This window comes from Coregonus clupeaformis, chromosome 29, assembly GCF_020615455.1.
Source record: "Coregonus clupeaformis isolate EN_2021a chromosome 29, ASM2061545v1, whole genome shotgun sequence".
Lineage (NCBI taxonomy): Eukaryota > Metazoa > Chordata > Actinopteri > Salmoniformes > Salmonidae > Coregonus > Coregonus clupeaformis.
In genome coordinates, this window is record NC_059220.1 from 51,816,078 (window position 1) to 51,888,166 (window position 72,089).

Below are 72,089 nucleotides of genomic sequence, written 5' to 3' on the forward strand. Positions count from 1 at the left end.
AAATTTATGGGGGTACTTCATCATGAAAAAGGGTTTGGTGTACAGAGTCTCAAAAATAGGGGTTGATGTGGTGGAACAGTTGTTGGTCCCTACCCGGTACCGGAGAACAGTACTGGACCTAGCTCATGGGCATATTCTGGGGGGAAACCTTGGTATCGATAAAACCCGAGACAGGATTTTGAGGAGGTTTTACTGGCCAGGAATTCAGGTTGAGGTGGCTCTACATTGTGGAGAGTGCCCTGAATGCCAGTTAACAGATCCCCGACCAGCTGTTAGAATCCCAATAGTGCCACTCCCCATAATCGAAACACCATTTGAGAGGATAGCGATGGATATAGTGGGCCCACTACCCAAAACTACCATAGGGCACCAATACATTCTGGTCATCCTAGATTATGCCACTTCGGACGATGGCTTCCAAAAATATTGCCAAGGAGTTAGTGCTCCTGTTCACCAGGGTAGGGTTTCCAAAGGAGATCCTTACTGATCAGGGGACCCCCTTTATGTCCCGCCTTATGGCGAACCTTTGTAAGTTGTGGCAGGTGAAACAGTTGAGGACATCGGTTTACCATCCTCAGATGGACGGGCTGGTTGAGAGATTCAACCGCACCCTGAAGTCAATGCTCAGGAAGGTAATTCATAAGGATGGGGAAAATTGGGATTTCATGTTTCCGTATCTGATGTTTGCCATTAGAGAGGTTCCCCAAGCCTTGCTGGGGTTTTCACCCTTTGAGCTAGTATATGGGAGGCACCCCCGGGGAATCTTAGACATCACCCGGGAAACCTGGGAGCACCAGGACACCCCTTATACTAGTGTTATAAAGCACGTCACGGCAATGCAAGACAGGATAGCCACAGTCACGCTCATCATCAGAGAACACATGAGGCAAGCACAAATGCACCAGCGGCACACTTATAACAGGCAGGCTACCCTGAGGGAGTTTCAACTGGGAGATAAGGTGTTAGTGCTGGTCCCCACGGTAGAGTGTAAACTACCACAAATGGGCGGCAGGTAGCTTAGTGGTTAATAGCGTTGTGCCAGTAACCGAAAGGTCGCTGGTTCTAATCCCCGAGCCCACTAGGTGAGAAATCTGTCGATGTGCCCTTGAGCAAGGCACTTAACCCTAATTGCTCCTGTAAGTCGCTCTGGATAAGAGCGTCTGCTAAATGACCAATTATTTATTTATATATTATTTATTTACTAGCCACCTGGAAAGGACTGTATGAAGATAGGATAAGTTAATTATCGGATCCGACAGCCAGGACATCAACCCCCGGAACAGATCTATCACATAAACCTGTTAAAAGCATGGAGAGAGCCAGAAACACTAATTGTCACTTACCCCACACCCACTCAGGAGGCAGCCGAAGTGCATGTTTCACCTACTCTGTCCCCAGCACAAGTACAGGAAGTAAAGACCCTGATCCAGAAAAACAGATGTGTTTTCAGGGATACCAGGACGAACTGAGGTTACGGCTCATGATATTGTTTCCATACCAGGGAGAAAAGTGAGCATGAGGCCATATCGGGTACCCGAGGCTCGACGATACTCGATTAGAGCAGAGACCGAGAAAATGTTGGCAGCTGGAGTGGTCGAAGAGTCACATAGTGAGTTGTCTAGCCCAATTGTGATGGTCTCCAAGCCCGATGGGTCTTTGCAGTTTTGTAATGACTTTCGGAAGGTAAATGAAATCTCCAAGTTTGATGCCTACCCCATGCCCTGAGTAGATGAACTATTGGAGAAAATTGGTAACGCTCAGTACATTACGACCCTGGACCTAGCCAAAGGTTACTGGCAAATTCCCCTGATCCCCAGAGCCAAAGAAAAGACAGCCTTCGCAACCCCTGACGGTTTGTTTCAATACACCGTCATGCCATTCGGCTTACACAGGGCCCCAGCCACCTTTCAATGGCTAATGGACCAGGTCCTAAAACCGCACCGAGCTTACGCCGCAGCCTATTCAGATGATGTGGGGATCTACAGCCCAGATTGGGAATCCCACTTAGCCTGTGTACAGGCAGTACTAAACACCCTTAGGAAGGCAGGGTTCTGTGGGGTTAGAGGAAACCGAGTATCTGGGATACACCGTGGGAAGAGGGTTAATCAAACCCCAAGTTAAGAAGGTTGAGGCAATTAGAGGATGGCTGAAACCAGTATATAAGAAGCAGGTTCGAGCCTTCCTAGGGTTGACAGGTTACTACCGGAAGTTCATCCCAAATTATGCCACAGTGGCCGCCCCACTCACCAACATAACTTGAGCCAGAGGGCCAAACATGGTAAAATGGGATGAAAAGCCCACCAAAGCATTTAGAACATTACGGGAGGCTCTCTGCTGTAATCCAGTGCTGGTGGTACCACACTTTGAGCGCGAGTCGTGGTTCAGACGGATGCCTCAGAGGTCGGGTTGGGAGCCATGCTCTCCCAAGAGGTAGAAGGGGTGGAAGACCCCATCCTGTTTTTAAGCAGGAAGCTGGAACCACGGGAGGCCAACTACTCAGTTGTTGAGAAAGAGGCGCTGGCAGTAAAGAGGACTCTAGAAAGCCTGAAATATTACCTGCTAGGGCGCCACTTCACCCTCATCAGTGACCATGCCCCACTCACCTGGATGCATAGGGCTAAAGGAAAGAACGCTCGGGTGATGAGTTGGTTTTTTAGTTTCACTTTGACTTAAAACACAGAGCAGGGAAGGAAATGGGAAATGTGGATGGGTTATCCCGCATGCACGCCTATTTTGCTGCGGTAGCCTGACCTAGGGGGTCGAAGCTAGGGGGGAGATGTGTGGCAAAGAAGGGGGCAGAGTGTTAAATGGCAGATATGTGAGGGCAGAACTAATAAACGGGCTCTGCCCTCTCACTAAAATGGCCACCCCGACAAGAACTACAGATCACAAAATAGCCGACCACCAAAAACTACAATCCCAGAAGCATGGGGAACGCTCGAGAGTGGGGCCGACCCACATATAAGGGGTCAAGACAAACCAGGAAGAGGGAGAGAGAGCAAGTGGCTGTGGATCTGTGAACCACGGAAAAATAGAAAAGTGACAATATACAGTGAGCTCCATAATTCACTGGACAGTGACCATTATTTTGTTATTTTGGTTCTGTACTCTAGCACTTTGAGTTTGAAAGGATACAATGACAATGAGGGTGAAGTGCAGACTGTCAGCTTTAATTTGAGGGTATTTTCATACATATCGGATGAACCGTTTCCGAATTATAGAAGCTTTTGTACATGGTCCCCCCCATTTTCAGGCATCAAAAAACATTGGACAGTTTAACATAATGTAGAATAAAGTAATCATTGTTAATATTTGGTCGCATATCCTTTGCATGCAATGACTGCTTGAAGTCTGCGATGCATCGCCATCACCAGACGCTGGGTATCTTCCCTGGTGATGCTCTGCCAGGCCTGTACTGCAGCCATCTTAAGTTCCTGCTTGTTTCGGGGACTTATTGCCTTAAGTCTCCTCTTCAGCATGTAAAATGCATGTTCAATTGGATTCAGATCTGGTGATTGACTCGGCCAGTCAAGGATTTTCCACTTTTTGGCCATCAAAAACCCCTTTGTTGCTCTAGCAGTATGTTTAGGGTCATTGTCTTGTTGCATGATTAAGTGCCGTCCAATGAGTTTGGAGGCATTTGGTTTTATCTGAGCAGAATTCATTGTTCTACTTCTGTCTGCAGTCACATCATCGATGAAGACAAGTGAGCCAGTTCCACTGGCAGCCATACAGGCCCAAGCCATAACACCCCCTGCACCATGTTTCATGGATGAGGTGGTATGCTTTGGATCATGGGCATTTCTTTTTTTTCTCCACACTTTTGTCTTTCCATCACTCTGGTACATGTTAATCTTTGTCTCATCTGTCCACAATACTTTTTTCCAGAACTCTTGGGGCTCTTTTTAGGTGCTTTTTAGCAAACTGTAATCTTGCCTTTCTGTTCTTCAGGCTTATCAGTGGTTTGCATCTTGTAGTGTACCCTCTGTAGTCCTGCTGGTGTAGTGTTCTGCGTATGGTAGACTTTGACACATCTACACCTGCATCCAGGAGAGTGTTTTTGATCTGTTGGGCTGTTATCAGGGGGTTTTTCTTCACCATAGAGAGTATTCTCCGGTCATCCACTACAGTGGTCTTCCTCTGTCTACCGGGTCTTTTGACATAATTGAGTTCACCGAATGTTTTTTTCTTGTTAATGATGAACAAAACTGTTGACTTGGGCATGGCCAGGGTTTTTGCAATGTTCCTGAATGATTGATTTTCATTTCTGAGCCTTATGACGGCCAACTTCATTTGCATCGACACGGCTGTCTTCCTCATGTTGTCACACCCCAATAACAACCTCCAAAGGCAATAGCAACGTCTAGAATCATTACTATTCATCAACAGCTCTCCTGCATTCACTAACGACACAAATGAATACACCTGCCTAACGACACACATCTGTGAAGCCAATTTAACAAATACTTGTAGTACCTTAAAATGGGGGGACCATGTACAAAAGGTGCTGTCATTTCTAAACGGTTCATCCGATATGTATGAAAATACCCTCAAATTAAAGCTGACAGTCTGCACTTCACGCTCATTGTCAGTGTATCCTTTCAAACTCAAAGTGCTAGAGTACAGAACCAAAATAACAAAACAATGGTCACTGTCCAATGAATTATGGAGCTCACTGTATATATATCGGCTGGAGTTACCGTGTATGACCTGGACTGTTTGGACTTACCTGTTGGCTGTTGGACCTGGACCTACCGAGAACCCGATTTGTGTATCGAACACTGCTATCCTTGACCACACCTGCGGCCTGGGCAGACCAGGACGGAGAAACCAACATACAGGTACTGTCCTGTTCCAAAGAACTCTCTGGGGTGATTTTGGTGACGGTCTCCCGCTGAATTTGTGTACAAACTCTCCTAACCTTGAAGAGGATTGTCACAATATTCTTTAAAATATTTTCCATTATTATTTTCCACTAAGCCTACCATCCCTCCCCTAATTGGAGTAAACTAATAGACAACAACACTTAGGCTTCTACTTCCATCTTATACATACTATGTACATTTTACGGACAGAATATTTTACAATAGTTATCTTTTGTTTATTTTTAGTCCCATCCTTCAGCTCCACTCAACCCCTCCCATCTATCTCTGAACACCATTCAGTTTTGATTTCTATTTGCCATTCCCAACTATTTTGCAATCTATATGGCACAGCGGTCAATTTTTTGGTCCTTAAATGAAACTGGTATACTTTTTTATTTATCACAATTTTCTTGCCAATTTTGGTCTTTAATGCAGGGCCGACAGACAAGTTCCTTACCTTCTCCCCCTTACACTTGCCTCTTCCATATATGCGGTAATGTTGCAATTTTTATTCTATTTTTTTTATCAATTAGTACATTTGAGTTTAACCATAATATTTGTTGTAATAGTTGTTCTGTCGTTTCTGGTGGATTGCAACCAACTTTCTATGGTTGTTTTAAAAATAGCAATATTTTTTTAGATTATTTCATTTTCAAATAACCGGTTGTAATCTGAATAAAGGGGAAAAGGCCATTCTTGAACATGGGGTGAGACATTCTTACTAATCTGCTAGTGAACCAGTTCGGATTTAAGTATAACTTTTGTATGACTGAAGCCTTTTGTGAGATGTCTAATGCTTTAATATTTAATAATTTCTGTCCTCCGAATTCATATTCATTATATAAATAGGCCAGTTTAGCAAACCTACCAATATGACAACCGAATGATCAGTTGCTGGTCAAACTAGATTTAGATTTGGATTTTAGTCATTTAGCAGACGCTCTTATCCAGAGCGACTTACAGTTAGTGAGTGCATACATTTTTCATACTTTGACAGCATTGCGCCACTTGCGTCATGACTACAGTAGGGACCGGATAAATTCATGTTCATCACTCACCACGTTAGGTCACCAGATGCTCGAAAACAATAAGTCTCTGAAAAAACAAGTAAATTGTTAGCTAGCTAAGTTTTTCTTTGTTGGACCTGGGTTTGCAATGTATGCAATTTTAGTTTGTGTGCTTGTTGGTTTAGCTTTCTGTAACTTTGTAGCAAGTACGGTCTGCATGTATATTGCGGCATGATTGCAAGGTGTCCTGATATCTTTTCCAACTGTCCCCTTATCTGGTTTCAACGTCCATTCTAGAATGCCCTTCTAGCCAATCAGAATTGAGTATTCAACAATGCTGTGGTATAAGCATAAATAGCGGATCTGCTACAGTCTTCTCAGTATACTGTAGTTGCACAGGAGGCTGCTGAGGGGAGGACGGCTCATACTAATGGCTGGAATGGAGTGAATTGATACCATTCCATGTATTCCGTTCAAGCCATTACTATGAGCCCGTCCTCCCCAATTAAGGTTCCACCAGCCGCCTGTAGTGCCATGTTGTTTTTAAGTAAACCAAACTCTGACTTATGTTGCACCAGGGAGTAAACAACATATACCCCCGGAGGCAGAAGTTCAATTCCCTGTTCTGCCACTCATCTACGTCTCTATCCTAAAGATGTCAAAAAAACAAACTTGAAAACCATTCAAAAATATATTTAAAGAGTTCTGTGTGGTTATGCGGTCGGAAAATGATACAGCTCAGCAACAGGTGGAGAAGCATTTAAAAAAGTTGAACCTAAACTGGCATAATGCCCACACCATCATTTGCATTAATTTGACTCGATAATGAACAACAGGGTGATGTGAAAAGAGTATGAGAAAATATTTTAACCAAACCAATTGTCTCGAATCAGATTAATATTTGCAAGCAGGCATCCTTGGATAATTGAACAGCCAGACAGATAAGGTGAGGTAATGGGAAATATTGATGATATGTTTCCCTTTTTTTTAACCCACGTTTGAATAGCACATTTAACACGACCTTGGCCATTGCTGGTCTGAAATGTGGGTTATGAGGAATATGAGTGTGGCATGAGTAAGCTACAGCTCCCACTGAACTTTCTACCTCCCCACACACGCAGAGAGTTGATGCCACTCATACTTGCATACACAGCAAACTGCTAGCACATGCTAATTGCCGTGAACAACTAGGGGGGTTTCATCACCATGGAAATGCATTGATGGAGAATGACTGAGTCATGCTTCAATTGGCAGTTGAAAAACAAACCACGTTGAATTACTATTTACGCAGCAAATAAGTTAAATCGGTTTGAAAATGAGTGGGTGTAATAAGCAAGACATTACAAGTTTATTTAAAAACACCTAAATATATTTATTATAATTCTCTTGTTTTGTGGTTGATTTAAATCAATTATTTAGTCATAGCATTTCTAGTTTTTAGCACAATCTGTACCTTAGCTGGAGACTAATTTTAAATCAAATAGTTACCACACATAGTTAACAAGGTGTTCAGCTGCAATTCAAATCTAAATGCAAAGTAGGAGTGACTAACTATGAGGTCTGGTCAAATATTATATGGCAATGAAATATATTAATTGATTGCAGCAGATCATTCATCAGCCGATTGTAGTTTTAAAGTTGGACATAGCCATACAGATTACCGATCTATCTTTTGGCCATTACACATAATGTCATAAAAATGTTCACTATTTCATATTCAGAGCTATTCAGCCATTTTAGAGTCTAAAATGACCTGCTCTGATCTGTAGACCATTTGAAAAGTTTAGACAAGTTTCAGTTCTTTGTTTCATTCTAGGTTAGAGACAGAGAATGACCTTGAGGGAGACATGACTGAAGAAGACTAGAAATGCTCACATGCACACACACACACACACACTGGAAAGTAGAAACACACTCACCTATGGACACACTAAGACACCTTATGCATGCGCCCAACTGAATTCATAAAATAGACATACATTTTCCTTTGGCATACACACACGCACTTTCTATGACACACAATGTAATTCCTATATGGCACATACACTATTTCTAGGTACATTTTCACAGGCATACAAAGTCAATGACACACACACACTCCCACAGGTAATCCTGCAGGCTTTGATGAGGTGACAGTTGTTATTCACGCTGTCCCTCTCCAACCGAGCGCTTTGTTGTTAGCCAGGGGGTTAGCCCGCTAGCAAGGCCACTCTGTACCGCACTGAGTCGTGTGTTCTCTCTTTCAGTCATATCTCTCTGAGGTCACAGCGAGACAGGCATATCCTCGGGCAGTCTCACCTGAAGGCCCCCTCCGCATAGTCTAGAGAGTTGGCATGAATAGGGGATATTGAGGCACAAAGTGTGTTTTGAAAAAGTTTGATTTGGCTGGAAGTTTCCCTGAGGCAGAGAATGGGAAGGCTATCATTTTCTTTCTTTCTTTCTTTCTTTCTTTCTTTCTTTCTTTCTTTCTTTCTTTCTTTCTTTCTTTCTTTCTTTCTTTCTTTCTTTCTTTCTTTCTTTCTTTATATAATAATAGACAAAAGATTTGTAACACGAGGATCATATTAGCATCCACACACTGATTTGAGAGTAAATAAACCTCACTGTCTGATGGGTCTAATTATGGATGAAGGGAGGAAAGGTTGCAATTAAGGAGATCAAATAGATGAATCTTCCTAAAATGCATTTAGAATGACAAGTGAGCCTCCGGGCCACCGTAGTGGCCAACTTGGATGGATGACACACTTTTTAATTTATATGATTGTCGATTGTCTTTAGTCGAAGGACGATAGCCTGTGAGAGTCCTCCCCTTGTCGTTGTTTATGCATTCACTCGCAATTCATTTCTTAATGAATAGAGACCACTAACTGAACCGTTCCTCCACAGGCGTTAGTTCGCTACATTGCTCTGCATGAGATAGAATACAAAGGATATTTTCTATTGAGGAGTGATTTATAGAGCATAGTTTTTTTCTTATTCTACATTGTTTACTTTTCAATTAGCCTTGAAGTGCCTCTTTAGCAGTGAAGGACAAAAGCAGTTGGAAAGTCTACAAAAATGTATTGAGGAAGTCATCTGTTTTATCCCCCCCATTTGGTGTGCATTGGCCTTCAACCGTGACATGTTGATGGTGATATTTAAACCTTAGAAGACAGGAAAAAGGGAAAGAGAGAGGTAGAGAGAACATGGACCTCTTTGTTGCCCTAACCTAGAAAGATGGAGAGGGGGACAGAGAGAAAGAGAGATAAGGAGAGAGACACAGAGACAGAGGAAGTCAGGTTCTCCCCTGTTTGCCAAAGAGAGAGCAGGCCCATTTTCCTGTCTCATCAGCATCAGAGAGAGATACAGTGTGTGACAGAGCAAATACAAGTGAGAGAAACAGAGCAAGAAAAACAGAGAGAGATGGAGAGAGAGAAAGTTGTTGCAAATTCTCCCAGGCCATATACACAGTGAATGCAAACGCATGGATTTGAAATGAAATTATGCACACCAAGGAGTTTTGGCCAGAGGGGCCTCTGGGATGTGTGTCTGTGTGTGTGTGTGAGCGGCTCAATATCTCGCAATCCTCCAGCTCCCAGATGCCCCATGGCTCATGGAAGCAGTGTTGTTATCTTTCTTTCTCTCTTTTCTCCCCTTCCTACCCTCTCTATCTCTCTTTCTCTCCCCATCCTCCCTCTCTCTCTCTCTCTCTCTCTGTCCCCCATCCTCCCTTTCTGTCTCTTTCTCTCTTCCTCTTCTTTATACCCACCGCTTGCCTGCCTTGCCGGCTCAAACGCTAGGCTTAGCGTCTATGGGGCGCAGGCCACTGCTTTGAAAATGGCGGCAAAAGCCTTGGTCCAAAAGCGGCTTAGCTTGAACCGCGGACACGGAATGTCATGGTGTAAGTTTCTTTGGTCGTCCTCATTCCTCCCCGCCCCCCTCGCCTTCTCGTGGCGGTCTGGAGGCGAAGTATGTATGACGTGTGATTATAGCCCTGACAGAGCGGGCGCCAACGCATAGCGCCCCATGGCTTTCTGGGGCCCCAGACAAGCTCAAAGTATCTCTGACTGACTGACTGACTAAAGCCTGTTCATCACTAAGCCTTGCAGCAGTGCTTATTCTGTGTGTCTGGGTGGGGTTGATTGAAGTATGATGAATGAATGCTGTAGTGTAATACCTTTTTCAAGTCTGTTTTCATGTTGTGTGCACATAATGTTTATTTGATTTTCGAGGCCAGATTACCATTAAGATTTTTTCTAAGTCATCTTATTGTTTTGGGGATTGCTAACGTCTAACTGTAGAAGGAGACGTCTTTAACCTTTCACTGCAGTGGGCTAAATCTGGGTCACACGGAATGATTCTTGGTAGTCTTAAACAAATCTACTTTGAAACAAAAGTATACACCTCACACACATGTTTATGGGCTTAAAAAAATACACCTGTACCATGTCAGATATAGAGTTGAAATGTATTACATTGTTTGTTTGCATTCCTATATTACACTTTATATACATCACAGAAGACTGAAATATAACAAAAATGGGTAACACTTTACTTGATACCTAGCATCATAACACATTATGACACGTTCATAACCATGTCATAATATATCATAGCAGCTTATATAACTTGTCATAACATGGTCATAACACTGTCATGACACATATTTAGATCTGTTGTGACATATATTGCATTATATTATGGCTGGTTTTGACACCTACAGTTGAAGTCGGAAGTTTACATACACTTAGGTTGGAGTCATTAAAACTCGTTTTTTTTCAACCACTCCACAAATGTCTTGTTAACAAACTATAGTTTTGGCAAGTCCGTTAGGACATCTACTTTGTACATGACACAAGTCATTTTTCCAAAAATTGTTTACAGACAGATTATTTCACATATAATTCACTGTATCACAATTCCAGTGGGTCAGAAGTTTACATACACTAAGTTGACTGTGCCTTTAAACAGCTTGGAAAATTCCAGAAAATTATGTCATGGCTTTAGAAGCTTCTGAGAGGCTAATTGACATAATTTGAGTCAATTGGAGGTGTACCTGTGGATGTATTTCAAGGCCTACCTTCAAACTCAGTGCCTCTTTGCTTGACATCATGGGAAAATCAAGGGGCGGCAGGTAGCTTAGTGGTTAAGAGCGTTGTGCCAGTAACCGATAGGTCGCTGGTTCTAATCCCCGAGCCGACTAGGTGAAAAATCTGTCTGTGCCCTTGAGCAAGGCACTTAACCCTAATTGTAAGTCGCTCAGAAAAAGAATTGTAGACCTCCACAAGTCTGGTTCATCCTTGGGAACAATTTCCAAATGCCTTAAGGTACCACGTTCATCTGTACAAACAATAGTACGCAAGTATAAACACCATGGGACCATGCAGCCATCATACCGCTCAGGAAGGAGACGCGTTCTGTCTCCTAGAGATGAATGTACTTTGGTGCGAGAAGTGAAAATCAATCCCAGAACAACAGCAAAGGACCTTGTGAAGATGCTGAAGGAAACAGGTACAAAAGTATCTATATCCACAGTAAAACTAGTCCTATATCGACATAACCTGAAAGGCCGCTCAGCAAGGAAGAAGCCACTGCTCCAAAACCACCATAAAAAAGCCAGACTACGGTTTGCAACTGCACATGGGGACAAATATTGTACTTTTTGGAGAAATGTCCTCTGGTCTGATGAAACAAAAATAGAACTGTTTGGCCATAATGACCATCGTTCTGTTTGGAGGAAAAAGGGGTTAGCTTGCAAGCCGAAGAACACCATCCCAACCGTGAAGCACGGGGGTGGCAGCATCATGCTGTGCGAGTGCTTTGCTGCAGAAGGGACTGGTGCACTTCACAAAATAGATGGCATCATGAGGAAGGAAAATTATGTGGATATATTGAAGCAACATCTCAAGACATTAGTCAGGAAGTTAAAGCTTGGTCGCAAATGGGTCTTCCAAATGAACAATGACCCCAAGCATACTTCCAAAGTCAAGGTATTGGATTGGCCATCACAAAGCCCTGACCTCAATCCTATAGAAAATGTGTTGGCAGAACTGAAAAAGCATGTGCGAGCAAGGAGGCCTACAAACCTGACTCAGTTACACCAGCTCTGTCAGGAAGAATGGGCCAAAATTCACCCAACTTATTGTGGGAAGTTTGTGGAAGGCTACCCGAAATGTTTGACCCAAGTTAAACAATTTAAAGGCAATGCTACCAAATACTAATTGAGTGTATGTAAACTTCTGACCCCCTGGGAATGTGATGAAAGAAATAAAAGCTGAAAGAAATAATTCTCTGTACTATTATTCTGACATTTCACATTCTTAAAATAAAGTGGTGATCCTAACTGACCTACGACAGAGACATTTTACTAGGATTAAATGTCAGGAATTGTTAGGAGTTTAAATGTATTTGGCTAAGGTGTATGTAAACTTCTGACTTCAACTGTATATAAAGTATCTCACAAAAGTGAGTACACCCCTCACATTTTTGTAAATATTTGAGTATATCTTTGAGTATAACACTGAAGAAATTACACTTTGCTACAATGTAAAGTAGTAAGTGTACAGCTTGTATAACAATGTAAATTTGCTGTCCCCTCAAAATAACACAACACACAGCCATTAATCTTTAAACCGCTGGCAACAAAAGTGAGTACACCCCTAAGTGAAAATGTCCAAATTGGGCCCAAAGTTTCAATATTTTGTGTGGCCACCATCATTTTCCAGCACTGCCTTAACCCTCTGGGGCATGGAGTTCACCAGAGCTTCACAGGTTGCCACTGGAGTCCTCTTCCACTCTTCCATGATGACATCACGGAGCAGATGGATGTTAGAGACCTTGCACTTCCTTCCATTTGAGGATGCCCCACAGATGCTCAATAGGGATTGCGCTGGTCTGGAGACATGCTTGGCAAAATCCATCACCTTTACCTTCAGCTTCTTTAGCAAGGCAGTGGTCGTCTTCGAGGTGTGTTTGGGGTCGTTATCATGTTGTAATAATGCCCTGCGGCCCAGTCTCCGAAGGGAGGGGATCATGCTCTGCTTCAGTATGTCAATGTACATGTTGGCATTCATGGTTCCCTCAATGAACTGTAGCTCCCCAGTGCCGGCAGCACTCATGCAGCCCCATACCATGACATCCCACCACCATGCTTGACTGTAGGCAAGACACACTTGTCTTTGTACTCCTCACCTGGTTGCCGCCACACTCGCTTGACACCATCTGAACCAAATACGTTTATCTTGGTCTCATCAGACCACAGGACATGGTTCCAGTAATCCATGTCCTTAGTCTGCTTGTCTTCAGCAAACTGTTTGCGGGCTTTCTTGTGCATCATCTTTAGCAGAGGCTTCCTTCTGGGACGACAGCCATGCAGACCAATTTGATGCAGTGTGCGGCGTATGGTCTGAGCACTGACAGGCTGACCCCCCACCCCTTCAACCTCTGCAGCAATGCTGGCAGCACTCATACGTCTATTTCCCAAAGACAACCTCTGGATATGACACTGAGCACGTGCACTCAACTTCTTTGATCGACCATGGCGAGGCCTGTTCTGAGTGGAACCTGTCCTGTTAAACCGACATTTTCACTTAGGGGTGTACTCACTTTTGTTGCCAGCAGTTTAGACATTAATGGCTGTGTGTTGAGTTATTTTGAGGGGACAGCAAATGTACACTGTTATACAAGCTGTACACTCACTACTTTACAACTTGTGTATTTAAATATTATTTGGTGTGTGTGTGAGAGAAATACAACATGTACATTGCATGCACACAAGTTACTTCACATACACATTCCCCTTCCTTCCATACCACTTCCATTCCTCTAGACCAGCAGCAGCAGTAGTAGGAGGTGGGAGTGAGCGTTCGATTAGTATAATGTTGGGGTATTGACTCAGCTCCAAGCATTTGAAGCTAATCTTGCCGCGACCCCTCGGCTGGGATGTGGTGCGGCAGCAAAACATCAGCTCCCGAGGCAAACAAGATCTTGCCACACTACAGAATACACTAGAGAACCACATTCTCCATCAGTGGAGGAAGACATGGGGAAGAAGGCCTTATTGTAATTGCTGGGAATGTAATGAATGGAACAGAAGAACCATGCAAAGAATGAATACAAAGTGTTGCATTCATACATGTTTTAATTTTTTCTCCCACTTGAAAAAAAGAAACATTTAATTAATTTGAATGCATTTCAAACTGTTCCATTCATTCCGTTCAAGCCGTTCAATCCCATGTGCCCGTCCTCCTGAGTTCCGCCTCCGTCAGCTGATGTCCATCTCAGCACTGCTGTACTCCATACAGAGAAGTAGGGAGCATGTATGACCCCCTCAAAATGTTTTACTATTATCTCATAATGATTCTGAAGATATAACAGCAATTTAGAGTCAGTTTTAAACGTGTTACATAAAGAGACATATGAACTAATAGCCTACACATGTTACTTATTTAAGACCACACATGCCATTGTATGTGAACTGCAGACCAACACGACTACAATAGATGAGAGTTCAGTGCGAACCCACACAGTATCAGAGCTAGATTGGGTCTTTTTGGACAGATCATTTGGCTCCCTGATTGGCATACTGTTACTACTGCTTTTTCAGCTCAAGACAATGATTATCTGCAGTTATAAAAACATTCTCTGAATATGGTAATTCCTCACTGCAGGACAATATAAAGTGAGGAGAGAGGCTCATTCTGGTCCACACGCATTTTTGCAGTGCATAAGATAATATCTCCACGTAATTACACATTTTTTATTGATTAGTAATCGTTTATTAATCATTACTCCCACATTTGTAAATGTTAGTGACCTAGTTACTCACACATTTCTAAACAATTTTAGTATTACATATTTTAACAAGTATTTAATAATGATTCATAAGATCCTTCATAAGATGTTTAATATAGGACTTTATGAAACATTTGCTTCTCATCGGTTAAGTATTTTTGCATGGCCTCATCTAAAGTGTGGGCTTTTTATACTTTATAAATGTTTTGAGTGACCAGTGTAATTTATCACAAAAAGATGGACATGCCCTTGGTAGACATTCCAGCAGTACCTGATGCTACTTAAAGTTTCAAAATGGCCCCTAGAACATATCAATGGTTAAACAATTAGCACACAATACAGAGGATGTTTAAGAAAATATATTGAACATTTTATTCCAAAACAGTCTGATGTGATGTGTGGTGGCTAGCTATGACAATCTGTTTGCATTGCTAGTAGTATGGGTTGGGATTATGGTTAATTGTTTAGCTAGATAGCTAGCTAGCTACATGTCTAAACAAAAGACTCCACTTTGCCAGAAGATTGCATGACTCATGAAGTTAACCAGATGTGGCTGGGGGGGATTACGACCATCTATTGTATTTCATGAACATGTGTACATGTCTAGGCAATAGTGACCCAACCACTTAGCTAGATGTGGCTGTGGGGTGGTTATAGCATTTCTTTCACATGACTCATCAATTTAGACAAGTGTGTCTGGGTAAGCATCATCTAATAATTACTTTCTATTTTTGATATTGCTACTATGCAAATATGCAAGTAACCATTTCACTGTAACGTTTACACCTTTTTTATAAACTTTGATTTTGTTTGATATAGTGTGTGTTTACCAGAGACTGTAATGTGAAGAACAACATGACCAGCACCAAAGTCAGATTAGGAAATAGGCCAAGGCCTAGATAGTGTATTTTTACCTGGAGTTTTTCCTTATTGTAGGCTACTACTTTCACCACTTTTAGTCTTGAAATCTTTGGTTGTTTACTACACTACCTTACTCACTCTGTTTAGCACATGGTCTCACATGTGAATCCTTAAAGTGATGGTTGAATAGGTGTAGACAAAGAAGAGCTCTCCAGTAGGTGTACCAAAACATTCATGGGCCATTTTCTCAAAAGTGGGGTTACAAGTTTATAAACTTTCAAAGCAGAATTACTTTCCCATTGTTCCTCAACTGCAGTGTATGATATACTATTGTATAACTCTGAATCTCTAATTTTATCCAATGTAAAAAACACAATTTCAAATTTTGCAAAGTATTTATAAAGTATAAATAGCCCACAATTTAGATGAGGTCACACACAAATACTTTACTAATGATGAGTAAATGGTTTATAAGGACCTGTATTAAACATCTCATGATTAAAGTCATGATTAATAAATGATGAATAAACTATTTACTTATCCATTATAAATGCTTTATTACGTTGTTATTATAAAATGCTGCCAAAAATCTAAAAACATTTGCAGTCCATCTAATAATTTGGTCAGGTATAAATGAATTCGATCTCACATGTCACAATCTGACATCATGGCAGGCAACTTTTAGGTTTTACATTAGAGATTTCCATTTTTTAAAATGGTTTTAGGGAAGTAAGAAGTAGGTCTACTGAACAAAGAGCCGTTTGGTAGCTAAATTAATGGCTCTTTTAGCTGAACGGAGCCAAAAGATCCGGCTCACCGAAAATACTTGGAATGCCCATTACTAGTGTTCACTCTTTATCATTCTTGTGACTCAATACTAATTTGGTTTTAGCCGCTACTACATATGCACACCTGTTAGCTTGTTTTTGTTCAGGTTTGTTTGGTGTTTCCCTGTTGAACACCTATATAAGCTGTTTCCACGGGTTTACGTACAAAGCCAATTGAATAATATGAATAGGTGAGCAGCAATTATCAAGATATTTTTTGGCACTGTACCTAGTGTGCTAGCTGGAGTGACCTTGAAGCCTGGGAAAAAGGATATAGGATCTCCCACGCAAAACGGGTAATTGTTTATGCAGCACCAGCGGCTCTCTGACTTTTAAAATTAGCATGAGAAGCAATGTTATATTCATAATAATCATCACATGTACATGCTTAAGGATATGACTGAGGCTGTAAAGATACAGTGGATTTAAATACAACGAAATGCAAAGCCATTATGCCCGTGGATGGCGGAGACTGCATGATATCCAGGCTTATAAATCGACGATAGCTGGGAGAAATCAAGATGATGACTCGTTCAAGAGCCTTAATTTTCAATTGGGGAATGAAAATAATCTGAAATCCTCCATATGATGAACTGAGCGGGAAAGTTTCAACCCCAGCAGTTCGGTGTCCTCCATTCCTCTGTAATTTTATTTTTTTTAATGAGAGTGCATTTTCAAAATGACAGTGATTCCACAGTCCTTAACAGTGCTACTAGGGCACTGTTAAGATAATTCAAGCACTCCTTGTATTGAATTCTTATGAAATGCAACTTTTTAATTTATGACCTTCACAAAAAAATATATAGATAAAAAAGATTTCTTATTACGCTGAGGCTTTAGCAAAGCGAGATGTTCATGGCGGCCTTGCTTCCTTTTCAAGGCAATGAAAGAGAATCTGCAACTGTTTATTAGGCCTTCCTGTCTCCAGGGTAGACAGATTTGACAAGAGAACGGAGCCGTCTTAAACAAAGAGAAATATTGAGCAAGCAGTGCTGATGGTAGAAACCGTAACCCAGCATCAATGCTCAGACAGAAGACAATTTAACAATGCATATTTTCCCCCCCGACTAGAAGGCTAAATACGGCCTCGGTACGGAACGGAAGATTCAATACAAAGGATTGTCTGATGTAAGAGATGTTCTTCTGTCACCTACCTGGGAATTTCTTTTTTTTTTACCCAGCGGGAAAGTTTTTACCACTGCTTATTGCAGTGGTAAAAATAATATTTCAAAAAGGGCCGAGAATAGAGAGAGACAGTACACCCTGTTTGAGATGATGCCAGTTCAAAATACAAGAATCAGACAATGATTTCTATAGTCCCATATAGATTATCGACAGATGGTCATAAGCAAATGTTGATATAAGATTAGGGTTATGTGTAAGGTTAGTGGATAATTAGTAGAAAAACAACAATCCCCTACTGGAAAGGTTCAAGCTGATCATGGTCCGCCAATCACACAGCATAGTCCATTGCGGTAATCATACAGCAGCAATCTGCTGTGGGTAATTTCTTCACTTATTGTGACTGTGCATTGGGATAGTGGGAGGGCTAAATGGGTTGGGTAGGGGGTGATTACTAGTGCCTTGTAAAAAGCAATCATTCCGAATCATTTTCTGCAACCACTCATCCACTTCTTGTACACACTCACACATACAGTACCTTCCAACTAATAGTCAAGTAATAGTCACAGGCCTTTGCTTATTACATCACAAGGCTTGCGAATCGCAATTATAAAGGATCGTAATCTCAGCTACACCTATTAACCTGTTAAACTCTGACTCCCTCTGGTGGCATTTTCTAAATGATGCATAATATTGTATACTACCCTAAAAAGTAAATTTAGGTTTCAAAGCTGTAAGTCTTACAGACACATGCGTAGTTGTGTTAGAATGGTAAGAACTGTGGGATTCAGATTCAGAAACAACGTGACCTCTACAGAGCCCAAGATGCATTAGACCAACAAAAAAAAAAAAAAATTACCATTTTTAGTTTTATGGGGGGAATAAGACATTTGAAATTCTAGTTTGAAATAAAATGTCACCACTTACTGTTCCATAAAAAGCATGAGCTGGAGCACAACCAGAGAAAATTATTTAGTGTAGAGGTGCTGACTAACTGTGAATAAACTGTAAGATATAAAAACAAAGAGAGTCGCACACTTCATATATATATATATATATATATATATGTGATGTCACGAGAGGCTACACAGCTTTCAGCGGGATTGCTCAAGTAGTGCAAGGAGACCAGGTTCAACCAAAACAAGGATTTTATTAAAGGTCTTGGGAAACTAACGAAAGTATAACACAATTCTGTTCTCTGGTGGCTCTTTAAGGGTTAACAGTTCAGGGATGTCTCTTCCACATCCAAAATCATAACTCTCCCTCGCTCAAATAACTTTTCCCCAGTCTTACTGTATTCCACGTTGCAGCTAGTGGCCATCCCAGCAAAACGTCCTTCCAAATGTCCCACACGTATTTCCACAGGTGCATATATCCAAAGGTGAGTATTTCCCAAAGGTAAGTATCTCCAAATCCTTATATTCCTCATGGAAGTGGACGTGCAGCACTCTTGTCCTCCCGAGAGCCCAGCTTGGAGACCGTGTCTCTTCCCTTCAACAAACCTTCAGCTCATCAGCTCCTCATTTGTTTCAGCTGCGTGGGAAGATTGGCCATAGAGGGGTGGAGTTCCCGACCATACCAGCAGATGGAGCCATAGCTGTCTGGGTTTGCAGCCACCTCAGGGGATGTAACGTCCCTCCAGGACACAGCCTCTCGTGACATCACACATCCCCCTCCTCGGGACCGACGTCCTCGTCGGGGTAAAGGCAGCGAAGAAGGCATCACGCCGGGAGAGGGCGTCCGCATTGCCGTGGTGCTTGCCAGACTGCTCTCTCTTCAACTCCTCCAACTCTAGGACCAGGGACTCAGCCTCCTGTTGTCTCTCCTTGAGTTTCTTACTGAACGCATCAGCCTTGGTTTTAGCAGAGTTTAGCTTCTGTTGAGCAGCTTTCAGTTCCTTCTCTCTCTCTGCCTCCGCATTCTTCATCTTGTTCTCCAACACCTTGTACTTCTCCTCTGCCTTCTTCTGGACCTCCTTACTCCTGCGCAGGGTCTCCTCACACTCCTCGATGGTCCTGCGCAGCCTCTCCAGCTCCTCCTGTTGCTTAGGGAAGGAGCTCTGTTGGAGTTTAGCCTGGAGGATATCTAACTCTTCTGTCTTCATGTCTAACTGTTGCTTTAACAAACGATACCTCTCAGCGGTCCCCTTCAGACCAGACAGTTCTTTGTCCAGATTCTGTAGCTCCGTCTCTGTGTCGGTCTGGGCACCTGCCATCCCTATCAGAGCCCGGGCGGGAGTGAGTAACTCGGAGGATTGCACCGGAGCCTTCCCAGGATGAGTCTTGCCTCTCCGTTTCCGAGGTACTCGGGTTATCCTCTCCTGAGACTCTCTCCAGAGTGGGTAAAAGGCTGGGCAGTCTCGTCCAATTAGGACAGGGACGGGGAGGGAATCAACCACCCCCGCCGTCGTGTGTATGGTTCCCCGTGTGCTGGTCATTGTAAGTTCAGTAATGGGGTATTCTCTGGTGTCCCCATGGACACAGGAAACTGGGAGGACTTTCCCGGGGTCAGACACGTTGGGCCCACCAAATCCTTACGCACCAGGGTGGCCCGGCTACCAGAATCCAGTAAGGCCTCCACATCATGGTGATTCACAGTTACCGGGCAGGTGGGGGGTCGATCTGGGCCGCCATCTACGACTCCCAAGAGCGAGGCAACCCGGTGTGTGGGTGCTGAGCTGGAGGACTCCGCAGTGGGCATAGGTTCATCGGCTGGTTTCCCACACTGCCAGGAGATATGTCCCATCTCCCCACACCGGTAACACTGTCGAAGTTTCCCCCTCCTGGTGTACTCTTCTTGGACCCGCCTGGTTTCTGGCTCCCCTGGAGCCGGGATAAGTCCTGACGTGGCTGGGTTCGAGACCTTGGGGTCCTTTGGACGGGTCCTTCCCATTTGTGGTGGGGCCGCACTCCTGGGGTCTTTTCGGGAAGCATTCAGCATCTCCGCTGTGGCCTGGTACTTTCCACAGCTTCCACGGTCAGATCAGCCGTGGTCAAGGCCTGTTGACTGATGAACCGTTTTGCCTCATAAGGCAGGGGCGCGTGAGGTAACGATCCACCACAACGGCCTCCACCACCGCCGCTGCTGTATTCCTCTGCGGATCCAGCCATTTCCTTGCGATTCGGACAAGTTCATGCATCTGCGCCCGAGGAGGTTGGTCTGGTTGGAAGGTCCAACTGTGAAAGCGCTGGGCCATACCAAACTTTGTGAGTCCATATCTGCTGAGGATCTCAGACTTCAGGGCATCATAGTCAGTAACCTGGTCAGGGCCCAGGTCCCGGACAGCATTCAGCGATTCTCCGGTTAGAAAGGGGGCTAACAGACCAACCCACTGTTGCTTGGGCCAGGCTTCCCTAGTGGCCGTGGCCTCAAATGCATGCAGGTATGCCTCAATGTCATCGGTAGCTCCCATCTTAGATATAAAGTCACTTGCCTTTATTGGGCGGGTATTTTGGACAACCATCTGTCTCTGCAACTGCAATTCCTCTGCCTTCAGAAGGTTGGCTGTCTTTTGCTCCTCCAAGAGAGCCACGGTTGCTTGCATCTGGGCTTGCTGGCCGCAACAAGGGCTTTCAATATGTCCTCCATTTCAGTCGGCGGGGAGCCTACGGCCAACTTGGAAAACTGGGTGATCAAACCTTCGGTATCCTCCTCTGACATGCACTATTAACGCTTGAGCGTGCCTGTATTCTCCACCATCTGTGATGCCACGAGAGGCTACCGCTTCCAGCGGGGTTGCCCAAGTAGTGCAAGGAGTCCAGGTTCAACCAAAACAAGGATTTTTATTAAAGGTCTTGGGAAACTAACGAAAGTATAACACAATTCTGTTCTCTGGTGGCTCTTTAAGGGTTAACAGTTCAGGGATGTCTCTTCCACATCCAAAATCATAACTCTCCCTCGCTCAAATAACTTTTCCCCAGTCTTACTGTATTCCACGTTGCAGCTAGTGGCCATCCCAGCAAAACGTCCTTCCAAATGTCCCACACGTATTTCCACAGGTGCATATATCCAAAGGTGAGTATTTCCCAAAGGTAAGTATCTCCAAATCCTTATATTCCTCATGGAAGTGGACGTGCAGCACTCTTGTCCTCCCGAGAGCCCAGCTTGGAGACCGTGTCTCTTCCCTTCAACAAACCTTCAGCTCATCAGCTCCTCATTTGTTTCAGCTGCGTGGGAAGATTGGCCATAGAGGGGTGGAGTTCCCGACCATACCAGCAGATGGAGCCATAGCTGTCTGGGTTTGCAGCCACCTCAGGGGGATGTAACGTCCCTCCAGGACACAGCCTCTCGTGACATCACAATATATATATACATACAGTGAGGGGAAAAAAAGTATTTGATCCCCTGCTGATTTTCTACATTTGCCCACTGACAAAGACATGATCAGTCTATAATTTCAATGGTAGGTTTATTTGAACAGTGAGAGACAGAATAACAACAACAAAATCCAGAAAAACGCATGTCAAAAATGTTATAAATTGATTTGCATTTTAATGAGGGAAATAAGTATTTGACCCCTCTGCAAAACATGACTTAGTGCTTGGTGGCAAAACCCTTGTTGGCAATCACAGAGGTCGTTTCTTGTAGTTGGCCACCAGCTTTGCACACATCTCAGGAGGGATTTTGTCCCACTCCTCTTTGCAGATATTCTCCAAGTCATTAAGGTTTCGAGGCTGACGTTTGGCAACTCGAAACTTCAGCTCCCTCCACAGATTTTCTATGGGATTAAGGTCTGGAGACTGGCTAGGCCACTCCAGGACCTTAATGTGCTTCTTCTTGAGCCACTCCTTTGTTGCCTTGGCCGTGTGTTTTGGGTCATTGTCATGCTCGTTGTCAATACCCATCCACAACCCATTTTCAATGCCCTGGCTGAGGGAAGGAGGTTCTCACCCAAGATTTGACAGTACATGGCCCCGTCCATCGTTCCTTTGATGCGGTGAAGTTGTCCAGTCCCCTTATCAGAAAAACACCCCCAAAGCATAATGTTTCCACGTCCATGTTTGACGGTGGGGGTGGTGTTCTTGGGGTCGAAGGCAGCATTCCTCCTCCTCCAAACACGGCGAGTTGAGTTGATGCCAAAGAGCTCGATTTTGGTCTCATCTGACCACAACACTTTCACCCAGTTCTCCTCTGAATCATTCAGATGTTCATTGGCAAACTTCAGACGGGCCTGTATATGTGCTTTCTTGAGCAGGGGGACCTTGCGGGCGCTGCAGGATTTCAGTCCTTCACGGTGTAGTGTTTTACCAATTGTTTTCTTGGTGACTATGGTCCCAGCTGCCTTGAGATCATTGACAAGATCATCCCGTGTAGTTCTGGGCTGATTCCTCACCATTCTCATGACCATTGCAATTCCACGAGGTGAGATCTTGCATGGAGCCCCAGGCCGAGGGAGATTGACAGTTCTTTTGTGTTTCTTCCATTTGAGAATAATCGCACCAACTGTTGTCACCTTCTCACCAAGCCGCTTGGCGATGGTCTTGTAGCCCATTCCAGCCTTGTGTAGGTCTACAATCTTGTCCCTGACATCCTTGGAGAGCTCTTTGGTCTTGGCCATGGTAGAGAGTTTGGAATCTGATTGATTGCTTCTGTGGACATGTGTCTTTTATACAGGTAACAAGCTGAGATTATGAGCACTCCCTTTTAAGAGTGTGCTCCTAATCTCAGCTCGTTACCTGTATAAAAGACACCTGGGAGCCAGAAATCTTTCTGATTGAGAGAGGGTCAAATACTTATTTTCCTCATTAAAATGCAAATCAATTTATAACATTTTTGACATGCGTTTTTCTGGATTTTTTTGTTGTGATTGAGATAGGGTCAAATACTTATTTTCCTCATTCAAATGCAAATCAATTTATAACATTTTTGACATGCGTTTTTCTGGATTTTTTTGTTGTTATTCTGTCTCTCACTGTTCAAATAAACCTACCATTAAAATTATAGACGGATCATTTCTTTGTCAGTGGGCAAACGTACAAAGTCAGCAGGGGATCAAATACTTCTTTCCCTCACTGTATATACACTGCTCAAAAAAATAAAGGGAACACTCAAATAACACATCCTAGATCTGAATGAATGAAATAATCTTATTAAATACTTTTTTCTTTACATAGTTGAATGTGCTGACAACAAAATCACACAAAAATTATCAATGGAAGTCAAATGTATCAACCCATGGAGGTCTGGATTTGGAGTCCCCCTCAAAATTAAAGTGGAAAACCACACTACAGGCTGATCCAACTTTGATGTAATGTCCTTAAAACAAGTCAAAATGAGGCTAAGTAGTGTGTATGGCCTCCACGTGCCTGTATGACCTCCCTACAACGCCTGGGCATGTTCCTGATGAGGTGGCGGATGGTCTCCTGAGGGATCTCCTCCCAGACCTGGACTAAAGCATCCACCAACTCCTGGACAGTCTGTGGTGCAATGTGGCGTTGGTGGATGGAGCGAGACATGATGTCCCAGATGTACTCAATTGGATTCAGGTCTGGGGAACGGGCGGGCCAGTCCATAGCATCAATGCCTTCCTCTTGCAGGAACTGCTGACACACTCCAGCCACATGAGGTCTAGCATTGTCTTGCTTTAGGAGGAACCCAGGGCCAACCGCACCAGCATATGGTCTCACAAGGGGTCTGAGGATCTCATCTCGGTACCTAATGGCAGTCAGGCTACCTCTGGCGAGCACATGGAGGGCTGTGCGGCCCCCCAAAGAAATGCCACCCCACACCATGACTGACCCACCGCCAAACTGGTCATGCTGGAGGATGTTGCAGGCAGCAGAACGTTCTCCAAGGCGTCTCCAGACTCTGTCACATCTGTCACGTGCTCAGTGTGAACCTGCTTTCATCTGTGAAGAGCACAGGGCGCCAGTGGCAAATTTGCCAATCTTGGTGTTCTCTGGCAAATGCCAAACGTCCTGCACGGTGTTGGGCTGTAAGCACAACCCCCACCTGTGGACGTCGGGCCCTCATACCACCCTCATGGAGTCTGTTTCTGACCATTTGAGCAGACACATGCACATTTGTGGCCTGCTGGAGGTCATTTTGCAGGACTCTGGCAGTGCTCCTCCTGCTCCTCCTTGCACAAAGGCGGAGGTAGCAGTCCTGCTGCTGGGTTGTTGCCCTCCTACGGCCTCCTCCACGTCTCCTGATGTACTGGCCTGTCTCCTGGTAGCGCCTCCATGCTCTGGACACTACGCTGACAGACACAGCAAACCTTCTTGCCACAGCTCGCATTGATTTGCCATCCTGGATGTGCTGCACTACCTGAGCCACTTGTGTGGGTTGTAGATTCCGTCTCATGCTACCACTAGAGTGAAAGCACCACCAGCATTCAAAAGTGACCAAAACATCAGCCAGGAAGCATAGGAACTGAGAAGTGGTCTGTGGTCACCAGCTGCAAAACCAGTCCTTTATTGGGGGTGTCTTGCTAATTGCCTATAATTTCCACCTGTTGTCTATTCCATTTGCACAACAGCATGTGACATTTATTGTCAATCAGTGTTGCTTCCTAAGTGGACAGTTTGATTTCACAGAAGTGTGATTGACTTGGAGTTACATTGTGTTGTTTAAGTGTTCCCTTTATTTTTTTGAGCAGTGTATATATACTCCCAGTAATTTATTGGGTAAAACACCAATAAATTACTGTGAGTTTGTATGTATGGAGTGTGAGACTCTCTTTACCCATTACTGTTCCAAAAAATATATTTTTTTTATATAAAGGAAATATAATTTGCAGATCTTTTACCTAATGGTGGCGCTCTAAACATGTGGAAATTCCCATTGGAACACATCCATTTTAAAAGTGTAGGTCTTGTGCAACGTGCCATACCTTTATCGTATTAAATAAATAATATACAGTGCCTTGCAAATGTATTCATCCCCCTTGGTGTTTTTTCCTATTTTGTTGCATTACAACCTGTAATTTAAAAGTATTTTTATTTGGATTTCATGTAATGGACATACACAAAATAGTCTAAATTGGTGAAGTGAAATTAAAAAAATATATTGTTTCAAAAAATTGTGCATATGTATTCACCCACTTTGCTATGAAGCCCTTAAATAAGATCTGGTGCAACAAATTACCTTCAGAAGTCACATAATTAGTTAAATAAAGTCCACCTGTGTGCAATCTAAGTGTCACATGATCTGTCACATGATCTCAGTAAATATACACTTGTTCTGAAAGGCCCCAGAGTCTGTGTCACACCCTGACTCGGGACGCTTATATGTCAGGGTGTGTATATTCCTTGTTGTGCTTTTTCTATGTGGCTTGTCTAGTATGCATAGTTCTATGTTGGCCGGTGTGGTTCCCAATCAGTGGCAGCTGTCGCTCGTTGTCTCTGATTGGGGACCATACATAGGCAGCCTATTGGCACTGTCTAGTTGTGGGATCTTGTTCCTTGTAAGGTATGTTGTGTGTTCTACCTTGGACTTCACGTTTCGTTTCGTTTATTGTTTTGTCGAGTGTTTATTAGTTAAAATAAACATGTACGCATATCACGCTGCGCCTTGGTCTGACCCATCATTCAACGAACGTGACAGAAGATCCCACCAAACGAGGACCAAGCAGCGTGCCCAGGAGCAGCAGACACCCTGGACGCAAGTAGTGGAGCAGAGATCATGGAGTTGGGAGGAGATAAGAGAGGATCTGGCCAAGCATATGGAGGCCCTGAAAGGGATGAGGGAGAAGGAGGTTAGATTAGCCGATAGCGGACCCTGGGCGAAGGAGGAAGCCCAGGCAGGAGAGGTGAAACGGAGACCCGAGAGGCAACCCCAAGAAAAAAATTTTGGGGGGACGACGAGGCAGCAGGAGGCCGTTACAGGGCGGATCTGCAGGTTAGGAGAGGAGGCCACCATGTTACGGGGGCTATTGGTTCAGAGGGAGCAGGAGTTCGTCAGAGGGAGGCGCTACAGGAGGCTAAAAGGGAGAAGGAAAGAGTAGAGGCACGGCGAGAGGAGCTGGTTAGGCAGCAGAAGGAGCGGGGGTTAATAAAGGAACCCAGTCCTGCTCCTTGCACCAAGCAAGTGGTGCGTGTCGCCAGTCTGGTCCGGCCCGTTCCTGCTCCCCGCAACATGCCAGTGGTGCGTGTTCCCAGTACGGCCCGGCCCGTTCCTGCTCCTCGCACCAAGTCAGTGGTGCGCGTCGCCAGCCCGGCCCGGCCTGTTCCTGCTCCTCGCACCAAGCCAGTGGTGCGTGTCGCCAGCCCGGCCCGGCCTGTACCTGCACCTCGCAACAAGCCAGTGGTGCGCGTCACCAGCCCGGCCCGGCATGTTCCTGCTCCTCGCACCAAGCCAGTGGTGCGCGTCGCCAGCCCGGCCCGGCATGTTCCTGCTCCTCGCACCAAGCCAGTGGTGCGTGTTCCTAGTCCGGTCCGGTCCGGCCCGTTCCTGCTCCTCGCACCCCGCTCCACCGGTGCCTAAACCAGTGCCGGTCAGCTGTTCCACTCTGGAGCCAGAGCAGTCCGCTCCACCGGTGCCTGATCCAGCTCCGGTCAGCTGCGCCACTCCGGAGACAGAGCGGTCCGCTCCACCAGGGTCCAGTCCAGCTCCGGTCAGCGGCTCCACTCCGGAGCCAGAGCAGTGCGCTCCACCGGTGCCTGATCCAGCTTCGGTCAGCGGCTCCACTCCGGAGCCAGAGCAGTCCACTCCACCGGTGCCCAGTCCAGCTCCGGTCAGCGGCTCCAGTCCAGACCATGACGTCAGCCCCTCTCCAGGTTCGGGGTCTCCCACACCAGGGTCCAGACAGGGCCTGGCGTATCGTGGGAGGAAGGAGAGGGGAAGCAGCGCGCCGAGGTCTAGACCAGACCAGTGGCGCAACAGGGAGGCGGAGAGTGAGAGGTCGTCAAGCCCTGAGCCGGATCCGCCCCTGTTATGTTTATGTTGTGCGGTCGGAGTCCGCACCTTTGGGGGGGGGTGGTACTGTCACGCCCTGACTCATGGGACGCTTATATGTTGAGTCAGAGTGTGTATATTCGTTGTTGTGCTTTTTCTATGTGGCTTGTCTAGTATGTATAGTTCTATGTTGGCCGGTGTGGTTCCCAATCAGAGGCAGCTGTCGCTCGTTGTCTCTGATTGGGGACCATACTTAGGCAGCCTATTGGCACTGTCTAGTTGTGGGATCTTGTTCCTTGAAAGGTATGTTGTGTGTTCTACCTTGGACTTCACGTTTCGTTTCGTGTCGAGTGTTTATTAGTTAAAATAAACATGTACGCATATCACGCTGCGCCTTGGTCTGACCCGTCATTCAACGAATGTGACAATCTGCAACACCACTAAGCAAGGGGCACCACCAATCAAGTGGCACCATGACCAAGGAGCTCTCCAAACAGGTCAGGGACAAAGTTGTGGAGAATTACAGATCAGGGTTGGGTTATAAACAAATATCAGAAACTTTGAACATCCCACAGAGCACCATTAAATCCATTATTAAAAAATTGAAAGAATATGGCACCACAACAAACCTGCCAAGAGAGGGTCGCCTACCAAAACTCACAGACCAGGCAAGGAGGGCATTAATCAGATAGGCAACAAAGAGACCAAAGATAACACTGAAGGAGCTGCAAAGCTCCACAGCGGAGATTGGAGTATCTGTCCATAGGACCACTTTAAGCCGTACACTCCACAGAGCTGGGCTTTACAGAAGAGTGGCCAGAAAAAAGCCATTACTTAAAGAAAAAAATAAGCAAACACGTTTGGTGTTCGCCAAAAGACATGTGGGAGACTCCCCAAACATATGGAAGAAGGGGGGATGTTTTTCATCGGCAGGGACTGGGAAACTGGTCAGAATTGAAGGAATGATGGATGGCTAAATACAGGGAAATTCTTGAGGGAAACCTGTTTCAGTCTTCCAGAGATTTGAGACTGGGACAGAGGTTCACCTTCCAGCAGGACAATGACCCTAAGCATACTGCTAAAGCAACACTCAAGTGGTTTAAGAGAAACATTTAAATGTCTTGGAATGGTCTAGTCAAAGCCCAGACCTCAATCCAATTGAGAATCTGTGGTATGACTTAAAGATTGCTGTATACCAGCGGAACCCATCCAACTTGAAGGAGCTGGAGCAGTTTTGCCTTGAAGAATGGGCAAACGTCCCAGTGGCTAGATGTGCCAAGCTTATAGAGACATACCCCAAGAGACTTGCAGCTGTAATTGCTGCAAAAGGTGGCTCTACAAAGTATTGACTTTGGGGGGGTGAATAGTTATGCATGCTCAAGTTTTCTGTTTTTTTGTCTTATTTCTTGTTTGTTTCACAAGAAAATATATTTTGCATCTTCAAAGTGGTAGGCATATTCTGTAAATCAAATGATACAAACCCCCAGAAAATAAATTTTAATTCCAGGTTTTAAGGCAACAAAATAGGAAAAATGCCAAAGGGGGGTGAATACCTTCGCAAGCCACTGTACATATGAGGAGAAAGCTGAAGTCTATATCTATCCATTGGTGTAAATATATCCTCTGTCTGATTCCCAGTTCGTCCACTAGATAGCCGTAGGAGGTCACATGACGTCTCTTGTCCACTTGAAACCAGTTTCGTCTAGTTTGGGTAGTGAGTCACTGTACCAAAATAGCTGAATGGATTTTTAAGCCTGACATTTTAAAATTACCTTAGCAATCAGGGGTTTCAAGTTTGGATTTATTTTTTATAAGACATATACAGGTGGAGAAACAGACAGGTACCCCCCCAAACTGTACAGGGCCCAAATCAACTGCTCAGAGTTGAACTGCTTAAGGTATTTTTTAAGGAGTGGGACAGTCCCACTCCTTTCCTAATTGTTTTGCTTTTTTTAAGAGATAGTCAAGTGTTGGAAAAACAGGGAGGATAGGGTGAGGTTGAGTCAAAGGGCAGTGGGACGGATTCGAACCAACAGAACAACTGAGGAGAAAGAACAACTGCTTCATTCAGAACTCTGAGGTTTGGTTGCATCTTGGCTGCAGTGCGAGCGATCTGGTCAAATCTGAGTGTGATGTTTAAAAAAAACGTGTGGTTGGGCATTTACATATTGAGAAGAATTTAGTTAACTTAAAACTGATAATTGATTAAGTGTGACTACATGTTGACATTGTCGGAAATAGTAGATAGCGGTGTGAGATTATCTCCTATGAGTGTGGGGAAAGAGTGTGACATTACAATCCAAATTATTAGTAAAGACGATACTATAGGTTGAATGACATAAATTACAATTACCCATCTTTGATTGTCTTTGACCATCACCTGATTACATTTCTGTTGCTGATTACTTGTCTGTGAAACTACACATGGTTGGTCTATTTTTAAACTCATTTTTTGTATTTTCCAATCTAATAAAGGCCTTAGAAGTTCTTTGAAACACGAGGAAGTACTGTTGTGAGATACTGTGCTCTGAGAAAGAAGACAAGAGGCATGAAGGCTGAAACTCTGGGGAGCTGAACTTTGCTTGAGTGTAATACACTGTAATAGAAAGTCAAATTCAACATGACTTACAAGAGGCTTTTGTGCTCGCGGGGAACAGTGCCATGGCCTGTCAAAAAGACAAAGAGAGATAGCTCTCATTGTCTGCTCAGCTCATCGCTGCTGGATGGGAAATGAAGACATTAGGCACGGCATCAGAATCTGCATGTTAGCCCCAGGGAACCGAATCCGATTTGGAGTGGATTACCAGTCTTGTTACAGATCATATAGCCAACCTATTATTTAATGAGGATTGGCCACTATGGCAGAGTTCCCAGACAGTTATAAGCAGAGTGCGCTGCAAGACTTGGTGACAGCTTGATATTGTGTGGTATGGGAACACATTCAATTACCTGCAACACATTCAATTAAATACCCACCTCTTCCGTATAACAAAAAATTGTGTTTGTGTGATGGTGTTTCCACATGCCTCTGTGGTGGCGATAAGTCAGAATGATGTTGCTTGTTTTTCCCAGTTCTACTAAGCTAACATATGGAATTGTTTTAAGATGGTCATACTAAGGATAATTTAGCTATTTAATTTGGAATTTTAGGACCCCTTTAGATATTTATTTTTTTGTTGTTGAAAAAATGTATTTGATTAAACATTGAATTCAGCCTTACTGCTATTAGCCCATAGAAATGCATTGAATAACAGATTCATACATGGAAAAATAGATTCTCAAAAAATTCATCAATTTAGTTTGTTTTAAAGTGTCTGGCCTATATCTGAGAGAGACACTATATATACAGAAGTATGTGGACAGCCCTTCAAATTAGTAGATTTGGCTATTTCAGCCACACCCTTTGCTGACAGGTGTATGAAATCAAGCACACACCAATGCAATCTCCCATACACAAACATTGGCAGTAGAATGGCCTTACTTAAAAGCTCAGTGACTTTCAACGTGTCACCGTCATAGGATGCCACCTTTCCAACAAGTCAGTTCATCAAATTTCTGCCCTGCTAAAGCTGCCCCGGTCAACTGTAGGTGCTGTTATTGTGAATTATACAACGGGTGGGTCTAATCCTGAATGCTGACTGGTTAAAACCGCATTCCAGCCAGTGTTTATTCCACAAGTTACCACCGGCTAAATCTATGACGTTAAAATGCCTATTTACTCTGTTCCATCTGACCGCGCAATCCACTGTCTCATCAGCCCAGCCAATTTATTAAACATTTAGGTTTCAACTGCAAAGATTTGTATAAACCTTGCTGTCTGTCTCTCCGACATTTGCAACATTGTTTCAATATTCAAATTCGATCTTCAGCTGTCCCATAGTAATGAACGTGTCGGAAGTCGGGATGAGAGATAGGCAGGCAGCGTTTCTCGGCCAGTCGAAATCATGAATCAGTTGGCATAATTTTTATGGATATACTGCCTTGCAAAAGTATTCATTCCCCTTGGCGTTTTTGCTATTTTGTTGCATTACAACCTGTAATTTAAATGGATTTTTATTTGGATTTCATGTAATGGACATACACAAAATAGCCCAAATTGGTGAAGTGAAATGAAAAAAATATATATTTTCAAAAAATTCAAAAAAATAAATAACAGAAAAGTGGTGCGTATATATGTATTCACCCCCTTTGCTATGAAGCCCTTAAATAAGATCTGGTGGAACCAATTACCTTCAGAAGTCACATAATTAGTTAAATAAAGTCCACATGTGTGCAATGTAAGTGTCACATGATCTAAGTATACACCTATTCTAAGGCCCCAGAGTCTGCAACACCACTAAACAAGCAAGCGGCACCATGAAGACCAAGGAGCTCTCCAAACAGGTCAGGGACAAAGATGTGGAGAAGTACAGATCAGGGTTGGGTTATAAAAAAATATCTAAAACTTTGAACATCCCACAGAGCACCATTAAATCCATTATTAAAAAATTGAAAGAATATGGCACCACAACAAACTTGCCAAGAGAGGGCCGCCTACCAAAACTCACAGACCAGGCAAGGAGGGCATTAATCAGAGAGGCAACAAAGAGACCAAAGATAACCCTGAAGGAGCTGCAAAGCTCCACAGCGGAGATTGGAGTATCTGTCCATAGGACCATTTTAAGCCATACACTCCACAGAGCTGGGCTTTACGGAAGAGTGGCCAGAAAAAAGCCATTGCTTAAAGAAAAAAACAAGCAAAAATGTTTGGTGTTCGCCAAAAGGCATGTGGGAGACTCCCCAAACATATGAAAGAAGGTACTCTGGTCAGATGAGGCTAAAATTGAGCTTTTTGGCCATCAAGGAAAACTCTGTGTCTGGCGCAAACCCAACACCTCTCATCACCCCGAGAACACCATCCCCACAGTGAAGCATGGTGGTGGCAGCATCATGCTGTGGGAATGTTTTTCATCGGCAGGGACAGGGAAACTGGTCAGAATTGAAGGAATGATGGATGGCGCTAAATACAGGGAAATTCTTGAGGGAAACCTGTTTCAGTCTTCCAGAGATTTGAGACTGGGATGGAGGTTCACCTTCCAGCAGGACAATGACCCTAAGCATACTGCTAAAGCAACACTTGAGTGGTTTAAGGGGAAACATTTAAATGTCTTGGAATGGCCTAGTCAAAGCCCAGATTCCAAAAGAGAATCTGTGGTATGACTTAAATATTGCTGAACACCAGCGGAGCCCATCCAACTTGAAGGAGCTGGAGCAGTTTTGCCTTGAAGAATGGGCAAAAATCCCAGTGGCTAGATGTGCCAAGCTTATAGAGACATACCTCAATTGCTGCAAAAGGTGGCTCTACAAAGTATTGACTTTGAAAAAATATTGGTAGGCATGTTCTGTAAATCAAATGATACAAACCCCCCAAAAATCTATTTCATTCCAGGTTGTAAGGCAACAAAAAAGGAAAAATGCCAAGGGGGGTGAATACTTTCGCAAGCCACTCTATACAAAGAAATGTCTGTTGAAAAAAGGTAAAACGAAACTAAGTGCAGCTAGTTTGCAGTCTTTCCAGCTTTAGTTTGAAGTGATTTTGTTAGCTGTGTTTTTGGCTAGTTCCTCTGAACAACAGTGTCCTGACGAGAGAGCACATTTTCTATGCCATGCGAAATCGCGCACCATTAGCTCATTATTATGGATGTGTGAAAATAAATGTCACTAGAAAACAGCATAAACAAATGCAAATGCAGCTACTGTTGTTATTTCTGGCTGCACTGTTTGACTTGACTGTAAGTTAGCCATAGTTGGCTAGCTAGCAAGCAAGGGATAAGAACGTTGCCAGCCAGGATTTTTGTATTTGTATTTATTATGGATCCCCGTTAGCTGATGCCAAGGCAGCAGCTACTCTTCCTGGGGTCCAGCAAAATTAAGGCGCCCTCAGGCCTCTACTCTACTGCCACACATATACATATATATATATATATATATATATATATATATATATATATATATATATATATGATATATATATCACAAAATATGTGTGTGTATAGTGCGTATGTTATCGTGTGTTTATATGCATGTGTCTATGTTTATGTTGCTTCACAGTCCCTGACTTTCCATAAGGTGTATTTCTATCTGTTTTTTAAATCTAATTATACTGCTGGCATGCGTTACTTGATGTGGAATAGCGTTCCATGTAGTCATGACTCTATGTAGTACTGTGCGCCTCCCATAGTCTGTTCTTGACTTGGGGACTGTGAAGAGACCTCTGGTAGCATGTCTTGTGGGGTATGCATGGGTGTCCGAGCTGTGTGCCAGTAGTTCAAAGAGACAGCTTGGTGCATTTAATATGTCAATACCTCTCTCAAATACAAGTAGTGATGAAGTCAATCTCTCCTCCACTTTGAGCCAGGAGAGATTGACATGCATATTATTAATGTTAGCTCTCTGTGCACATCCAAGGGCCAGCCGTGCTGCCCTGTTCTGAGCCAATTGCAATTTTCCTAAGTCTCTCTTTGTGGCACCTGACCACACGACTGAACAGTAGTCCAGGTGCGACAAAACTAGGGCCTGTAGGACCTGCCTTGTTGATAGTGCTGTTAAGAATGCAGAACAGTGATTTATTATAGACAGACTTCTCCCCATCCTAGCTGCTGTTGTTTCCATATGTTTTGACCATGACAGTTTACAATCCAGGGTTACTCCAAGCAATTTAGTCTCCTCAACCTATTCAGTTTCCACATCATTCATTACAAGATTTAGTTGAGGTTTAGTGAATGATTTGTCCCAAATGCAATGCTTTTAGTTGTACAAATATTTAGGACTAACTTATTCCTTGCCACCCACTCTGAAACTAACTGCAGCTCTTTGTTAAGTGTTGCTGTCATTTTAGTCCCTGTGGTAGCTGACGTGTATAGTGTTGAGTCATCTGCATACATAGACACACTGGCTTTACTCAAAGCCAGTGTGTCTATGTATGCAGATGACTCAACACTCAAAGGCATGTCATTAGTAAAGATTGAAAAAAGTAAGGGGCCTAGACAGCTGCCCTGGGGAATTCCTGATTCTACCTGGATTTTGTTATAGAGGCTTCCGTTAAAGAACACCCTCTGTGTTCTGTTAGACAGGTAACTCTTTATCCACAATATAGCAGGGGGTGTAAAGCCATTACACATACATTTTTCCAGCAACAGACTACAAACGATAATGTCAGAAGCCGCACTGAAGTCTAACAAAACAGCCCCCAAAATCTTTTTTATCATCTATTTTTCTCATCCAATCATCAGTAATTTGTGTTAGTGCTGTGCTTGTTGAATGTCCTTCCCTATAAGCGTGCTGAAAGTCTGTTACCAATTTGTTTACTGTGAAATAGCATTTTATTTGGTCAAACATCATTTTTTCCAAAGGTTTCCTAAGGGTTGGTAACAGGCTGGTTGGTCGGCTATTTGAGCCAGTTAAGGGGGCTATACTATTCTTAGGTAGGGGAATAACTTTAGCTTCCCTCCAGGCCTGAGGGCACACGCTTTCTAATAGGCGTAAATTGAAGATGTGGCAAATAGGAGTGGCAATATTGTCCGCTATTATCCTCAGTAATTTTCCATCCAAGTTGTCAGACCCCGGTGGCTTGTCATTGTTGATCGACAATAATAATACTTTTTTCACCTTTTCCACGCTTACTTAAAAAAATGCAAAATTACATTGCTTGTCTTTCATAATTTGGTCAGATATACTTGGATGTGTACTGTCAGCGTTTGTTGCTGGCATGTCATTCCTAAGTTTGCTAATCTTGCCAAAGAAAAAATCATGAAAGTAGTTGGCAATATCAGTGGGTTTTGTGATGAATGAACCATCTGATTCAATGAATGATGGAGCGGAGTTTGCCTTTTTGCACAACATTTCATTTAAGGTGCTCCAAAGCTTTTTACTATCATTCTTTACAATGGCTTGCAAAAGTATTTACCCCCGTCCCCCCGTCCCCCCCCCCGTCCCCGTCCCCCGTCCCCTTTGGCATTTTTCCTATTTTGTTGCCTTAACCCTCCCGTTGTCCTAGGGTCAAAATGACCCGCCACTGTGTTGAACCAACTTTATTTAATTTTTATATTTTTGGGATCATTTGTGAGAAGGAGGCAGTGAGACTTTAAAGAAAGTCGCCAGACATAGTGCGCCAGACATAGTGTTTTCCTTGATGGCCAAAAAGCTAAATTTTAATCTCATCTGACCAGAGTACCTTCTTCCATATGTTTTGTGAGTCTCCCAAATGCCTTTTGGCGAACACCAAAGGTGTTTGTTTATTTTATTTCTTTAAGCAATGGCTTTTTTCTGGCCGCTCTTCCGTAAAGCCCAGCTCTGTGGAGTGTACGGCTTAAAGTGATCATATGGACAGATATTCCAGTCGCCGCTGTGGAGCTTTGCAGCTCCTTCAGGGTTATCTTTGGTCTCTTTATTGCCTCTCTGATTAATACCATCCTTGCCTGGTCCGTGAGTTTTGGTGGGCGGCCCTCTCTTGGCAGGTTTGTTGTGGTGACATATTCTTTCCATTTTTTTAAATAATGGATTTAATGGTACTCCGTGGGATGTTCAAAGTTTCAGATATTTTTTATAACCCAACCCTGATCTGTAGTTCACCACAACTTTTTCCCTGACCTGTTTGGAGAGCTCCTTGGTCTTCATGGTTGCACACAGGTGGACTTTATTTAACTCATTATGTGACTTCTGAAGGTAATTGGTTACACCAGATCTTATTTAGGGGCTTTATAGCAAAAGGGGTGAATACATACAGTGGTGTGAAAAAGTGTTTGCCCCCTTCCTGATTTGTTGTTTGTTTGCATGTTTGTCACACGTACATTTTTCAGATCATCAAACAAATGTAAATATTAGTCAAAGATAACACAAGTAAACAAAAAATGCAGTTTTGAAATGAAGGTTGTTATTATTAAGGGAAAACTAAATCCAAACCTACATGGCCCTGTGTGAAAAAGTGTTTGCCCCCCCTGTTATAACACAACTCAACTGTGGTTTATCACACCTGCGTTCAATTCCTCTAGCCACACCTAGGCCTGATTACTGCCACACCTGTTCTCAATCAAGGAATCACTTAAATAGGAGAAAGTGAACTAGACCAAAAGATCCTCAAAAGCTAGACATTATGCCGAGATCCAAAGAAATTCAGGAACAAATGAGAAAGAAAGTAATTGAGATCCATCAGTCTGGAAAAGGTTATAAAGCCATTTCTAAAGCTTTGGGACTCCAGCGAACCACAGTAAGAACCATTATCCACAAATGGCGAAAACATGGAACAGTGGTGAACCTTCCCAGGAGTGGCAGGCCGACCAAAATTACCCCAAGAGCACACCGACGACTCATCCAAGAGGTCACAAAAGACCCCACAACAACATCCAAAGAGCTACAGGCCTCACTTGCCTCAGTTAAGGTCAGTGTTCATGACTCCACCATAAGAAAGAAACTGGGCAAAAATGGCCTGCATGGCAGAGTTCCAAGACGAAAACCACTGCTGAGCGAAAAGAACATTAAGGCTTGTCTAATTTTTGCCAGAAAACATCTTGATGATCCCCAAGACCTTTGGGAAAATACTCTGTGGACTGACGAGACAAAAGTTGAACTTTTTGGAAGGTGTGTGTCCCATTACATCTGGCGTAAATGTAACACTGCATTTCAGAAAAAGAACATCATACCAACAGTAAAATATGGTGGTGGTAGTGTGATGGTCTGGGCCTGTTTTGCTGCTTCAGGACCTGGAAGATTGGTGTGATAAATGGAACCATGAATTCTGCTGTCTACCAAAAAATCCTGAAGGAGAATGTCCGGCCATCTGTTCGTGACCTCAAGCTGAAGCGAACTTGGGTTCTGCAGCAGGACAATGATCCAAAACACACCAACAAGTCCACCTCTGAATGGCTGAAGAAAAACAAAATGAAGACTTTGGAGTGGCCTAGTCAAAGTCCTGACCTGAATCCTATTGAGATGCTGTGGCATGACCTTAAAAAGGCAGTTCATGCTCGAAAACCCTCCAATGTGGCTGAATTACAACAATTCAATTCTGCAAAGATGAGTGGGCCAAAATTCCTCCACAGCGCTGTAAAAGACTCATTGCAAGTTATCGCAAATGCTTGATTGCAGTTGTTGCTGCTAAGGGTGGCCCAACCAGTTATTAGGTTGTAGGGGGCAATCACTTTTTCACACAGGGCCATGTGGGTTTGGATTTTGTTTTCCCTTAATAATAACAACCTTCATTTCAAAACTGCATTTTGTGTTTACTTGTGTTATCTTTGACAAATGTTTTAATTTGTTTGATGATCTGAAACATTTAAGTGTGACAACATGCACACAAATATGAAATCAGGAAGGGGGCAAACACTTTTTCACACCACTGTATACACACATCATTTTTCCGTTATTTATTTAGTAGAAATTTTGGAATTTAAAAAAAAAAAAAATCATTTCACTTCACCAATTTGGACTATTTTGTGTAAGTCCATTACATGAAATCCAAATAAAAATCCATTTAAATTACAGGTTGTAATGCAACATAATAGGAAAACGCCAAGGGGGATGAATACTTTTGCAAGGCACTGTATGCAAAAAAATATGCATCTTCATGCACATTGACTTAAACATAGGCAATTGAGCACTGCTGCTACAAATGATAGATAAAGTGATTCCGAATTGTGCTATCTTTTCTCTACTTCATAGAGATAAAAGCTACTAAAAGGTTAACAACATGCATACGACCATTATAATCACACTACGATAGCAATGAGTCTTCTCAAAGGGTGAGAAATTGACCGGAATTATTGGGTGAAATGGGTCCTTCTTCGAAAGCCAATCCGTTTCGGCAGACGGTCATAGATAATGACACGTCTAAATCCGTCTTCAGAAGGCATCTGCTGGGTTCCCAGAATCCTTTTGGATTACTGCATGGCATATCGACAAAGAGTAACCCAGACACTGGGGGCTTACGTCATTATGCACGACAAATGACACATGCTCAGTCGGTGTGACAGTTGGCTTTTTTTCCCATTACTGTTATCACCGGTTTCCAGCTTGAGGTGTTACTCATTAGGAATCCTTATTCCCTTATGCGGTGTAACAGAGACAGATAGGGACCCGAGAACTAGGAACTGTGGCTTGATTCATCAGGTGATAGCACCCAAGAGAACTATATTGATTCTCTGGCCTCCCGAAAGGATCGAGCCAATGCCAAATTCCCCATTCCCCAGTCGTCACCAAGGAAACTTGAAATGGAGATGCAAGGAAATTTGGTATTTAAGAGAAAAGATATGCAGCACCTGCCTATCTCGGAACATCTCCAGACGACCATATTACAATGGCTGGTTAAATAGTCATTTAGCGTCGCCATCGAGGCATGCCCCAGACACCAATTAAGAGTGTCTTATTTGCACATGAAACGACTGGAATCGTCTCGTTTGAAGCCGCAAGGACAAGTAAGTCAGAAGGAAATAAGATTTTCAGAGCCAAAACATAATTAGAGGATGGTTATCACATTTGCTCCGATGTCTGCAAATGTAGTCATGTGGGGTGACTCATTCGCCACTCCCCAACAGCTCTCCCTAGTGGCTGGGATGAAAACCAACAACCAAAACCAACCACTTCACTTTACTTTTTTCTGACCGGGGAAGGGGGAGATAGCTGTTTGTAACACAGACTTTGAGCTGTCAGGTTTAGGGTTTGGCTGGAGAAAAAACAATTGTGTGATTCATTCAGACATTGAACCCATTTTGAGTCAACTGTCACTGACTCTTTAGATCTATTGGCAGGCTGCTAAGACCATTGCACTTCCCCCTAGGACGCCTGTGTAATGCGTGTAATGCATCCAGCCATCCTCTCACCTGTGACTCAAGGAGTCATCTGCACAGGCAGGAGCCACATGCACAACTCCAATGGTGGGGTGTACATACACTTGCTCTACATTTCTCATTCACTAATATATGAGGACCCATATACATACTCAAGACTGATATTTACATATACTGTATTATACAAATAAATGGCGACCCCTTACTATAGATATTTATTCAAGACGGATATTTACATATTGTAACATGGTTAGTTTGTATTACTGTGGTTGCTGATAACTGTTTCCTGTTAGCCAAGAGTAAATAATTAAGGATGTATTGTGTCATATCCGGTTTGCTATAGTTTTGTATGGTGTACACTCAAGTTGGCTTGTCTTGACAGTCGAGATATTCCCATTCTGTCTGACCTAGAGTGCACCTACCACTGTAATCAATAACTACATAGATTAAACCGTGAGTTGGGAAATCTTACCTGTTGCCATGCGTGGTATCTGATGTCCATGAGAATATATATAATATAATATATAATATAATATAATATGCCATTTAGCAGACGCTTTTATCCAAAGCGACTTACAGTCATGCGTGCATACATTTTTTTTTTTTGTGTATGGGTGGTCCCGGGGATCGAACCCACTACCTTGGCGTTACAAGCGCCGTGCTCTACCAGCTGAGCTACAGAGGACCATATGAGAAGAGGTCTATGCCTAAGCTAGCAAGCCTGCCTAGCTGTGCCTATCTCCATCACGTGTGGATAAGAAGATAACTCCAATAATAACTAGAAGTAAAACAATATATTACACATACACTTGATGTAGATACACTCACCCTGCACTAACATCTGGCCACACACACACCAGAGCAGACTTTTATTGCAGTGACCGTCAGCATGGCATCTGTCACATCTTTTTCCCCAGAAGAGGTCATTTCCTTTGCTTTGGGGGGTCTATTTAGTGTAATGGATGGGGCAGAGGGATCAGCAGTGTCCACCTGGAGGCCTCTTCCATACACAATCCCCCTCGCCTGTTATCAACAGACAGACACAGAGACACACACGAGGTACAGGATCAAGCATACACAGACATGGTATCATACACAGGCTCTCATCTCTCTTGCTCCCTCTCACACACACTGATTCATACAAATGCCCAGCCTCTCAGCTCTCTCTCTCTCTCACACACATGCTTTTCTTCTACCACATCCACAGCCTCTCTCTCACACACATACACATTTCCTCTCACATATACACAGCCTCTCACACACATCCTCACACACAGCAGCCATACGCTTATCACACACTCCTACACACAAACACAGCCCAGATGCACCTAGGAGTGACAAAGAGTAAATGTGACATCTGCTGTGCATTACAGTGGAGGCTGTTGATATGGAGGGTGTAGAGACATATTGTGCTCTGAGACCTGTCAGTGACCCTCTCTCTGCATGGCATGGATCTAATGTAATCACTGTGTATTTATATCTTTCCTCAACACATACTTACCTTTGAAATATGAGAGTGTGTGTGATCTAGCTGAATAACTGGAGGGGGATGAAGGAATATCTTCCTTATCATCAGCTAATTAAAGCTATAGCAGGACACAGGAGGGCCTGACAGAACAGAATCAATTTTAATCAAACACTTTCCTCCATCATAAAGACAACATCTCAACAGATATCTATTTTCTGAAGGCTAGGTCAAGATCCCAAATGGCACCCTATCCCCTATATATAGTGCACAAACATTTTTTACCAGGGCCATAGGGTTCCCATTGGACTCTGGTCAAAAGGAGTGCACTAGGTAGGGAATAGTGTGCCCTTTGGGACACACCCTATGTCTGTTCTTTCAAAATCTCTCTCAAATTATGAAATTCCTCTCGCCCTTTTTTGACATTTAGCAATTGGAGATGGGCGGTTTGTTTTTGTATTTTTGTGTTGTTTTGGGGGAAAAAGAGAATAGGGAAACAACAGTGTGACTCAGCTATCACATCATGATATGCCGCCTTTGCCTCTGGCTTAAAAACATAATTGAATATTTACAGTTCGTTTCAGCATGATTATGTGAAAAGGGTAAGAAGCCACTATCATTTTACATTTTCATAAAGCCTCTTGTGGATAATCTTGTCCAACTTTGGACCAGTTCAATGCCTCATAAAGGTTGGCCTTTGGCAGCAGTGTTGAAATAACCTTTCAGCTCCGGTGGGTAATGCAAATATTAAATAACACTCTGACTCAAAACAGTCCGCTTCAATCGGACTTCACTTGAAGTGTTGTTAGACTGGCAAACAGTTCTCTTCATGATCAAAGGACGCTGGTTGCATCCCAAATGGCACTCTATTCCCTAGAGAGTGTGCTACTTTTGACAAGAGCCCAATGGGTCCACCCATACAAATGTGCATGCACAAAAATAAACTGGTCACATTCAGGACATAACGTTGTAAGGACTGTGTTTGTGCAAAATGTTTCTGTGAAAAAACAGGCTGGCCAGCTCAAATGCTGACTGTTGCATCAATTGAAACTGGACGTTCTAAATAAGTGTTCTAATCACACTGGTTTGAGTGGTTCAAGGACTGGGGAGTTTTTCAGGTTAAAAAAAATAAACGTAATGGTCCTAAGCAAAATGCTAAATCCTAGAGGAAAACCTGGTTCAGTCTGCTTTCCACCAGACACTGGGAGATTAATTCACCTTTCAGCAGGACAATTAACTAAAACACAAGGCCAAGTTACAGTTTTGACTTAAATCTGCTTGAAAATCTATGGCAAGACCTGAAAATGGTTGTCTAGCAATGATCAACAACCAACTTGACAGAGCTTGAAGAATTTAGAAAAGAATAATGGGCAAATGTTGCACAATCCAGGTGTGGAAGGCTCTTAGAGACTTCCCCAGAAAGACTCACAGCTGTAATCACTGCCAAAAGTGATTCTAACATGTATTGACTCAGGGGGTTGAATACGTATCTAATCAAGATATATATTAGTGTTTTATTTAAAAAAAACTTTACAAATGTTATAATTTTGTGTAGATCGTTGAAAAAAAACTTTCTAACACAACAAAATGTGGAAAAAGTCCAGGGGTGTGAATGTTTTTAGCTAAATCAGCTATATGGAGTTTATTATAGTGCACTACATAGGAAATAGGGTGCCATTTGGGACGCAAACACTTTGTTTTATTTCCCTTTACATCAATCTCTGTGTCTGTACTCTATAATCTGTACTCTCTACTCTTTCATTCCCACTTTCTTTGCATATCCAAAGTCCTGATGAATAGACTTGGTTTCAATCATCTGACAGTAATGATTATCCATTGTTACTGTGGACTGCTTCCTGTTCATCATAGACGTCTTGAAGACTTATGACGTGTTACAAGTACCACGTCAAGTGTGAGGGCCTACTAGTAGCTAGAAGTAGAGTAGAGTATTTACATAAGTACATTATACTCGGTACTATATGTAATACGCGGCGAGCGGAAATCATCCGACTAATGGTATTTGACTATGATGATGTATTCACCTAATGGCGGATACACCGCCGGAGGACTTGAGTGAGACTACCTTTATTATGCATGCGATAGCGGATACCTCACCGTATTTGCAATATTCATGTAATCTGAAAATGTATGGGTCAGTCGTGAAACAAGGGCGATTTTACAGTGTTCCAAACCCATTTCCCAAGAATGCCTTTTTCCTAATTGGATCCGGAGATATGTCTTCTCCGTCACACCCCCTCTCTCATCCCCCCTCTCCTTCCTCTTTCTCCTACCACTCTCCAATGTGTTTGGGAGCAAGTTGGGACAGCGGCAGGACACAGAGCTAATTGCATTAGCATAAATTTAGTGGTGCGGCAGAGGACAGCTATGTACGACGATGTGATGTATGGCTCGGCTAGCACACCAAAAAGTGTTTGTGTGTGAGGGAGAGAGAGAAAGTGTGTGTGTGGGAGAGAGATTGTGTGTGCATGTGTGGGCTGCTATATTACAACTTCACCGGCTCTCCGGAGCAAGACGGTACTGCTACGTCAACTTATGCAGATTGGACCCCAGAAGGCTCAGACACACATACACCCGTAGTGACCTCCTCCTGCTAAGAGGTAGGCCACTCTAAAATGTGTAGTTTTGTCACACAACACAATGCCACAGATGTCTCAAGTATTTGAGGGAGCATGCAATTGGCATGCTGAATGCAGGAATGTCCACCAGAGCTGTTGCCAGAGAATGTAATGTTCATTTCTCTACCATAAGCCGCCCCCAACGTCGTTTTAGAGAATTTGGCAGTATGTCCAACCGGCTTCACAACCGCAGACCACATGTAACCACGCCAGCCCAAGACCTCCACATCCAGCTTCTTCATCTGCGGGTTGGTCTGAGACGAGCCACCCGAACAGCTGATGAAACTGTAGGGCAGATGGCAGACAGCGTGTATGGCGTTGTGTGGGCTAGCTGTTTTCTGATCTCCACGTTGTGAACAAAGTGCCCCATGGTGGCGGTGGGGTTAAGGTATGGGGCAGGCATAAGCTACGGACAAAGAACACAATTGCATTTTATCAATGGCGAATTAAATGCATGGAGAGACCGTGGCGAGATCCTGAGGCCCATTGTTGTGCCATTCATCTGCCGCCTTCACCTCATGTTTCAGCATGATAATGCACGGCCCAATGTCGCAAGGGTGTCACGGTTTACTAAGCCAGAACCCAGAAGCAGACCAGGACAAGGTAAGTTGAAACAAAAGGTGAGTGTTTATTTAATACATCCACGAGTGAGGCTGAATAATCCAGGGAACAGAGCGGGTGGCGTGGATGGGTTGTTGAGGGTGCAGTGGTAGGTCCAGTAATGGCTCGGCAGCCGCCGACCATCAGGCAGAGGTTGGGTGAAGGTTCCGGATGAGTGACTGCAAATGGAACAAAACGGAGGTAAGTATACAACAAGCAAACAAGGTGCAAAACAACAAAGCTAACGCTATAAGCTCTAAGGCTGATCCTCTGATAAACATACTGTTCTGGCTAACGATCCGGCAGGGAATGGATGTTAGGACAGAGCCTAAGAAGGGTGATGATCAGGACCAGGTGTGCAGATTGCTGATGGGATGCAGGTGCGGAAATCAAGAGAGCTCCCGCCTAGCAACGTTGCCCGGCAACCAGGCAGGGAGCGTTCCAGAACCCTCGGGAAACTGGAGATCCCGAGCAGAAAACCACTAACACAGACAGGAGCCGACTCAGACTGCAGGGTTCGTTACAGTACCCCCCCTCCGACGAACGCCACCGGGCGGACTCCCCGGAGCGCCAGGATGGAGGCGGTAGAAGTCACGAATGAGGTCAGCATCTAGGATCTGTCGCCGCTGAATCCAACTCCTCTCTTCAGGACCATACCCCTCCCAGTCCACGAGATACTGGAAACCCCGGCCCCGCCGTCTGGAATCCATGATGCGTCGCACCGTGTAGGCAGGACCACCTCCGATCATCCGAGGAGGAGGAGGAGGAGGCGGAGGAGGCAACAGAGGACTGAGGAGAACAGGCTTGAGGCAGGAGACATGAAAGGTGGGATGGACTCTGAGCGTTCTCGGTAGTTTGAGTCGAACTGCAACCGGATTGATCACTTTCTCCACCACAAACGGACCAATGAACTTCGGTGACAACTTCCTAGACTCAGTCCGTAAAGGAAGATCCCGTGTGGCCAACCAGACCCTATCTCCGATGGTATAGGTGGGAGCGGGAATCCGGCGACGATTCGCCTGGAGCTGATACCGGTCCGAAACTCTAAGGAGTGCCTTTCTGGCCCGATGCCAGGTCCGGTGGCAACGACGAATATGGGCCTGAACCGAGGGCACTGAGAGCTCCTTCTCCTGAGAAGGGAACAAGGGAGGTTGGTAGCCATACAGGCACTGGAAGGGAGACATCCCAGTGGCAGATGTAGGGAGAGTATTGTGGGCATACTCAACCCAAGGCAACTGAGAGACCCAGGAGGTGGGGTTGGAGGAGACAAGGCAGCGTAGCGTGGATTCCATCTTCTGGTTGGCTCTCTCCGCCTGACCATTAGATTGGGGGTGAAAACCAGATGTGAGACTGACTGTAGCTCCAATGGCCAAACAGAAGGACTTCCAGACAGCAGAGGTAAACTGAGGACCACGGTCGGGAAACGATATCACTGGGCAAACCGTGGACCCTGAAAACCTCCCTAACCAGGATCTCGGACGTCTCCGAGGCAGAGGGAAGCTTGGCAATTGGCACAAAGTGGGCGAACTTGCTGAATCTGTCCACGATAGTCAGAACGACCGTGTTCCCCTCAGAAGAGGGCAACCCAGTGACAAAGTCCAGGGCCAGATCGACCATGGTCGCTGGGAATAGGAAGGGGGTGAAGTAGTCCAGAGCTGGGCCGATTGGTACTCTTATTCTGCGCACACACTGGACAGGCAGCAACAAAACCCCGAGTATCCTCGGCCATGGCAGGCCACCAAAAACGTCTGCGAAGAAACGCCATCGTCCGAGCCACGCCAGGGTGACAAGCCATCTTGCTGGCGTGGGACCATTTGAGGACAGCAGGACGAACCGACTCAGGCACAAACAACCGACCGGGTGGACCGTTACCGGGACCGGGCTGCGTCCGAAGGGGCCGCCATCACCTCCTCCTCAATCTTCCACATAACTGCTCCCACGACGCAGTTCCGGGGAGAATCGTCTCGGTCTTGGACCCACTCTCTTCCGTCTTGGAGAACATCCGGGGACAAGGCGTCCGCCTTGCCGTTCTTAGATCCAGGTCGGAACGTCAGGGAAAAAATTGAATCGTCCGAAAAACAACGCCCACCTGGCCTGACGGGAGTTGAGACGCGTCTAGCCGATTGCACGTAAGCAAGATTCTTGTGGTCAGTCCATACAATAAACGGTTGCTCCGCCCCTCCAACCAGTGGCGCCACTCCTCCAAGGCAAGTTTCACCGCGAGAAGCTCCCGGTTACCCACATCGTAGTTCCTCTCCGCAGGCGAAAGGCGACGAGAGTAGTAGGCGCAGGGATGGAGTTTACTGTCCGTGGAGCATCGCTGCGACATGATGGCGCCAACTCCCACATCAGACGCGTCCACTTCAACGACGAACTGACGGGCCGTGTCCGGTTGAGAGAGAATCGGTGCGTTGGTGAATCGCCTCTTCAAATCCAGAAACGCTCGATCCGCCTCCGGATTCCACTTGAAGGTTCTGATACTGGAAGTCAAGGCAGTTAACGGAGCGGCCACACGGCTGTAATCCCGGATGAATCTGCGGTAGAAATTCGCAAACCCCAAAAAATCTCTGGAGCTGCAATCTCGTACCGGGCTGGGCCCATTCCAGAACCGCTCTAACCTTCTCCTGGTCCATCCTAATCTCTCCCCTGGAGATGATGTACCCGAGGAAGGATGTCGTGTGGGCGTGAAACTCGCACTTCTCGGCCTTCACGAACAGGCGATTCTCCAACAATCGCTGCAGAACCTGCCGGACATGCTGGACGTGGTCGGAAGGTTCCTTCGAGAAGATCAGAATGTCATCCAGGTAAACAAACACAAAGAGACCGATCATATCTCTCAGGACGTCGTTCACCATACTCTGGAATACCGCTGGAGCATTGGTCAGTCCAAACGGCATCACCTGATACTCGAAGTGACCCATCGGGTGTATTGAAACCCGTCAACCACTCGTCCCCCTCTCTGATCCGGACCATGTGATACGCATTGCGTAGGTCTAGCTTGGTGAACACCGTAGCACCCTGTAAGGAGTCGAAGGCAGAGCTCATCAAGGGCAGAGGATACTTGTTCTTGACCGTGATGTCATTCAACCCCCGATAATCAATACACGGTCGAAGAGAGCCATCCTTCTTACCCACAAAGAAGAATCCTGCCCCCAGGGGTGATGACGAGGGACGAACGAGACCAGCAGCTAGGGACTCCTTGATGTAGGTCTCCAAAGCCTCACGTTCAGGTCGGGAGATACTGTATAACCTTCCCTTGGGGTAGACGGCTCCAGGGAACAGGTTGATGGCACAATCATATGGTCGGTGGGGAGGGGAGTGACAGAGCCTTCTGCTTACTGAACACTTCCCCCAAATCGTGATATGTCTCGGGAACCAGGGACAAATCTGGGGGTTTAGCCTCAATCACCTGACTGGGAACCGAATGGGGACAGGCAGTCTTGAGACAGTTAGCATGACAATCAAGGCTCCAACTCGTTACCTTGCCCGTCACCCAATCGAACGTGGGATTGTGTTCCTTCAGCCAGGGGTATCCAAGGACCAGAGGAACATGGGAAGACGGCAGAATGAAGAATGAAATCATCTCCGAATGATTCCCGACAACAGCATCTTAACCGGTTCAGTCCTCATCGTGATACGTGCCAGACTACTGCCGTTCAGAGTGGTCGCTTCAATGGCTTCCGCAATTGCTCCTTGAAAGCCCCAGCTGTTCCACCAACTCGGCATCAAGAAAGCTTCCATCGGCACCTGAATCGATAAAAGCGTTAATCGCTAAGCTCTGATTCCTGTTCATAAGGGTAGCCGGGAAACGGGGTCTGACAGAGGTATTGAGAGGTCGAAACTGGCTTGCTAAAAGTCCTCCCAACTTTAGCGAGCCGCGCAGTTTGACGACCGCCGGGAACAAGTGGCGAGGTAATGTCCCGAACCACCACAGTAGAGGCAACAGTTAGTCCTACGTCTGAGTTGGCGTTCCTCCTTGGTTAACCCGTGCCGCCCTACTTGCATGGGTTCAGAATCGGGAGACAGGACCTCTCCACTAATCCTGTGTGGTGGACGATGATCGACGTATTCTGGTCCAATCCCGACCCGACTGGAACCTGAGAAGCTGATCGATTGGACGGAACCCATTGCTTCTCCCTCCTTCGCTCTCGGACTCGATTATCCACCCGAATAGACAAGGCTACCAAGCTGTCCAGGTCACTAGGCTCCGGATAGGAGATCAACTCATCCTTGAGCTGCTCCGACAGACCCTGGTAAAAGGCCGCTTGCAGAGACTCCTCATTCCACCCACTCTCCACAGCCAACGTCTTGAACTCGATCACGAAGTCGGCCACGCTCACGAGTTCCTTGGCGAAGCGAAAACAGGCGCCTAGCTGCGTCCCTCCCTCGGACGGAATGGTCGAAGAGCTTCCTCATCTCGGCCGTGAAGCCCTGGTATGAAGCCATGCAGGGGTCCTGTCGTTCCCAAACGGCTGAAGCCCACTCCAGCGCTCGACCACGCAGCAACTCAATCACAAAGGCTATCCTAGCCTTGTCTGTGGCATAAGAGTAGGGCTGTAGATCGAACACTAACCCACACTGCATAAGGAAAGAACGGCATCTTCCCAGCTCCCCCTCATATTTATCCGGCGTCGGAACCTTGGGCTCACGGAAGGACACAGCTCCAGAAGCGGCAGGCGAGATGGGTGAAACCGGTAGTGGATCCTCCACCGGAAACTTGCGCTGGTTCTGGACCTCCGTCAGACCGGTAGAAAGGTTCCGAACTGCCAACGCGATCTCCTGTAGCTCCGTGCTATGATGGCCCAACATCTTCTCCTGCTGGGTAATGGCATGGCGAACAGAGTCCAGGTCCGCTGGGTTCATTACTGGCCGGATCGTTCTGTCACGGTTTACTAAGCCAGAACCCAGAAGCAGACCAGGACAAGGTAAGTTGAAACAAAAGGTGAGTGTTTATTTAATACATCCACGAGTGAGGCTGAATAATCCAGGGAACAGAGCGGGTGGCGTGGATGGGTTGTTGAGGGTGCAGTGGTAGGTCCAGTAATGGCTCGGCAGCCGCCGACCATCAGGCAGAGGTTGGGTGAAGGTTCCGGATGAGTGACTGCAAATGGAACAAAACGGAGGTAAGTATACAACAAGCAAACAAGGTGCAAAACAACAAAGCTAACGCTATAAGCTCTAAGGCTGATCCTCTGATAAACATACTGTTCATGGCTAACGATCCGGCAGGGAATGGATGTTAGGACAGAGCCTAAGAAGGGTGATGATCAGGACCAGGTGTGCAGATTGCTGATGGGATGCAGGTGCGGAAATCAAGAGAGCTCCCGCCTAGCAACGTTGCCCGGCAACCAGGCAGGGAGCGTTCCAGAACCCTCGGGAAACTGGAGATCCCGAGCAGAAAACCACTAACACAGACAGGAGCCGACTCAGACTGCAGGGTTCGTTACAAAGGGTCTGTACACAATTCCTGGAAGCTGAAGATGTCCCAGTTTTATATATATATATATATATATATATATATATATATTTTTTTTTTAATGTCATTTAGCAGACGCTCTTATCCAGAGCGACTTACAGTTAGTGAGTTATTTATTTATTTTTTTTAATTTTTTTAAAATTCATACTGGTCCCCCGTGGGAATCGAACCCACAACCCTGGCTCTCCCAACTGAGCTACATCCCTGCCGGCCATTCCCTCCCCTACCCTGGACGACGCTGGGCCAATTGTCACCAGACATGTCACCCATTGAGCATGTTTGGGATGCTCTGGATCGACATGTACAACAGCGTGTTCTAGTTCACTCCAATATCCAGCAACTTCGCACAGCCATTGAAGAGGAGTGGGACAACATTCCTCAGGCCACAATCAACAGCCTGATCATCTCCATGCGAAGGAGATATGTCGCGCCGCATGAGGCAAATGGTGGTCACACCAGATACCGACTGATTGTCTGATCCACGCCCCTACCTTTTTTTAAAGGTATCTGTGACCAACAGATGCATATCTTTATTCCCAGTCATGTGAAATCTATAGATTAGGGCCTAATGAATGTATTTCAATTGACTGATTTTCTTATGTGAACTGTAACTCAGTAAAATCTTTGAAATTGTTGCATGTTGCGTTTATATTTTTGTTCAGTGTAGTTGTAAGGGTGGCAGATGTCGGCATTTAATGTCTACATTTTAATTTCCCCTCGCTTAAATTAATACCAATTACGTTGACGACTCGAGGAGACTTGATTTGTGCTTTGACTTAATTTCAAATAACTCAGAAAGATTAAAATAAAAAAGGGATCTACATATACAGCGGGATCTACATTGTTTTTCAGCACGTCATTGTTAAAACTATTAATCCTACTCATTATCGTATTAACCTTTTTATCATTGTCACTAAGTAATTACGTTTATGAAATGTTTATAGTATGCACTAAATCCTAAATAATTATACTAGCCTCTTAATCCTGTATGTAAGGACCTCCCTAAGTGTGTGTGTGTGTGTGGGTCTGTCTGTCTGTCAGTATGTGCCCCGCCTCCATCTGAGATCAATTAGACCTCTGGTACTGACCAGTGCCTGCAGGAAAAGAGATTTAACGCTGTTGCTCAGACACTCTTGGCTGGCAGAGGAAGCAACGGAGACACACAATCAGGGATGGTCTCTCTGCCCACTCATCAAGCAATTAAGTGATAACCGGCCAACTCTATCTCCTCAGAAAGACTACAGACAGAAATGAAGGCAGTCATGGAATGGGCCAGAAAAGGCTTCAAAGATGCCAAGAATTCTGGGTGTTGGAGTTCATCAACGATCAAGCCTAAATGGAGTGCGCGGCCTGTTAATTCGACAACCTGAATACGGAGCGAATTCAGAATTTCGATTGTCATTCCCGCCGCTTGGAAGTTGATGCTTGTCAGTATTGTTGGTGACTAGGTTGTTTTCAATAAACGTCACAGTAAGGTGGACAACGTTCAATTTGCCTGCTGTGGACAAAGAGACCCCCAGCTCCGCTAAAACGATTGACAACTGTATGCCATTTTCAAGCGATTGTCAAATACATTTTACCATTATTTGGTTGCAAAATAATCAGCTCCTGAAGAACACTACTAATTTCCGATTATTCCATGCAAAACATGGAACATGCAAAAACTCTAAGTAATGTAGCCAGTAACTGTATGTGTTTCATCAGAAAACATAACTTTCAATGAGCAGGTCATTTCAGATAAGTGAGGGTAGCCTAGTAGTAAACAGCATAAAGTGGCATGTTGTAAAGCAAACAACTATTTTACCAGTAAGCTTGCTGGAAAGTTGTCTGTTTGATTAAACTGTTAGCCTATAGCCATAGGCATTATCACAACCCGGTCAACCTGGAAATAAAGTGTCTCGTTAGCTACAAAGCTTTAGGAAAACTCACCCTAGGTTTTATGTTCTGGTATTTCAAGGCAAGGCAAAATGAAATTACATAATTTCCCAGATTCTAACAAAAAGAGAGCAAAAAAAAGCACTGGCATTACATTTCAACAGCTCCCCAGTGTCCAATCCCCTCCTGTGACCTTCATTCTTCCCTAGATCTTTAAGGTTATATTCTCTACCCACTGAAGTAAAAGAAACCGAGAAACCGCAAGAGGTTCCTAGGGACAACACGATTTACCATCCAGGCTTCGATGGCGATGGCTTGTGGTCCACTTTCGACTTTCTCATTCCTCAAGTCAATCTCTGGTTGAGTATTGAATCAATTAGGAACAATAACAAAAAAAACTATATGTAATTTCCCCTAGTCACTCTGAGGCCTTCATCGGTATGTGCCCAGGAGAGTTTCTGATGCTGAGTTTCCCTAACAGCTGGCTGTTCAATTGAAATCCAACCGCTGCTTTGCTGTTAGAGCTCATAGATTCTGCAGGCACAGAGCCCACATAGTATTTTTCTGAACCATTTCTATATATATATATATATATATATATTCTCTTTAGACTTATACGGCTCGTGTTTGGAATGACAAAGTACTGTATATTTCAATGGGGTTATTGACACCCTTTAGGGTGTGTTTCAATAGTGTATTGACATGTGTTTCAATGATGTTTCAATGGTTGTGTGAATGGCCAGTAAAAGTTCCAACACCCAAAAAGTGGTGTTAACCTTGCGCTGGAGTAGTGCCAACTATAGCCCTGGGTTTAGGTGTGTCATTCCCTCCATTCTATTCTATTATATTATACAATGCCTATATCAGAGAATAGCAGGGTAATTACTTTAAAATGATGACTAGATTGGTTATTGATTTATGGAATTTGGTGCGTAATATTGTTTTATAGGTCTATTACTACACTTTATGAATGTGATTTGTATTATATCAAACCAGAGACTGGTTTGCACTGAAGGATTCACTGAAGGCAACGTTTTATAATGTAAGAGAACATATCAAGACTGCAGAGCCTGAAAGCTGCTTTTAGAACATCCACCATTTAATTACGCTGCATGCTCACTTTTTGCATGACTGAAACTCAAGTGGCGAGAAGAGTGATATCTTTAGAAAATATGACAATTAGCCCGTTAAAGAAACCACCTCTTTAAAATTAGATGACACCTCAACTCAATATTCTCCCCAAATGCTGTCATGGCTTGAAAGTGGCTTTCTCATATTTACTTGCTTGTTGACTGTGTTATAAGTATGTTGGATATGAGACTTGAAGGGATACTTCGGGATTTTGGCAATAAATGATTTTGTGGATACCAAATGTTATGACTCTGCGTCCAATATGAAGAAAGAGAGGTAGTTTTGTGAGCCAATGCTAGATAGCGTTAGCGCAATGACTGGAATTCTACAGGAACAGATAGCATGCTAGTTCCCATCGACTTCCAGTCATTGCGCTAATGCTAGTTAGCAATTGCGCTAATGCTAGTTAGCAACTTCCTTCAAAACGCACAGACATAAAAATGGTATCCACGAGTTCATCTGACTCTGGGGAAGTAGATAAAAGGATTCATTGCCAAAATCCTGAAGAATCCCTTTAAGTCTAATACCCAACATGCTTCTAACACACTCAACAAGCAAGCAAATATGGGAAAGCCACTTTGGAAATGTTTTGCTTATTTCGACTTACCTAGGGTGGTAGGTAAGTCAAAAATAATTGCTCAAACTTAGGCCTACACAAAATGAACTTTCCCCTTTAAAAGTATGGATCACAACTCTGCAACATATTGAGGAGGAACTCTGTCTCTTGCAGGTAAGTTTTATCATCTCAAGAGATTCACTAATGAATGTAATTTGACTCAAGAAAAAAATAATTGGCAACCCTGTCATTATCATCTATACTGTGAATAGCATTAGCATCATCATTATCCTCTATACTGTGATTGGCATTAGCATGTAATTAACATACTCAATCAGGGTGCCATCGGTGCCATTGTTTTATATACATGAATGCCATAGATAAAGGATTGTGTACCGCAAACTGTTTCATCATACGTCGCACCGCCTATTTACCAATGCTAATGGTAATGCTGATTGGGTAAGGCTAATAGCTAAATGCACTCACTGGAGAATAAAGTTTTACGAGTTATATGAGGCATTAGACTACCTACCCTTCATATCTCTGAGGCATATTGTCGAAATCTAAGACGTCCTATTTTGATGAAGTAGCTACCTCCCTTGAGAACAAAAGAAAAACAACATTGGGCTTGTAATTCCAGTTGGACATCATCAGATGCAGTGAAAATCTGCCAAGAATTTGAAAAACCTAGTTGTGTAGGTAGAATTAAAACAAAGGACACCTGGTTAGGGGAAACAAAGTAGTGAAAAAAATTGCTAGCATAGCCTGTAGAGAGTTGCATTTTGTACTTCCTGTATGGTTTCTACATCTTGTTTGTGTCCGTATATGGGCCAGTTGGATAACACTTGCCTAGTTTTCCAGACACGCTACTTGTGCCTCACTGTCACACACACAAATAGTGACTGTTCACGGTCCAACTTCCCAAAATGAATCTAGGTCGTCTTTTATCCTCAGTCTTTCCTACATTTTTCCCTGTGATTGTTTATTAGGAATGGATGTAGAGTGAACACCTGTCCATTTTTCACCTGGGCCGTCTGGTTTCCATCCTCACTTTCAAGTGAAATATTGGCTCTCCAATGTCCAGCTCCTTATTGGCAAAACGTGGACATAATGTTTGTACACTCGTTTTACTCGCATTAATACATGCATCTCTCCTTTCAAAAGCTGTCATCAAGATGTATTTAACTAGTTCACTTTTTGAGTGGTGCATCTTCAATTTATACTCAAACTTATTTTATAAGGGTGGCATATTTGTCTTATTTGTATAACTATGCATTTCTCAATAAGGTTTTGCAGTGTGCTGAATTCCATTATTGTAGTTCATTTACCCTGAATGCATTACTCCTTTTCTCCTTCAGAAAGAAGGCTGGCACATCAGATTATTGAGATACTTTAAAGGGATAGTTCAGGATTTTGGCAATGAAGCCCTGGAAATCAACCAATCCTCCATCATTAACACAATGGAAAGGTCAAATGATTTATTATCTAAATGTTGAAAGTGCGTGGGCAACGGAGAGAAACAAAATGGTGCAGTTTGAGGCCATGTGGTGGATAGTGATGCAGGACCTGGAGATGGGGGTGTGAGCATGTGGGTCTGAGCAGGTGTGATGTAGTTGATGTTTGTGTGATGTTGTCGTTTGTATGTGTATGTGTTGTATTGTAAAAAAAAAAAAAAAAAAAAAAGTGCAATAAAAATATTGGGAAAATTATAGCTCGCAACACGAATCTGATTATTAATCATGAATAGGATTTATTTGATATTTTTCTTCACATTCTTTATTGTAACCACAATGTCACAAATAATTGAACACACACACATATACACAACATGAGCAGATTAACTTGGTCAAAACATTTATTTATTAAAGACTATCTGAAAGGATGTTGGTACTTATTTATTTTGATCCAAAGCCAGTGAGTCACTGAGCTTTATGCTATCAAATATTGCTTTATTCCAAAAAATAGCCTACTAAATAGGCCAAGCATTAACTATTACATAAAATTGCCTAAATAAACTAGTACATTTCATAAATAAAACAAATGAATTAACTAGCTCATGTCTTAAAAATATGGGCAACCTTTCTCCATCCATATTCTCGCTGGACTCTCATTCAGTTTCTTCCCCAAATCAGCAAAGAAGGACTCCATGTTTCAGAAACCCACGTTATATAGAGGGAATCTCAGTCTTTCCCCCTGTGGTAATTAAAGCCAGTTTGTAATCTTAGAATTCTTTCTCTGTTTTTCGAGGGAGATAAACCAAAAGCAATAGCAAAAGCATAATCAGCTTTCTAACGCCTCCTTGTGATAGTGTGGCGCAATGATGGAATGACGCAATTTGCCACAATCTGCCACCATCTACCACAAAGTGTCACGGCATAAGCTCTGAACTTTTAATTGAGGAACCACTGTACTTCCCCAGAGTCAGATGAACTCGTGGATGCCATTTTTTGGTCTCTGCGTGCATTGCTAAAATCCCAAAGTATCCCTTTAAGTCTCATATCCAACATGCTTATAACACAGTCAACAAGCAAGCAAATATGTGACCCGTTTCAAGAAGCTAGGCATATGTCATATCACTACTTCACAGGATAGGCATTTTAAAGATTTTTGTGAACTTTAATGTGCCTTAATAACAAACTTGTATGCCATCTGTAAATACAAATACAATTGTTAAATTACGAGCCTAGTTGGTTTAGCCACGCAAAAAGAAAGTAACCTTCCCGCTAGCCATGATTGGGTGAGATAATGGATGGGCTGGACATGCCGAGAGATGAGTTTGGATTGGTCTGCCATGTAGCTCACTTCTGTCTATAACATGAGCTGCTCAGTATGTGTAGATAATCCTTGCTACTGTGGTTTTTTTGAAATATATAACGTTAGCCTCGGAGAACTGCAAAAGTGTTGCTACTGCTCTCAACAACATTAACGCCCAGAATTTAGCAGGCGCTATCGACAAAGATCACTGTGAGAAATTTGTGATGGACTACTTTCTGCACACGGTCAGTGTGAACCGGAGTGACTTGACACAATATCGGGCCAAACAAGCTGTAGCAAGCTACAAACCCAACAGAAAAGACATGCTGCCGTGAAGTGTTCATCCATGTATACGGGTAAATCTAGCTACATTTTCAGATATTATACATTTCAAATTAAGGCAATTAAGGCAATCTATTGTATTTCAAGAACATGATTACATGTCTAGACAATAGTGACCCATCCACTTAGCTTGAAGTGGCTAGGGGGTGGTTATAGGATTTCTTTCACATGAACCATTAATTTAGACAAGTGTGTCTGGTAGGGGTGTGCTGAAATGGCCATACTCGTATTCGTAATCATATCCGTAAATTGACAGTTGATAGTTGGATCGGATGATACTTGTGATCGAAAAAAACTGAAGTGTTTTAATATGCCTAAATAGATGTTGGCAAAATACCTCCCTGCACGTTCTCACTGCAAAAAAGCTGCAGATTAGGAGCAGCGCGCGGAGGGGTGGGTGTGTATGTATGTGTGTCCTCAATTTGCAGCGGATTGCCAAATTTGCTGTCACTCAGTCAGAATGAGCATTAGCATTTCATCTTTTTCCCCTACCCTTGCCCGCTTGTTAGATATTATTATTATGCACATTGATAGCTTGATAGCAAACGTTCTCGCCATGTGATTTATCATAGTAGCAGGCAGCAGCAATCTAAATGGACAGACCGAAAACATGCAAGGAAAAGTGATCGGGTGAAATTATGAAGCCAGTGGACAGATAAATGCATCTTCACTCTATCCAATCAGAGCAGCAGGATCAACGTACAGCCTGCCCTTCTCTTTACAGACAGGCAAACCAGCCAGTTGAGTTATTTAGACCACGCACATGACTGACTCAGTCACTACAGTATAGTTTAGAAACTCTGACACATGAGAAACATGCTTGCTGGCACCCAATTATTATTTTTTTTCAGATCATAGATAATTACAAAAAATACTCGGATCATAATCATATCCAGAAAACTGCCCATATCTGTTACACTACTAATTTTGTCCGACTACTCGGCACACCCCTAGTGTCTGGGTAAGCATCATCTAATAATTATAAACAATTTATGCAATCTTTTTATCTGGACACTATCTAGTTTTGATATTGCTACTTTGCAAATATGCAAGTAACCATTTCACTGTACTGTTTCCTTCTGTATCCTGTGCATGTGACAAATAAACTATATAGTGTGTTAACCAGAGACTGTAATGTGAAGAACAACATGACATGCACCAAAGTCAGATTAGGATATAGGCCAAGGACTAGTTTTCCTTATTGTAGGCTACTACTTTCACCACTTTTAGCCTTTTAATCTTTGGTTGTTTACTACACTACCTTACTCACTCTGTTTAGCACATGGCCTCACAAGTGAATCCTTAAAGAGATGGATGAGGCTTAAGAGGGTGTGAACGATGCTGAAGAGGTGTAGACAAAGAAGAGCTCCCCAGTAGGTGTGCCAAAACATTCAAGGGCCATTTTCTCAAAAGTGGGGTTACAAGTTTATCAACTTTATATACAATTTTGTATCTCTGAGTCGCTACTTTTATCCAATGTAAAAAACACAATTTCAAATTTTGCTACAGTCCATAAGACCGAATCGAGGCGGTTGGTCACATATGAGAAAGCCACTGTCAAGCATTGACAACATTTGGGGGGGATTGAGTTGAGGTCTCATACAATTTTAAAGAGTTTGTTTATTTAATGGGCTAACCGTATTTTTTTCTAAAGATATCACTCTTCTCGCCACTTGAGTGTCAGTCATGCAAAAAGTGAACATGGTGGATGTTCTAAAATTGGCTTTCAGTTTCTGCAGTCTTGATATGTGACATTATAAAACTTTGCATTCAGTGAATCCTTCAGTGGAAACCAGTCTCTGGTTTGACATAATACAAATCACATTCATAAAATAACAGTTGTGTGGTAACATACATATAAAACAATATAACACACCAACTTTCCTAAATCAATAACCAATCTAGTCATCATTTTTAAGTAATTACCCTGCTATTCTCTGATATAGGCATTGTATAATATAATAGAATATAATAGAATGGAGGGGATGACACACCTAAACCCAGGGCTATAGTTGGCACTACTCTAGCGCCAGGTTAACACCACTTTCATTCACACATAGTCCTTTTATTAACAAATGCTTGTGTGAAGGGTAAGGTAGCTCAGGGCCAGTTTTAACCCAAATAGCCCTGGGCTCAGTTAATGTAGTGTGAAAAACCCTGAAGGGTGTCAACAACCTTGGAAACACCATTGAAACACATGTCAACAACACCATTGAAGCACAGGGTGTGAATAACCCCATTGAAACACACTTTATCGTTCCAAACAACAGCCATTAGAGTCTAACGAGCGATATAGGAATGGTTAATAAAATACTCTGAAGGGCTCTGTGCCTGTAGAACCTCTGAGGAGAACAGCACATGCAGCTCTAATTGCAAAGCAGCGGTTGGATTTCAATTGAACAGCCAGCTGTTAGGGAAACATAGCAGCAGAAACTCACCTGGGTGCTTACCGATGAGAACCTCTGAGTGACGAGGGGAAATTACATATTGATTTTGTGTTATCGTATCTAATTTATTCAATATTCAACTACTGGTTTCTCGGTTTCTTTCACTTAAATGGGTAGAGAATATAACCTTAAAGCTCTGTGGAACAATGCAGGTTATAAGAGGGGATTGGACACTGGGGAGGTGTTGAAATGGATATCTGACAGATATTTGTTCTCGCCTGTGTTGCTGATAATGTCAGTGTTATAGATATGCATTCTGTTAGGATCTGGGAAATGACGTCATTTCATTTTGCCGTGCCTTGAAATACCAGGACATAAAACCTAGGTTGACTTTTCCAAAAGCTTTGTAGCTAACGAGACACTTTATTTATTTCAACGAACCAGATCACTAATTTTGTCTACTTCATGCACCGAAGATTGACTGTCAAACATAAATTTTTACAATTGTTAGGCTACTCGCTGCTGTGGGGCTGGATCTTTGAAATACCAGTACTTGGTAACTACTGTATTTGAACTGAAACGGTAGTTGTTGGCATTTATTGAGCTCCTGCATGAGGTCCTTCATTTGAAAATATACCAGAATCTTCTAAAGAACGAGACCTCTTGTGAAATACCCATAATCTACAGTGCCATGAATAAGTATTTACCCCCGTTCTAATTTTCTTTACTTTTGCATATTTTTGAAACTGAATGTAAATCAGATCTTCAACCAAAACCTACTATTAGATAAAGTGAACCTGAGTGAACAAATAACACAACAATTACATACTTATTTCATTTATTTCATAAACTTAGTTATGCAACATCCAATGCTCCTGTGTGAAAAAGTAATTGCCCCTTTATGCTCAGTAACTGGTTGCACAACCAGTTGGTGGCACAACCAGTTATTGAGTGTAAAGGGCCAATTACTTTTTCACACAGGGAATTGGGTGTTGCATAACTTTGTTAATTAATCCTTTGACGCGTACGATCACGTATTTGTGATCATTGTTGAGTGGTCCCTGCAGTGTACCATCGCAAATATGTGATTGGAACAGTAGCAACAGAACATATTATGCAACAAACAGGGGTTGGGGGAAGGTATCGTGGGGGGATACAGGAAATATTACTAAGATAGGGGATTTATCAATAAATGGGGGGCAAACACAGGATAAGTTTATACACTAAATGAATATAAAACCCCTGGAAAGGGGGGTCTGAGCTGGCAACCCTGAGGTACCATAGTTACAATCTGATGCCGTGTTCAAAACAACTGGGAACTCTGAAAAAACGAGCTCCGACTGGAAAAAATATTTTTGAAATGTCATCCAACTCAGAATTCAAACTTGGGAACTCGGACCTCTTTCTAGAGCTCCAACTTTCCGACCTGAAGATCACCGACGTCATTATTTGACCTCGTATTTGTCAGAGTTCTCAGTTGTCTTGAAAGCACCATACAGTAAGTCAGTCGAGTGAATTATCCCTTCTCCTCGGTTTTAATAACATCTTTGGTCTGACAGACGCTTACGCGACAACCAGAATGCCTTGTATAATGTCAACAAACATGGTGCCACACATAGCTGGCAAGTAGCTTAGCATACGTTCATCATAATCAGTACAACCTTCAAAAAAGTATTTTACACACATCATATGTATCCATTACAATCTATGCAAGAATCAGAATGCATGATTTGTCACCAGTATTTGAAAACATGAATAAAACAGTAAATACATTATGCTCCATACATACATACTGTATGCTACAGTAGAAACGACAACACGATATACAGAAAATAAGGCACTTACTTTGAGAGATGTGCAATGTCTTCATACTGGATCTGGGGAAACACTGGGGAAGTGCTTGGGCTCTCATCAAAGAGAGAAGTTTATCCGGCTCAGTAAAGCCTAAAATATAAATTGTCCTCAACAGTGAAATGGGCTACTTCTTATGTGAATTAATGGAATATCCAACTTGTTAGAAAATAATTTGAAAATGACAAGTCGAAACATAGCCTATAGATAATTAGCAGGCAGCGCGTCTTAGTTTGAGGGCAGCGTGGGTTAACTGTCCTGTTGTGTAACAATCACATTTTGGAACAGTGAGTGCATAAAAAAAGCTGATGCTGGGGCGACTGTTAGAGATATTTGGAACTCAAGTGAAAAGGTTAAATAAATAAAATAAGTATAAATGTTTGGTATTCTTTGTTATTTTCCCTTTATCTAATATTAGGTTTTGGTTGAAGATCTGATAACATTCAGTATCAAAAATATGTAAAAATAGAGAAAATCAGAAAGTGGTCAAATATTTTTTCATGGCACTGTATCATCTTTCATGATATAATTACCATTTAAAATAGCCATGCACGTGGCCCGGGGTGGACTAGTGGTGTTTGCCGCTGCCTTCGGCGCACACGTGTATACCAGTTCTGGTGTTGGTCCGAATCCAGCCAACGCCCTTCTAGCACACCGTCTCTCCTCCTCACTTTCCTGTCTCTTTTCACATTCTCTGTCCAAAAGACTTGAAAAGTCTTTAAAAAAAAAATTATAGCCATGTACATGGGTTCTTGTAAAATAGCAGGGTGGTCTAGCACTAAGCCGCTGCCTCTGAAACACACAGCGGCATGGGTTGAAAGGAAATGCAACCACATCAAAAGTTTGTTTCTCATTTTGAACTTGAAAGAGATGCTTTCATCACAAGTGAAATTTCGTATACTTTCTCCTTCCCAATCTGTAGCCCAGCTATCCTTTTTAACTTTCTGCCACTCACAGTCAGTCCTTAACACTCCATCACACACACAACACCCTCTCTAGCTGTCCTCTGCATTGATGGACCAACTGTGGAGCTGAAAGAGCCATATTTGGTTTGTGTGTGTGTGTGTGTGTGTGTGTGTGTGTGTATGCCTCTGTATGTGTATTATGTTCGCTCTTTAAAGCTGCATCAAACCAGTGCCTGTCAGATGTGGCAGAGAAGCCATCTCAAATCAAATAGCGCAGTTGACTCTTAAGAGCGCCCTCAACAGCTTTTCATGTTGACATGCAGGTAAATCATCCGGCAAACCATGAAGGTGCAGTTTCAAGACACACTGTCCCATAGCCCATTCCTTTTAAGCATTTTCCTAAGGCATAGATATGCAGCATGTGTGCAGCCACAAAGAATATACTTGTCAGGAAAGTCGTTTGGTTAAACTAAAGACGTCTAGTTTGACAGCAGGATGACATGACAAATCTTGTCAGCAAGATGCACCTTACTCAAGTAGGCCCCAAAACCACATAGGGAACTTAAAACACACAAACTCTGCCTGCGTCCCAAATTATACGCTACTCCCTAAGTAGTGCCCTATGGGCCCTGTTCAAAAGCAGTGCATTATGTAGGAAATAGGGTGCCATTTGGAATGCACCACTGAGTCTTTACTATATAGCACATAAATACATGTATGGAAATCACAGTACTTTTCTGAGGTAAGAATTTGTCGAGTCAGGTTGGCCGATCACGTACGTTCTCTTTTTTACGCCCAAAAAGACCTGACTACAGGTGAAACGGCAGCAATTTCAAAAGTCATCCATCCTAGGAAGATTAGTAGCGTCGCCAGATGGAAGATAATGCAAGGGCCGTAATTAATTAGTTGTATTCCCACAGGGTAAAAAGAAGAAATGGATTCCTTTGTTAACACTCGGCATAAAGGGAATGCCATAAGAGACCGGACGTGAGGCCGTCTCTCACTTTAACAAGGATATACATTGTTCTAATCCTTCCTTATACATTGACCACACATCAATGTAGATTACACGTTGTGAAAGCTGACACGGCCGAATGTCACCGTCGATAATTAGTCATTGGATGCGTCACAAATGGCACCCTATTCCCTATTTAGTTCACTACTTTTACCAGGACCCATACGGAAATGTTTAGTGCATTACTAAATAGAGCTTTGGTCAAAAGTAGTGCACTATGTAGGGAATAGGGTGCCTTTTGGGAAGCAGAATTGTTTCCACTGGCTGCAAAAAACGACATAACCGCTACATAGTCAAGTGGAAACAGCATAGTTAAAAAATATGGCAATTAAAAATCAAACTGGATGGACATCAGAAATAGATGGGAGAGGTTGAGGGTACAGGAAGGACTAAAAACAAACAAAATATAACTATTGTAAAATAGATTGTGTATATAAAATGTATATAGTGTGTAAAAGCTGGAAGTAGAAGCCTAAGTGTTCTTCTTTAGTTTACTCCAATTAGGGGAAGGGTGGTAGGGTTAGCGGAAAATAATAAACTTTTGACTGGTGTATATATATATATATATATATATATATATATATATATATATATATATATATATACACTGCTCAAAAAAATAAAGGGAACACTAAAATAACACATCCTAGATCTGAATGAATGAAATAATCTTATTAAATACTTTTTTTCTTTACATAGTTGAATGTGCTGACAACAAAATCACACAAAAATTATCAATGGAAATCAAATTTATCAACCCACGGAGGTCTGGATTTGGAGTCACCCTCAAGATTAAAGTGGAAAACCACACTACAGGCTGATCCAACTTTGATGTAATGTCCTTAAAACAAGTCAAAATGAGGCTCATTAGTGTGTGGCCTCCACGTGACTGTATGACCTCCCTACAACGCCTGGGCATGCTCCTGATGAGGTGGCGGATGGTCTCCTGAGGGATCTCCTCCCATACCTGGACTAAAGCATCCGCCAACTCCTGGACAGTCTGTGGTGCAACGTGGCTTTGGTGGATGGAGCGAGACATGATGTCCCAGATGTGCTCAATTGGATTCAGGTCTGGGGAACGGGCGGGCCAGTCCATAGCATCAATGCCTTCCTCTTGCAGGAACTGCTGACACACTCCAGCCACATGAGGTCTAGCATTGTCTTGCATTAGGAGGAACCCAGGGACAACCGCACCAGCATATGGTCTCACAAGGGGTCTGAGGATCTCATCTCGGTACCTAATGGCATTAAGGCTACCTCTGGCGAGCACATGGAGGGCTGTGCGGCCCCCCAAAGAAATGCCACCCCACACCACACCATGACTGACCCACCGCCAAACCGGTCATGCTGGAGGATGTTGCAGGCAGCAGAACGTTCTCCACGGCGTCTCCAGACTATATCACGCCTGTCACATGTGCTCAGTGTGAACCTGCTTTCATCTGTGAAGAACACAGGGCGCCAGTGGCGAATTTGCCAATTTTGGTGTTCTCTGGCAAATGCCAAACGTCCTGCACGGTGTTGGGCTGTAAGCACAACCCCCACCTGTGGACGTCGGGCCCTCATACACCCTCATGGAGTCTGTTTCTGACCGTTTGAGCAGACACATGCACATTTGTGGCCTGCTGGAGGTCATTTTACAGGGCTCTGGCAGTGCTCCTCCTGCTCCTCCTTGCACAAAGGCGGAGGTAGCAGTCCTACTGCTGGGTTGTTGCCCTCCTACGGCCTCCTCCATGTCTCCTGATGTACTGGCCTGTCTCCTGGTAGCGCCTCCATGCTCTGGACACTACGCTGACAGACACAGCAAACCTTCTTGCCACAGCTCGCATTGATGTGCCATCCTGGATGAGCTGCACTACCTGAGCCACTTGTGTGGGTTGAAGACTCCGTCTCATGCTACCACTAGAGTGAAAGCACCGCCAGCATTCAAAAGTGACCAAAACATCAGCCAGGAAGCATAGGAACTGAGAAGTGGTCTGTGGTCACCACCTGCAGAACCACTTCTGTATTGGGGGTGTCTTGCTAATTGCCTATAATTTCCACCTGTTGTCTATTCCATTTGCACAACAGCATGTGAAATTTATTGTCAATCAGTGTTGCTTCCTAAGTGGACAGTTACATTTCACAGAAGTGTGATTGACTTGGAGTTACATTGTGTTGTTTAAGTGTTCCCTTTATTTTTTTGAGCAGTGTGTGTGTATATATATATATATATATATATATATATATATATATATATATATATATATATATATATATATATATATATATATATATATACACACCAGTCAAAAGTGTAATATTTATATAAATAGAAATATGTGTGTGTGTATATATATATATATATATATATATATATATATATATATATATATATATATATATATATATATAAATATGTTAGTGTGTGTGTGTGTGAGTGTGTGTGTATACACATTTCTGGCTCCCAGGTGTCTTTTATACAGGTAACGAGCTGAGATTAGGAGCACACTCTTAAAGGGAGTTCTCCTAATCTCAGTTTGTTACATGTATAAAAGACACCTGTCCACAGAAGCAATCAATCAATCAGATTCCAAATTCTCCACAATGGCCAAGACCAGAGAGCTCTCCAAGGATGTCAGTGACAAGATTGTAGACCTACACAAGGCTGGAATGGGCTACAAGACCATCGCCAAGCAGATTGGTGAGAAGATGACAACAGTTGGTGTGATTATTCGCAAATGGAAGAAACACAAAATAACTGTCAATCTCCCTCAGCCTGGGGCTCCATGCAAGATCTCACCTCGTGGAGTTGCAATGGTCATGAGAACGGTGAGGAATCAGCCCAGAACTACACGGGAGGATCTTGTCAATGATCTCAAGGCAGCTGGGACCATAGTCACCAAGAAAACAATTGGTAAGACACTACGTCGTGAAGGACTGAAATCCTGCAGCCCCGCAAGGTCCCCCTGCTCAAGAATGCACATATAAATGCCCGTCTGAAGTTTGCCAATGAACATCTGAATGATTCAGAGGAGAACTGGGTGAAAGTGTTGTGTCAGATGAGACCAAAATGGAACTCTTTGGCATCAACTCAACTCACCATGTTTGGAGGAGGAGGAATATGCCTATGACCCTAAGAACACCATCCCCACCGTCAACCATGGAGGTGGAAACATATTCCAGACCTTAATCCCATAGAAAATCTGTGGAGGGAGCTGAAGGTTTGAGTTGCCAAACGTCAGCCTCGAAACCTTAATGACTTGGAGAAACTCTGCAAAGAGGAGTGGAACAAAATCCCTCCTGAGATGTGTGCAAACCTGGCGGCCAACTACAAGAAACGTCTGACCTCTGTGATTGCCAACAAAGGTTTTGCCACCAAGTACTAAGTCATGTTTTGCAGAGGGGTCAAATACTTATTTCCCTCATTAAAATGCAAATCAATTTATAAAATTTTTGACATGCGTCTTTCTGGATTTTTTTGTTGTTATTCTGTCTCTCACTGTTCAAATAAACCTACAAGTGAAATTATAGACTGATCATTTCTTTGTCAGTGGGAAAACGTACAAAATCAGCAGGGGATGAAATTCTTTTTCCCTCTCACTGTACATACACTTAGGTTGGAGTCATTCAAACTTGTTTTTTAACCACTCCACAAATTTCTTGTTAACAAACTATAGTTTTGGCAAGTCAGTTAGGACATCTACTTTGTGCATGACACAAGTAATTTTACCAACAATTGTTTACAGACAGATTATTTCACTTATAATTCACTGTATCACAATTCCAGTGGGTCAGAAGTTTACATACACTATGTTGATTGTGCCTTTAAACAGCTTGAAACATTTGTAGACCTCTACAAGTCTGGTTCATCCTTGGGAAAAATTTCTAAACACCTGTCGGTACCAAGTTCATCTGTACAAACAATAGTATGCAAGTATAAACACCATGGGACCACGCAGCCGTCATACCGCTCAGGTAGGAGACGCGTTCTGTCTCCTAGAGATTAACGTACTTTGGTGCGTAAAGTGCAAATCAATCCTAGAACAACAGCAAAGGACCTTGTGAAGATGCTGGAGGAAACAGGTACAAAAGTATCTATATCCACTGTAAAACAAGTCCTATATTAACATAACTTGAAAGGCCTCTCAGCAAGGAAGAAGCCACTGCTCCAAAACCGCCATAAAAAAGGCAGACTACGGTTTGCAACTGCACTTGGGACAAAGATCGTACTTTTTGAAGAAAAGTCCTCTGGTCTGATGAAACAAAAATAGAACTGTTTGGCAATAATGACCATCGTTATGTTTGGAGGAAAAAGGGGGTTGCTTGCAAGCCGAAGAACTCCATCCCAACCGTGAAGCACGGGGGTGGCAGCATCATGCTGTGGGGGTGCTTTGCTGCAGGAGGGTCTGGTGCACTTCACAAAATAGATGGCATCATGAGGAAGGAAAATTATGTGGATATATTGAAGCAACATCTCAAGACATCAGTCAGGAAGTTAAAGCTTGGTCGCAAATGGGTCTTCCAAATGGACAATGACCCCAAGCATACTTCCAAAGTTGTCGCAAAATGGGTTAAGGACAACAAAGTCAAGGTATTGGAGTGGCCATCACAAAGCCCTGACCTCAATCCTATAGAAGATTTGTGGGCAGAACTGAAAAAGCGTGTGCGAGCAAGGAGGCCTACAAACCTGACTCAGTTACACCAGCACTGTCAGGAGGAATGGGCCAAAATTCACCCAAAACGTTCAACCCAAGTTAAACAATTTAAAAGAAATGCTACTAAATACTAATTGAGTGTATGTAAACTTCTGAACCACTGGGAATGTGATGAAATAAATAAAAGCTGAAATAAATCACTCTCTCTACTATTATTCTGACATTTCACATTCTTAAAATAAAGTGGTGATCCTAACTGACCTAAGACAGGGAATTTTTACTAGGATTAAATGTCAGTAATTGTGAAAAACTGAGTTTAACTTTACATGTAGGTAGAGGTAAAGTTACTATGCGTAGATAATAAACATAGAGTGTGGGGGGGGTATTGCAAATAGTCTGGGTAGCCATTTTATTAGCTGTTCAGGAGTCTTATGGCTTGGGGGTAGAAGCTGTTAAGAAGCCTTTTGGACCTAGACTTGGCGCTCTGGTACCGTTTGCCATGTGGTAGTAGAGAGAACAGTCTATGACTAGGGTGGCTGGAGTCTTTGGCAATTTTTAGGGCCTTCCTCTGACACCGCCTGGTATGGAGGTCCTGGATGGCTGGAGTCTTGGCCCCAGTGATGTACTGGGCCGTACGCACTACCCTCTGTAGTGCCTTCCGGTCAGAGGCCGAGCAGTTGCCATACCAGGTGGTGATGCAACCAGTCAGGATGCTCTCGATGGTGCAGCTGTAGAACCTTTTGAGGATCTGAGGACCCATGCCAAATCTTTTCAGTGTCCTGAGAGGCTTTGTCGTGCGCTCTTCATGACTGTCTTCATGTGTTTGGACCATGATCATTTGTTGGTGATGTGGACACCAAGGAACTTGAAGCTCTCAACCTGCTCCACTACAGCCCCGTCAATGAGAATGGGGGTGTGCTCGGTCCTCCTATTCCTGTAGTCCACAATCATCTCCTTTGTCTTGATCACTTTGAGGGAGAGGTTGTTATCCTGGCACCACACGGCCAGGTCTCTGACCTCCTCCCTATAGGCTGCCTCATTGTTGTTGGTGATCAGGCCTACCACTGTTGTGTTGTCTGCACAACAGTGTTTTGAGTTTTGAAGAGGGGACCTCTTCATGCTGACCTCACTTGACTTAACTTCAATCGCTCTGGCTATAGAGAAACAAAATGGTGGGTGTTGAGAGTGAACTGCCCCTACCTTCTGCCATACGATCGATCTCTAATGGCTTCTTCCCCTTTGATGGCCTCTGTTTAATCAGAGTAAGAGCTGGGACCAGCTTTCCGCCCTGTCACGGGCATTCATTTGCCCTCTCCCGTTCATTTGTTGTTGTTTTTATTACTGCTCCGGCAGCAGGCCGGCATTCATCACCCAGCTGATTTAGCCCTGCTCAATAATAAATCAGTAAGGGGGTGATATGAATGACCCGTGGGCCGGCGGGCCGATTCATAGCCCCAAAGCCGAGCCCCAACATCTGTACTTATTTCTGTAATATGCTGTACACCAAAATATCTTTCTACAATTTTAGTGATGTTGGAATTAAATCCAGCGCTCATATTCCACATTTGTCTTTATCATTCAATTGTACCTTATGTTCTTCGTGTTCTAGGAAATGGAAGGAAATTCAATTGTATTTGTGGTTAAGCAGCTTTGTCTGAGAGAATTCAGTGGCAACTTTTTTCGGGAATGTGGGGTTCCTCTGGGATCGGTATCAGGCCAGCTCCACATTTAGTTTGGGTCGAGATAAGAACACATATAAACGGGAGCTCGTTTCACATCAGTACACGGCTTCAGCCACTCTGGAGTCCAGAGCAGAGTGAAAAACCTTTGGATCAAACAGCTGTCAGGCTTCCCGTTCCTTACCAAAATGTCCCCCCTATCCCTGAAGTCATTAGCTATAGCCGGTCTACTCCTCCATGGTGGCCCTTTAGAATGGGCCAGCGCCCTGGCTGTTTGGTTCCTGTTCCCAGGCCATGTTAAAGCCATCACACTGCATAGGTCCAGCCATCAGTTCCAAGGCTCATGTACCTGTATTGTCCTGTCATTGTATAGCATAACGAGAGCTCCAGTTCCACTGGGTCACTTCTGTCTCTCTCTCTGTGTGTGTGTGCGCGTGACTGCTTACGTGCGTGTGTGTGTGGGTTGGTTCTTCTATTCTTGTGGGGAACTAAAATCCTCAGATGTCCCCACAAGGATAGTAAAACAAGGAAAATTCTCCCTCGTGGGGATGACCCCATGAGGAAAAAGGCTATTTTAAGCTTTGGGGTTAGATTTGATGTCTTACTGGGATCCGACATATAACAAAAAAAACATTACAGACAAAAAACTTCACAATTTTCACACATTTCAAAACATTAACATGTAGTGTGTGTGTGCATCTATCAGTTACACATAGTGTCTTCAGAAAGTATTCAGACCCCTTGACTTTTTCCACATTACAGCCTTATTCTAAAAATCAGTAAAATTGTTTTTTCCTCATCAATCTACACACAATATCCCATAATAACAAAGCAAAAATAGGTGTTTAGAAAATGGAAATATCACATTTACATAAGTAAATGTATGTCTGTATGTGTGTGTGTGTGTGTATGTGTGTGTGTGTGTGTGTGTGTGTGTGTGTGTGTGTGTGTGTGTGTGTGTGTGTGTGTGTGTGTGTGTGTGTGTGTGTGTGTGTGTGTGTGTGTGTGTGTGTGTGTGTGTGTGTGTGTGTGTGTGTGTGTGTGTGTGTGTGTGTGGGAAAAAAGTTTTTGATCCCCTGCTGATTTTGTACGTTTGCCCACTGACAAAGAAATGATCAGTCTATAATTTTAATGGTAGGTTTATTTGAACAGTGAGAGACAGAATAACAAAAAAAAAATAACAAAAAAAACGCATGTCAAAAATGTTATTAATTGATTTGTATTTTAATGAGGTAAATACAGTGGGGAGAACAAGTATTTGATACACTGCCGATTTTGCAGGTTTTCCTACTTACAAAGCATGTAGAGGTCTGTAAAACAAAAATCCAGAAAATCACATTGTATGATTTTTAAGTAATTAATTTGCATTTTATTGCATGACATAAGTATTTGATCACCTACCAACCAGTAAGAATTCCGGCTCTCACAGACCTGTTAGTTTTTCTTTAAGAAGCCCTCCTGTTCTCCACTCATTACCTGTATTAACTGCACCTGTTTGAACTCGTTACCTGTATAAAAGACACCTGTCCACACACTCAATCAAACTGACTCCAACCTCTCCACAATGGCCAAGACCAGAGAGCTGTGTAAGGAAATCAGGGATAAAATTGTAGACCTGCACAAGGCTGGGATGGGCTACAGGACAATAGGCAAGCAGCTTGGTGAGAAGGCAAAAACTGTTGGCGCAATTATTAGAAAATGGAAGAAGTTCAAGATGACCGTCAATCACCCTCGGTCTGGGGCTCCATGCAAGATCTCACCTCGTGGGGCATCAATGATCATGAGGAAGGTGAGGGATCAGCAGAGAACTACACGGCAGGACCTGGTCAATGCCCTGAAGAGAGCTGGGACCACAGTCTCAAAGAAAACCATTAGTAACACACTACGCCGTCATGGATTAAAATCCTGCAGCGCACGCAAGGTCCCCCTGCTCAAGCCAGCGCATGTCCAGGCCCGTCTGAAGTTTGCCAAAGACCATCTGGATGATCCAGAGGAGGAATGGGAGAAGGTCATGTGGTCTGATGAGACAAAAATATAGCTTTTTGGTCTAAACTCCACTCGCCGTGTTTGGAGGAAGAAGAAGGATGAGTACAACCCCAAGAACACCATCCCAACCTTGAAGCATGGAGGTGGAAACATCATTCTTTGGGGATGCTTTTCTGCAAAGGGGACAGGACGACTGCACCGTATTGAGGGGAGGATGGATGGGGCCATGCATCGCGAGATCTTGGCCAACAACCTCCTTCCCTCAGTAAGAGCATTGAAGATGGGTCGTGGCTGGGTCCAGCATGACAACGACCCGAAACACACAGCCAGGGCAACTAAGGAGTGGCTCCGTAAGAAGCATCTCAAGGTCCTGGAGTGGCCTAGCCAGTCTCCAGACCTGAACCCAATATAACATATTTGGACGGAGCTGAAAGTCCGTATTGCCCAGCGACAGCCCCGAAACCTGAAGGATCTGGAGAAGGTCTGTATGGAGGAGTGGGCCAAAATCCCTGCTGCAGTGTGTGCAAACCTGGTCAAGACCTACAGGAAACATATGATCTCTGTAATTGCAAACAAAAAGGTTTCTGTACCAAATATTAAGTTCTGCTTTTCTGATGTGTCAAATACTTATGTCATGCAATAAAATGCAAATTAATTACTTAAAAATCATACAATGTGATTTTCTCTCAGAGTTGAAGTGTACCTATGATACAAATTACAGACCTCTACATGCTTTATAAGTAGGAAAACCTGCAAAATCGGCAGTGTATCAAATACTTGTTCTCCCCACTGTACATGCCCGTCTGAAGTTTGCCAATGAACATCTGAATGATTCAGAGGAGAACTGGGTGAAAGTGTTGTGGTCAGATGAGACCAAAATGTAACTCTTTGGCATCAACTCAACCCGCCATTTTTGGAGGAGGAGGAATGCTGCCTATGACCCTAAGAACACCATCCCCACCGTCAATCATGGAGGTGGAAACATTATGCTTTGGGGGTGTTTTTCTGCTAAGGGGACAGTTCAACTTTACCACATCAAAGGGACGATGGATGGGGCCATGAACCATCAAATCTTGGGTGAGAACCTCCTTCCCTCAGCCAGGGCAATGAAAATGGGTCGTGGATGGGTATTCCAGCTTGACAATGACCCAAAACATACGGCCAAGGCAACAAAGGAGTGGCTCAAGAAGAAGCACATTAAGGACCTGGAGTGGATAGCCAGTCTCCAGACCTTAATCCCATAGAAAGTCTGTGGAGGGAGCTGAAGGTTTGAGTTGACAAACACCAGCCTCGAAACCATAATGACTTGGAGAACATCTACAAAGAGGAGTGGAACAAAATCCCTCCTGAGATGTATGCAAACCTGGTGGCCAACTACAAGAAACGTCTGACCTCTGTGATTGCCAACAAGGGTTTTGCCACCAAGTACTAAGTCATGTTTTGCAGAGGGGTCAAATACTTATTTCCCTCATTAAAATGCAAATCAATTTATTACATTTTTGACATGCGTTTTTCTGGATTTTGTTGTTGTTATTCTGTCTCTCACTGTTCAAATAAACGTACCATTAAAATTATAGACTGATTATCATTTACATTACAGTCATTTAGCAGACACTCTTATCCAGAGCGACTTACAGTTAGGCTGTGAAAGAGCCTGGACTCAAACCAGGATCTCTAGTGGCACAGCTAG